We start from the raw sequence: 71,900 nt of genomic DNA, 5'->3' as shown, positions 1-71,900 counted from the left end.
ACATCGGTGACTAAGCGCAAGACACCTGGGCATGGGAAGGCTGCCGAGGCTGCTGAGTCATGTGTTCATGCTGTCCGATCTCCGAAGGTAGGAAAACGCCCTATAAAAGTCGGCGTCCCCGAAGCAAACAGCAGTCCTCTGCAGGCATCCAGCACGATGAAGCTGTCTTCGCTTGTTGCCGTCGCCGCCGTCGTGGTCCTGACGCTACAGCAGGTAGCCGACGCTCTTTTCCTGTCCAGCTTGGCCTTGCTTCCCATCTCTGCTATCGTGAGTCTCGGTGGTATCGGTGGTCTCAAGCTTGCCATCGCCATGAAAGTCCTCGGCATGCTCGGCTGGTGGGATGTGAGTCGTTACGGCGTTGGTCTGCGTGCGTCCATGGAGAACAACAAGCTCCCAGATCGTGTAGCCCCGTTGCCCAAGCCACGAAGCACTTTCTCCGGCCCAACCATCCCTGTGCCCATAGCGTTGCTGCCTTACGTCATCGGAGGTCACTTCAAAAACCCAGTGTCCGTCCAACTCCCGGTGAAGGACTTCATTTTGCTGGCGAACCAGTCCGTGGGGTTCGATTCTGCCAAGGTCAAGTTTTCCTCCGATGGCGGCGCTAGCGTCAAGGTAAAGAAGGGATCTTCAGTTCACGCCTCTGGGGAGCTGAGGAGCCCGCTGGTCAACGTGGAGGCCCAGAAGAGTGCCACACTGCGTGTAAGTAGCTGCGCTTTGTTACGTTTTTACCATGGAAGGTTCTTGATGACGATGCCTGTTAAGCTGGATGATTTAAGCTGGAGTTTCTTACTATTACCTAGAGGGAAAGCTGGCGGCGCTGCACTTCAGCCACCATGGACGCTCAAAGCATCATGGGACGGTGAGCTACTTGTTGCGGGACAGTCCTTTGGTGCGAATATAGTGTGCAAAAGCCATAGTAGCGAAACCGCAACGACACGACACCAATAAAAGGTTTCACTTTTCTGAAATTCCATTAAAAAACCACTTAAAGTAACCAAGCAACAATATTTTTTATTGAAAACATACTTACTTTTAAAATTGCGCCTGTTAAGAACGAAATATTAGTTTCTGTAGTGTTCATTACTTGGCCAATAGGAGAGCTAGCCATCTCTTATTTTGGGCAAACTTAGCATTTACATGCTTTTCTGCTCGTTTGTTGCAATTTACAGACAGGATATTGAAAGCTAGGACATTCGTAGTTATCGAACAGCTTTACCTTTTTGCTATTTATTGGCCAAAAGTTGTAGTTCTGCAGTCGCAAGCTCACCGCCCCATGATGCTTTGACGTCAATGGTGGCTGAAGTGGTCTCGAGGGACCTCCATGCAAACTCCGATAGACGGGTTGCCAGCTTTCCCTCTACTCTATGGATTTAACGGCTGTATCCCCAGCCGTTCTCTCTTGCTCGTGTTTAAGCCTAGTGTCTTGGTGCTATATTTTCACAGGGCCGCCGCAGCACCTCGGGTGACCCGCGGGTGATCAAGGAAGCCGTCGGGCTAGTACGAGAGCTGGACACAGACCGCTGCATACTGCGCCTGTCATGCGAGGTCAGCGCGGATCCCTCACGCTACGGCTCGTACGGGCGCCGCGTCGCCGCATTCATGGGCAGTCTTGGTCCTGTCGGGAGCGATTCGGCTTTCGTTGACTTCGAGAAGGCATACGGCCAGGGAAGGTCAATCGGCATGGCTGGATGCATGAAGAACTACGCCACGTGCAAGTTCGACCTGCAAGCACTAGTGGCCCTGGTGGAATCTTCGTAGAGCTGCAGCCAGCAAATTTGTCGAAACTGATATATCAAGTCTCAGGCTCGACTATGATCTGTGAATAGTGTAAATAGCCGGCAATAAAATCCTTCAGAATATCACATCTTATGAATTTTGTGTTATTTGCAACCGGAAAATAATGCCCATAGCTTGGTTTTCTTCGCCGCTAATTTCGTACTGCACATGCATTATAAAAACTGACGCTGTCAGGATATACTGAACGATTCAGCTCATATTTCGAATATTCCTGTTCATGGGCAGGCCGAAATAAAAAGAACCTCCTTTTTCAGGACTAAACTGAGTTTCCTGATTTTTGACACAACCGGTGTGCGACATGCGGTTGTTTATTCTTCCACTTTCTAAACAATGGTCTGTAAAGCATAAACCATATAAAAATCAATTCAGTAGACGTGAGCTTTTTTATTTAATTCACTGATGCGGTTTCTTGACTACAAAAAGTAAAGAAGGTAAACTAAGTAAATAAATAGTAAATAAAGTCTTGATTGACTACAAAAACTATATAAGGTACGTGTTACCTTTTTATGCATCATACGTTGCCCCAATAAAGTTTTCTTCGGATTCCGGAAGCGCGTTTCAATGCAGCGTGTTAATCGGCGGATTCGAAATTATTTACGCCTCGTCCAAATCCGGCGAAGGCTTCCGCAAAGGTTGTTCCGTATGGCCGCCATAAAAGGGGTCCAGCCGGGAAGATCTGTCCATCTGTGTCGCGCTCTGATACACATGTCGAAGAAAGCTGGCGCTAACTTGCGAGCCTCAATGCGGAGAGCGAGCGGAGCGCACTTAACCCGCAGGTTCATGCTCTGCTGGTGCGTCGGAACTTGGTAGCGTACCGAAATAGAAGCTCCCCGCGTGATCCGCTGCTAAGAAGAGCGCACGTGTCTCTCCTCCGCGACCACGGTCAGTAATGATGCCGGACTGGTGCCAGCGCGTACCCCCCCCCCCCCCCCCCCCCCTCTCATTTTTAGAGCGCGGCGGCATCGGTCGAATTGGGTTCCGTATAGCGCACCGTCCGGGTCGCGCGATCGGCCCTCGCGGGTCCTCTCAGTGGCGGTCCGTTACGTAACGGCGAGGAGCGCGCCTGTTTACCCTGCGTGTTTACGCGCTCTTCCGGCCGGCCGCTTCCCATGGGCACACTTCCTGGCCGCTGGGCACCCGGTAAACCAGTTCCTCCTCGGACGAGATGCACGCCGAATTTTCCCGCGAGTTCCCTTTCATGATTGACGTCGCGGAGGAGAATTCGGCCAACAGGAAGCGATTCGCGCGGGAGGGGGGAGGCGCGATGCGTGAGGCTCTCGTAATGACCGCGCACTTCCACCTCTCACTCGCTTTGTTCCTTGCTTGCGCGGCCTCCTCGTTCTCGCGGCGACACGTCGCGTCCCGTATATAAGGGCGCCGGGGCCCGGTCAAAAGTCACCACTGGCGTGCTGAGCCGGGAGCCATGCGAGCCTCTGTGAGTACGACTGGCGCGCATCTCGGGATTAGCGAACACGGCGCGCTACCGGAGCTACGGACGGCGACCGCTGAGTCCCCTCTAGTGATGCGTCTTCAGCTGTCGTCAAGGCCGCGAGCGCGGTGGTTTGTGGGGAAGATCTTGTCCTCTTACGCACAACCACAACGTCATGTTCGAGTTAAGGTTTAAGAAACCCATTTGACTACTTCTTGGCGCAACAAGAGGACTAAAGTTTTGTATTGAACGCAACATGTGAGTGTAAGAAGGAGCACATCTCTCTCTGAACATATATGTTTTTTAAAGTAAAAGCAAACCGGTTAAATGGCCTGTCCATGCTTTTAACGTAACGTTTATCTGAGGTTGCATTGGTTCAGCCAAGTTCAAGTTGATGGATAGCAGTTCTTTCTGAAGGAGGACGAAATGTCCCTGCGGAACAACGATCGGCGGATACGGTAGGATGCCTCTCAGGCGCCAAGATTTTCTATTTGTCTCCAAGGCTTCGGCACGCTGCATCCGACCTCGATGGAGTGCGCTGAAGTCTTGCCCCTTAAAGCTGGGACCACAGAAAATACTTCGCGAAGCCGGCTGCTGCGCGCACTGTCGATCTTAACACGCATGCATCTTAGCATCATTTCTAACAAGACTCGGGTACTTCGCACTTGCGGAAGAACAGTCGGAAGTTGCCGCTTAGCCGTAGGTGCGACACGATGTGGATGCACGCAAGACAGCGCGTCTAGAAAATGCTATGATAAAAATAAGCGCAGTGTCTGCACGCCGCAAAGTTGCTTCCGCCACGCATGGTCCGTGCGTGTCGCTCCGTAGCAGTTCGCGCACTGTGGCGCAGCCCACCTGCGTAGGCGCAGCGTCCAGCCCTGCCCGATCCCCAGGAGGTCGCCTTATCGCGTTGCAGGAGGCGGCTTGTTAGGTCACTAGAGCCGCGCGGTAGTTGTAGACGCAGTAATAGTCGGATGATTGAGCGCGTTGCCGCTTCAGAGCTCTAGGCAGTAGCGGCGTCACGGACGAAGAGGCGCGTCAATGCGGTGTTGTTAGCAGTAGTAAACCGTGCGGAACACCCCGGCCGCTTGGGCAATTGTGCAGGGAATGCTTAACGAATGCCGCCATTTCCGCACCCCCTTGAGGCACTTGAATTGTTTTGATGCTTTAAAGTCTTGATTCAAGTCATTTTAATGCTATGAGCAAGAGAGAAAGGGTCTGAAGCTGTCGTCAGAAACAGTTCGTTGATAATAAGGCAGCCTGGTAACGAACGCATTTCATTGGTCTTCGGGGTTTATCCGAGAAACATTGAAGAAGTTAAAGGGAACTGAAATTACTGAACGGCGTTCTGATTTTTTATTTTCAGTTATCGAGAGTGACTGCACTCAGCTTATGTGATGCTTCTGAAGTGATATATAAAAACCTGTAGCGTCTCTTGTTCACTTCACGAAAAGTGGCCGTAATAGGGCCCCTCTTTCTCTTCTTGAGTGGAAACCGTAAAATCTTTAAGAAAAAACAGATACACGACGGACCATACCGCATTTTGTGCTTACCGCATGCTATTGCATAGTACCTTACTGTAATGAACACAGGCTTGGGAGCTGAATAAGCTAACGGAACTCTAACGGAAGGAGGAATGCAGAATGGAAACTCCTGAATAAGTGAGGTGATATATTTACTTCGACTCCACGAGATGCAAGATAACTTCGCGTGCGATCGGAGCGACTCATTCGGGCACCTTTGCCCCCGAGAGCTGTTTGGACACACCGACGTATCCTGGTGCTTCATGCCGCGCTTTCCGTTTCGCTGCAGATCCTTGTTCTGCCTGCCCTAGTGGCAGTCGCCTCCGCTGGAATAATTCTGGGCGGAGGTGGTGGAGGTGGCGGTTTCGGCGGAGGCGGTGGTTTCGGCGGCGGCGGAGGCTTCGGCGGCGGCGGAGGCTTCGGTGGGGGCGGTGGCGGCGGTGGCCACGTCATCAGCTCCTCCGTATCCTACGTCAAGACGCCGGTGGTGAGCGTCAACTACGTGGCCAAGCCCGTGGTCAGCTATGTGGCCAAGCCAGTGGCCACAGTGTCGCACGCACTCAAGCCTGTGCTCACCTACACCATCTCCAGCGGAGGCGGAGGCTTCGGCGGTGGCGGTGGATTTGGTGGCGGAGGATTCGGCGGCGGCGGTGGCGGTTTCGGCGGTGGTGGATTCGGAGGTGGTGGCGGAGGCGGCCACGGCGGATGGGATTGGTGGTGAAAAAGGAGAGCCACCTGCCAGCCAAGCGAACTGGTATTCCTCGGTCAGATTACCTTGGTGCTGCATTTTCACCGACGAGACACGCCCCGACCAGCAACAAGCCAGCAACCGCTGCCAAAGACGCTACGAAGACTAACGTGTCTGCTGTGCCTTCAGGAAACAAGAATGATACTCCGCTTCAGGAAGTTTCAAAGTATGAACTCCGGGTACCTGTCAATAAAGTTTGTTTCCATTGTTTTGACGGTTATTTTGTGCCGGCTGCTAAAGACACATTAGAGAGTAGCCTTCTTGACCGATCTGCATATAAACAGCGAGACCTATTAGGATATCGACAGTGTACAGTGAATGCAAACATGAGCTTAAGGCGAGAGAAAGCCCACCAAGTTACTTGTAACCTTTTAATCAAGAAATTCCTGATAAAAAAAAGGACAAAGCCTTTTCTGAGGAATGCAGAACGCGTAATACGTAAAACCAGTTTGATCTAAGCTTTCCAAGCCTTTGTATTTTGTAGGCTGTAAGTTTCTAGATTATAATTTATAATCTATGCAACAACATACACTATACGCACGCAAAGTTGAAAACAGGCTTTTCGTTGGCACTTGGTCGTTTCTAGCGGTATGCGAATTTTCAAAACTTTCGAATATCAAATCGAATATCCTATACTATTCGATTCACTAAACGAAGCAAATAGTGCATGATCAAAATTATTCTAAATGAATCGAACATGTTCTCTATAGTTTTTAAATTATTTTCGAATAATTGGCACGAAGTTCGTATAAGGCACGCCGTAGCTTTCTTCAATGACGGTTACAAAAACAGGGTTCACTTCGACGCCGATCATCCTGCTGCCTTGATCGGACTGTGCGGAATTGAGAGTTCCGCGCCTTAATGCGCTCCATTCGATTCGTGGAGTTCACGGTGTTATAACATGGTCGACAACGTTGATCGACTTAGCACGGTTTAGGCATTTTCTGCGAACTCTGCTCTGCTTCCGGATCTCGGAGGCTATGGCTCATAAGTAGCTTTCGCCCTCTCATCTACTGAGATGTGGCGCTAGATTATTTGCTCTCATCATCAGGAGCAAAATGTAATTTCCTTACACGTATAACATGACGGTCAGGGTTAACGTACTGAGTGCATATTGCTCACCTTTGAGTGGACGCCAGTGTAGCGTATTTTGACCGCTATAGTTTTAGCTCATTAATTTACAGCACCGTAAAGCAACGCCGCCACTAGCGCTTCGCTAATTCGAACTATTATTCGTTGTGAACGAATATTTCCGTAAGCAGCGAATATTGGGAAAAATGCTCGATTTGTATTCGATTCCGTTTTTAGCAACACGATTCGTATTCTATGAGATTTTGAAGAAGTATTATTCCCACACCCCAAGTCGCGTCCCAAGCGCCGCTGTGTTGCCAAAAGAGAAACTATGTACAGACGAAGGTTAGCCTCTGATGCTAATCAGAAGCAGGTTTAGTTTGCAAATAAACTGCGCAGACAGCATTCAAACGATGTAGACATAACTGCACCTGTCTCATCTATTTGGACAGCGGCTTTTAGTGCGAATTTTTTTTGTAACGATATGATTATGCACCAACTAGGCCATTCTCGACAAATGGTAACGATGCCCGCTACACGTAAGCGCTGAGTGGCTACGAGCCCTGGACACACGCTAAATTACCACGCGCGTGCGAAAAGCGCGTTTTCAATACTTAATCAAAAGCGGATGGAGGAGGCTCCCTGCAAAATCGAGCGTGAAACGAGTATTTTCTAAGTGATGTTCAAACGGTGCGTATGCTGCCCACAAATCATGGAGGAGTATTTGAAGATGACTTTTACTGACAATGCCGTTGTATGAGCAGCTTCCAAGAACATACTGCCGTGTCAGAGTATAACATAGAAGTCAGGTCGGTGGTAAAGGAAAAAAAAAAAAAAACGAGTCACACATGGCATCACCAAAAGAGCAACATACAAGTCGAAGTTAGAGTTGAACTGACAGGGACACTGAAGATTAATTGTACAACAAATGTTTGATTCAATTATCAGTTTGGGGCTACTCGAACACACCTGTTGAAAACAAAAAAAAAAAACAACTTTCAGGCTGGCATCAGTCGGAATACGCAACTTAATTAGTAACAAGACTTGCTCTGGGCGACCATCAAAAAAGAGCTTGCTTGCTTGAGACGTTATACTTGGATTTAGTGAAAGGAAAGACGCTACCACGTTTCTTCGAACACCTCCCGGCTTGATGTTTCTTCACCGCGAGTCATGGCTTTATAGAATGTGTGTATACTAACGTGAATAAACCGTACTCTGAGTAGACGAGGGACGCATAAGTGGGCGTTAATAGTGAGGGCAGTATCGGTCGCACAGCGAGAGTTGTCAGCAACATATGAAAGGAGAGTGAAACGGCGAATCAGCATAATGCATGTACATAAATTCTCTTTGCCTGCTGGTGGCTTTGTCGGATAAAGTGGTAGCACTGCGTCACATTACACGGGACCGCGGAGCTTGTCGGGGTTTTCACACCGCAGAGTGAGCGGAACGTGGCATAGCGCGCTAATCCCTCCTTCCCGCATCACCGTTAGCAGCCGTGCAGACTGACGTGACTTGAAGGGGATCTCTTTGGGCTTAATATACTCGGATTAAGTACTCTAAACTAGAATATTTTTGCAAGAATGCTGAAGGAAACACACGAGCTCAGCTAGCGACTTGATATCCCTATCCTGTTCATTGTTTTTGTTGGAGAAAAAGCGACTTTCGTGACAGAAATAATTTATTGGCCTTGCTCGGAAGAGACGATCGCGATTAACTTCATACCTTGATAGACTTGCGTCGTACGGCGTCGGATAGGCTGACATTTTTGAGATGCTTGACGAAGAATACTTCGGTACTGCATCAATATTTAGCCTTAAGCAACTATAAAAAAATAAACGTTTCCAACACTGATCGAGAAGTATTTTACCTTTTGAATAAATTAAATAAACTCTGTCCCAATTCGTTCACCCAATCGAATAAGCGGATATCACCCTAGCCATTCCAAAATGTAGTTATAACATTCGCGCTCTCATATAAATCGCATATATGCTTCAGTTCGAGAAAAGTGACTGGCTACAAATGAGCTTGTGTCCCCGTTCATAATTCTGAAAGAAAGCAGCATCGCACAGTTATTGAGTCCAGCAAATACATTGGTAGACAAAAGACAAATCATCAATTCATCAAGAGACAAAATTCTTGAGTGAAAGAACAATATTCCTTTTATTTTCTACTATCTTCTTACGAAAACTTGTACTTCATAGGTAAAACCTTTGCGCCGAAAGTATTTATTAAAGATTCCAGTCAGCGAAAAACAAACCCCAAAAAACAGGATGGTTTGGTTTACGGGGTTTAGCGCCCAAGCGACTCAGCCTAGGAAGACGCCGTAGTAGAGGGCTCCGGAAAATTTCGACCACCTGGGGTTTTTTGACTTGCACTGACATCACACAGCACACGAGTCTCTAGCATTTCGCCTCCATCGAAATGAGACCACTGCGGCCAGGATCGAGCCAGAGCCTCTCGGGTCAGGAGCCGAGCACCATAACCAATGAGCCACTGCGGTGAACAAGAAACACCAAAGTTGTAGGTGTCTTGACATCGCTCTGGGAATTCAGTCATAACGAAAAACCGCTCGGCCCTTTCGTAGAAAGACAGTGCACACCTTAAGAAGCAAGATAAATCCGAATGCCCAAGAAATTGGGGAATAACCTTGCTTAGCTTTTTATTTCTCGGACTTGCGACTAATAGAGTACGTTTTTACGTGAGTGTAAACAAGACTGAGGTGTTCTTATTGCGTTGAGAAAAAGGTTCATCTTTTTATTGCAGTACCAATTAGACTTTTCTTTTTAAATTCAGTCCTACTTTGCGCCACACTTGGGAAGTATTTTCTCAATCCACTTCTAAGGGCGGGGGGCCAACGTAGGCAAGATTTTTTTTTTTTTTTACAGTTTGCTCTTAAGGCCATCATGAAGTCAGAGCTCAGAAGTTTATTACCCTGAAGAGCTGCAGTTCTGACCTCACGGGATCCTCAATGAGGGCACATTGCTACTCGGAGTCCTCATCAAGTAAAGCTGGAATGAAAAACGAATTTAATGTCACCTGGCGGCTGTCTTGAAGGAAATTTTCACTTCAGCCAGTGACGCAGGTGCTTTCCGGGCAGACGTGCTAATGCAGACTGATTGAAGACTGCAAAAGCCTAGCGGACCAGTATCCCTGAGTAATGTCGACTGTCAGACTCTTCCGAAGGTCCTCTGTTGTCTTCGTTAGTTTGGAGCAACGGACTTACCATAATTGCGCAAAGCATGATGTTTTCGCGACCGCTGTATCCAATCCCGTATTTATACGGTACGTTCACTTTGGGATACCTTGTCTGACGGAGTGGACAGTTGTCAATCCTTCAAACCTACCTTGTATAGTTGTTCGATAAAGCGAAGTTTTAGTTTCGCTGTTTTGAAGCACCTACTTTTTTACTCCGCGACATTATTTCTTGCAAATGCAGCCAAAGCTACAGAACCAAAGCGCACCCGCTGTCCCTACGTACCAGAATATAGACCCCGGTTGCAGTCGGCAGTTTCCTCATAATCCACAGTATATTGGTTACACTGGTTATTAAGATTTTTACCCATTTCAATATTTTTAACGCTAGATAGTCCCGGAAAAAACAGTTTCTTTGATTACAACGAATTGTTTAGGCACATCCGGTTGCAATAAGACTCCGTAGATGGCGCCAGATAGACCAACGACTGAGCGATGCAGCAGCGCAGCGAGCAACCTGCCAGAAGGCCGTACTGTAGCCGAAGTACTGGCGGAGTGAAGTCACAGAATCTCCGCCTTGTGACTTCTTCACTGCCAAAAAAAAAAAAATGTCCTCGAGCATAGTAAAGTATTGCTTATGACGTTATGTTGTGGATCGTGACGAATTGACTATCACTACTGAGATGAACTACTTAGAACTCACAACTCTAACGAAATCAGAGGAGAGTTGTCGTTTGCTACTTCATATTCTGAATCTCAATTTAATCAGCACGGTTGAAAGCCCACCTGTCGGTGGTTTCTCACTGGTTGGTTTTGGTTTTGAGAAAAAGAAATGACGTAATAACTTTCTCACGTATCTCGGTGGACACCCGAAACGCGTCGTGAGGGAAGGATTAAAGGAGGGAGTGAAAGAAGGGAAGAACGAGGTCCAATGCAATATGTCATCCATCTTCATGGATGTCATTGCCCTCTTTTGTCCGGATAAGGTTGTTGTGCAGTCTGTGAATGTGACTGGCTGTTTTGCAAGGCCTACCCTGAATAAACAGAAAGAGTTGGGGTTATGCGTGTGAGAAAAAAAAGCAACGGGATTTTGAGCACTTAAAGTTGGGCTCCAAAACATTCCCGCAACTCAGAACTTCTATGTGCACGTTCGCAGCAGTAGAACATACAGCTTGTCTTTGAAACGTGAAAAGCAGGACTAGATGAGCCAGGAGGCTGGAGCCCTCACTCTTTGTTCGGGCTCAAATTTGCAGCATTGTTCAACATGCAAGTTTTCTTACGTATTGCAAGTGCATCATTTTGCCTGGAAGAAAGCATAGGCGCTAGTACGCAGTTAATTATTTCAGGCTTTTCTTGGTGCACTAGCTGCCAAGTTTGGGTGTTTGTCCGTCAAGCTAATTTATGTTTTTGTATGGCGGGTCACTGTTCGTTATTAGCAATGCTTTGTAGGTGGCGAAGTGCTCATTTGCCCTTTGTTTATTCGCACAGATGGGCAATGGAAGAGATATGGCTTTATAGGGATTTCTTGAGAAGGTAATACTCACTCGGAGGTGTACGCGCTAAGAGACATGGAGGACAATGTCATTGCCAAAAAATAGGTAGGGACTTAACGTAGTTAAACTGAGTAGACGCGTTTAAGCAATTGTTCATTATTCAGTTGGAGGTGACACTTGGAGCTCCGCCTCAAGGATATGACGCAATATATTTAGTGGATTAATGCCCATATATGAGGAAATGGTCATTCCCTGCTTAACATTCATTGGTGGTGTCGAGTCTTCATACCCCTATCAGCGCAGTGGCGCAGCGTTAAAACTATGCGCCACTGCACTGGCAGGTGGCTATTTCTATCATGGCCAGTGGTAAAGATTGTGCGATCCATGCAACTCTTCCCGAGCAACCTCTCGCGCAACTGGCACGACGCTCCTCCGAACTTGCCCGAGCTTGTCCGAGTTGCAACCCGCACTACTGCCTCTTTCCTTATCATCCGGATTACTTCGGTTTCTGTGTATGTCTGTGTAGAAGTCCTCGACTACTTTAAATATCATATCCGTATAGTCTACGCTAACCAACACCGACCAAAAATCTTTTCACCGTACGTACATACGTTCTTTCGATCTTGTGCCGTTGCCTAGCACTCCGAGTTACTACCCGAGCTTACCTGATTAACAGTGATCTTTAACAAAACCATCCACGAATATAACCTAAATGCTGACGCACACTCAGGGAAAATCGTTAATGGTCTGCGGGCTGTCAAATTTTTATGCACAAAAACAGACACGAAAACAATATCCCCAGGAAAGGGATTAAAAGTGTTGTCTCACGTGTTCAAAAAGGCAGCGCTAAGCAATAGTGCAACAGAAATTTTTCTTTATTAATTGCGGCACAGAACCAATAATGAAGTTCCTATAAAAGTTATCGTATTTGCCGCTATGTGGTGCAGTTTAACCGGAATCTGTGGGACTGCGCTGTTGAAAGAACGGAATTGTGAGTCAGTTCCATGCCGTGGGGAAAGAGTGACTTCTCTAAAATTTTAAAAATATTGGTGACCTGTAGATCCCATGTGCCCTAAAAATGAATCGATCGAATGACTTATTTTGCATGCATGCATTATGTTTGATAACTTTTTAAAATTAACAGCTGTGTGCTGTAGGAATAAATATTTGTGTGCCATCATACTCGGGATTTCTCACGTCCGTGCGATGCAGCGGTGACTTTTCTCACGCGAATCAGAGTACTTCGAAGCTAAGTAGAGAAAGTTCACATTCCTCGAGGCGGTTAAGCCGCGTTCTGCCGAAATAATTTCCTCTGTGTATAGAGGCGAAACGCGTCACAAGTGGTGACCGCAACATTTCCAAGCCGAATGCAGTTATGCCAGAGGTCGATCCTTAGCAAGACCTCCCCTTTCCCTGCCAAGCCGGCATTTTATGTAGCAATAAAAGTCTTTACGCATGCACGCAGACGGCTGCGTACTAGCTGCATGTGCAGTCTTTGAATTTATGGTCAGACTTGATATAGATTTTCAACCGCACCATTCTGGCAACAGCGTTACTCTTGCAGTTCTTGACCCGAGTGCTTCCGCTTCCGTTGTTTCAGCGAAATACTTGCCATTCAGTTAATGCTGATCGGGAGAGATTCTCTCTGATGCTGGGCGAGTGGGAGGCAACCCCTTCGTTGCTGTTCTATTGGGGCGCCTACTGCTGATCCATCCGAGCAGGTGGCCGTATTCGCAACATATATATCTGGCACCAGAACACGCCCGATTTCCGTACGGACGACTCGCTCTCGCTAACAGTTGACGCTGTCCTCCTGTGCTCATCGCCTGTAGCCAGTATGAAGGTTATTCGGTTTCGAGGTCCAGCGCTGTCTCAAAATGGTGGAAAACATGTAAGACGTGTGTGTAGCAGTGCCAATATGTTAATCCTTTAATCCCTAAATTACGAAGGAGTCATAGAAAAAGTTATTAGTGACACATGCCACATTGCGAGCGGCGTGAAAGAAGTCGTAGGCCTCGAACCAATCCGAAGGTATATGGACAGTAGACATCTTCTTGTGCAACAAACGTCTTGCTATTTGTCCCGCAACATTAGTAAAAAAAAAAATAAAAATGGGACACGAGTAATTGACGCTTGCTGTAAATGCACATTCATGCTCCCTTTTTTTCTTCGCAGAGCTTGCTCACAGTGTCGCGTTATAGTTTGACTAGAAAGCGCTGGCTACTAAGGACATGTCCACATCAATCTTTGTACGCAAGCTCCATGTAGTAACGAGTACGAGGTGTGCAAACAGTATAGCAAATTCAAAATAATTGACATTAAGCGAGTTTAAAAAGAGTAGGGGCACCAAATTTCGACAAAGCTCTAAGCCTGTATGGTTCCCGCAAATATTACTTCACCTATCTATTAGTTACGGTTGAGGCATAAACAACGTTTTAAATTGACGTTCAAGTTTGAAAAAGTCACGGACACACCGCGCTGGACCAGTCGATATCGACAGCGGCATGACGCAGCTGTAGATCCTCAGAGTGTGACTTAGTATTAGGTTCACCAAAGACAAGGAACAATGACGTCGTTAAGAAAGCCGTGCCACAGTTTTTAGCTGTGCCAGTTACGAAATTCCAAATAAAAATCCGGCGAGATTGAGTGAACCCTTTTCGGAGACATTTTAAACTGACGCTAAAGAATTCACGGACGTGCCCTGCTGGACCTGCCGATACCGACAGCGCCATGACGTAGATGCAATCCTCAGAGTATTAATGCTCAGAGTATTAGGCTTACCGAAGACAAGAAACAATGACGTCATTAAGAAAGCCGTGCCACAGTTTTTTAGTCCTACCAGTGGCAAAATTCCGAATAAAAATTCCGGCGAGATTGGGTGACCACTTTTGAAGATTAACAGATGGCAGCGCCTTCTATGAGAAAAGGAATAATTTATTCGCAGCCATAAAACTGCTTTGAACCGAGTGGGGCAATGCGTCTGAGTGCCGCAAGTGGAGCGAAAATGCGCTGACCTGTAAATTACCTGCGCCTCATTGTGATCTTTTAAGTGTTATGGTGAAAGAGCTCTGAGGATGCGCTGTTGTATGATAATGTATTGCGTGTCCAATAGAGAACTCAAACTGCTCAGGCCGCGTTGCGTTTGTCCTACTGCGGAACCGAAAAGTATCGCTGACAACCGCTTGGGTCGCGGCAAAAGCCCTACCAGATATTGAACACAAAGCGACGCACCCCTGATCACGGATATGCTCTTTGTTTTGGTGCTCTCTACTCGGCAGTGCTGGCCTCACCACACAGACGCACGGTGCGTGTGGCTTGGGGAAAGCGCGGACGCTCGTACCTCCAGAAGCACTCGCAGACAGGATTCTTAAAAGTGCTGCAAATGTTTCTTTTTCTACGCCAATGACAAGGTCTTGTTTCACGGTTCCAGCATTGGAAACTTCGGTGCTGGTTTGACTGAAGAGGAAAGGGCGACAACGCCCGAAGCAACGCCCATGGCCATCCTTTTTGCTACAGATGACGGAGCAGAGCACGCGTCACTGTTTCTTGAACGCACGGGACTTCTGGTGGTTCTTTGGGGGCGCCATTTCTACGTCACGGCCCATGAAATTGAAACCGAGTGCAATGGAGAAAGAAGGGTCTTAATAATTTCTTCAGTGTGTACTAGGCCATATCTCCATGTGGCGCTCGCATTCCTAAGGTCCTGTGAATCATTATTAAACCCAAAAAATTTAGGGGTGCACGAATAGTACTTTTTCGAAGCCGAATAGAATACGAATAGTCTGGCTTCAGTACCGAATCGTATACGAATGGTTTAGTTACAAACCGAATCAAGTACGAATCCAATAATGAAGATACCGAATATAATTCGAATATGCCAAACTATATATAGATTGTTATCACTGAAATTGAAACGAGAGCAATGGAAAAAGAAGGGCTTTAATAATTTCCTCAGTGCGAACTAGGCCGTATTTCCATGTGGTTCTCGCATCCATAAGGTACTGTGCATGGTTATTTCACAGACTAAAAAAGTAGAGGTGCGCGAATAGTACTTTTCCGGCTTCGGCACCGGATAGAATGCCAAGAGTGTTACGAATCCACTAGTGAAGAAACCGAATAGAACACGAAATATGCCAAACTATATATAGATTGTTATCATTTATTGTCCCACAGAAAGCATAGCGCAGTAATTACAGAGCACGAGGCGAGGACAGGAAAAGCGGTATCTAGCACTAAGGTTGATCGATGGAGGGAAGCCACCAAGCAAGGCCAAAACGGCAGGAGGGAGAGCACCTTGGAGCGAATGCAGAAGGAAGTGATGTTTGTGGAAAGGAACATCATTTTAAGTAGTCACCTAGCAAGGCCCAAACTGCAGGAGGAAGGGCCCAAAAAACCATAGTATGTGGCTCCTTCAACGTGCTTTATTTCTGCACATCATGCGCCGGTTATCAGTCTGTCGTTATCGAGGAAACTCGGTGGCATAGATACTTTGTTGTGGCGGAGGTCGGTTAAGCAGTGACCGGAAGTAATGTCAATTTGCCAACCTGAAATATGAACACATGCACAAACCTCATGCCCAGGTGCCGAGTGAAGACGTGCATTGTTGACAGCACAAGAGTGTCGTGGCATCCTCCCTCAACCATGGAAGGCGATAGCTGAAAAGCTCGTGAATAGGACGGCGTCCACATCCGGCCACAATTTTCGAAAATACTTTTTATTTTCTGCGCGTTGGCTGTCCCGCACATATAATCCCCACAAGCGCTTTCTTACACCGATTACTTTAAGTAATGTCACAAGAACCACAAGCATCACCATGCAGACCTCTCGCTGTTTTCAAACCGTGTGACTTCAGGAAGCATGGTCTAGTAGGTGAAACATTTTATTCACTTCTCCTCACGGGTGTCGTACGTGTAGCAAAACTTTTTCTGCAGCCGAATATTTCGCCGATCTAGTCGGCAACACGCGCTGTATGGACGGAATCTGGGATACGTATATTTTTCAGCCTTATTTCATTCACTATTGCGACTCCATTCACAATATGTTATGAAGTCGATCAGCCTCGTTAGTGGTTACTAGACAGAAGAAAAATTACAGGCGGTTAGCTGAAGGGTACGACGAGAAACTAGCGCTAGCTAGCCCATAAAAAAATTTACATAGTGATGACTGCTTGTATTAGATACGACGATGGTGTTTTATGTTATAGGGGTGCTAGAATAAGTTTCTACGGTGTGATAAATGTGTGGAAATGGACTTGAGGATCTTGTCACGCAGCTAGTTTGCGGGCAGCGTACCGGAACCTTCGTGCTGTGTTTAGTGCGCCGCGCGTTTGTGGCTTTTGACTGTCGCTTACGTGAAGCGCTCTGAGCGTGACCTTCTGCCTTGGCTGCAATCCTGGACTTCCTGCAACACGACTGATGTGGCATCTCGCTGCTGGAGGTTTTTGTCATCACAGTGGCAGCATATATTTTGCAATGGGGCACGATGCCACGCAATCCTGTGACTTCTGCACGTGTTGCGGAGAGGAGTTTCGTGGCGTTTGGTGGCGTCTTGCTGCGACTGCCGCTGATGACCACAATGTCAGCACGACCCAGGGTACCCATTGCGCAGACGGGGTGATCACGTGATCACTGGCAAGTGCGCTCCACCCTACGACCGAGAGAGAACGAGGCGCGATGCGTACGGGACGACGCCAACACCGATGAATAAGCTAAACCGGGGAGCGAAGCTAAAACAGCTAGCGCTGTAATAGGCTTCATGCAGTGGTTGCCGTTGCTGCCAGCCTGTCCCTGCAAGCCTCCACGCAGGAAGCCTTCGATAATTCCTTTCCAACCTTGAAGAAACAAAACAAAGGTTCCTGCTCGTTTAAACAAGCATGCTGCCCGTACAGCTGCGGGTCGTTTTTACGCATTTGGTAGGACGCGGTATGCGAGATTGGTTTTTGGACGTCTTTTTCGTCTGTTGCCTGTCATAATGTCCTCCATCTCTCGCAGCCATCAATAAGGACTAAATTTCATTTCAGTCCTGAATTCTTGCGGCGCTGCTCTGGCTACCGTCATTGGCGTATGCACAGAACGCTACACTACTACGATGTGGGACGTATTTACGAGGGAGACAGAGCAACTTTAGATATCACGAACGGTGGACAGGTTGACCGGAGGAGCATGCCTCTGGCCTGCAGCTCCACATTGGAGTAGGGAGAACTATAGAAAGAGGTAGAGTGTGAAGGTGGCAGGCGATGATGGCATAATACAATGAGCCACATAGAGTGCCTACGGCTTAACGCATGCAGTTATTCATATGGCTAAGATTTTGACGGCGACGTTCGCTTGTTGAGAAGGCGATTCTTCTGACAAGTGCCTTGATATATGCTTATGCAGAGTGCCTTCAATTGTCCGCCTGTTATGTCGAGTGGATCGGCGAAGAAATATTGAATAATGGAATTGAGTGGGCAAGTTGGTTTTCCATCTTGACAGTGAAGCGCTCAAAAGGACATGGACGACAGAAAAGGAAAGCCATACAAAGCGCTTACTTTCAACTGATTTTATTTCATGCGAAAAACAACTTTATGCTCACGGTAATCACCTGCGCATGCTTACAAGAACATTACCAACGAGTGATAGCTGGCACGTTCTTTCAGACAACCGGCATGCCCGATGTAAGGTAGGACATCTCTTTTTCCGACAACAAAATTAATGGAGCGCTTAAAGCAAACATCGCCCGCTCGCGCTACCTCAAGAGCCTCCACAATCTCTCTCGTTATTTGACATCTACTTTTAAAAAGTACCTTACCCCTGTGAAAAAAGGGGCGGCAGCCTTCCTTGCTTATCTTCGTTGGTAATGTTCTTGTAAGCATGCGCAGGTGATTACCATGAGTATAAAGTTGTTTTTCGCATGAAATAAGCGCTTTGTATGTCTTTCCTTTTCTGTCGTCCTTGTCCTTTTGAGCACTTTCAGTGTCAAGAAGAAATATTGTGCTTCTTAATGTCACCATGGCTGTTCCTGAAACTAGATTCGCTTTCAATCTACTGAGCTTCGCGAATCGATCCACGCTCATCGGGATCTGAACTTCTCCAAGGAGCAACGGCTTTACATATCGACTTGAATGTTCTCGCGTCTGTCGCTCTTCAGTTGGCGCTGTTCGGTGCTGAGTCGCTGAGTGTTTATTTCCTCAGCTGCTGCGAGTTTAGTTTGGCTCAGCGTGTCCCATTACTTTTGTCGGTATTTACATATGCGAATCACAGCCCACAGATAACATTAATTAAGCCATATCCGGCACAAATTAGTTCGCATAAGACCGCTGTGACGTTTGTGAGTTCGCTTCCAGGGATTTCAGAGCGGACACAAGCAGCTGAAATATAACCCAGAAAGGGGATTTGTAACTCTGGATGCCACATGCACGCACCTACCGGCAAGAACCGTTGGAACGACGATTGAATTTTGATCAATTTCCAAAACCTTGTGTGATGCCACAAGCGAACTGCATCACTAGCGGCGGCTTGACGCTCGCTTGGAAAAAGAAGAAGAGAAAAAAGGAGAGACACGAGGCGCGGCGCAAGCGGCGCGAGGAGACGAGCTCGGGGAACGGAGCAGGCGAGGTCACGGCTGAACGGCTTCTGGAGAGACATCTCTTCTATATTGTAGAGAACCGAGGGCTTCATACTTTTTGCCGTTTTTTCCACTTCAATCCCTGAACCCTCGCGAGATTCAGAACAATGCCCCTGCTCTATCGCCTTTTCAACGGATGAACCGAATTCACAGGAGAGAGGACTCGCTCCAGCCTTCTCGTGAGCCTGAATAAAACCATTCTGTTGGGCAAGAATATTCATGATAACTGATTGTGGCAGCATATCAGTGTCTTCCTCTACCTCTACAATGAAGCACTGCTCACTGCAGCCTGATATTTTGGTCTCTTTCAACCCTTTCGTCACAGCAAGGACTGGCGCCATTGCATGCCCTGGTTGGCATGAAATCACTCTAGTAACAAGCTCGATTTTCTCGCAGATATCGCCTTCCAAGTAAGAATGGATGCCTACTCTGCCTGCTTGAGCCAATCCATATTTACTAGCTGAGCCCTCTATGATGCTGAATTCTGGCTCCATGCAACCTGAATCGGCATGACTTTTCGATGCGACCGATGCAGCCAAATTCATGAACTTGCACTCTTCATCTTCGAAAGAACCACAATTCGAAATATGCATTCGGTGCTCTTTGAGCAGATCGCTACTTGCAAACACTTTCAATGAGCTGTCACCACATCTGGCACCGTCAAACACCCCCGCAGACTCGCACTTCAATGCGCCTAACGCCTGAAGCCCACCTATCCTAGCACGAATGAAATCAATGGGGCAGGAATCATACACATTGCCTCCACGGTCGTCTGCCTGCTTAATACTTCCAGCTCTGCTGAGCATCTCGAATCCACTCTGTTCGCAAGTACTAACCTGATGGAGTTCACATTTGTGGTCGACTACGCCCTTTTGCTTCAAAACACGATGCCCAAGAATTTCTCTCCTAGCACACGAAAAGCCAACAATCTCCTCAAAGAACGCTGTGCCCTGTCCTGGTAGAATAACATTTCCTTTTTCTAGAGGTAGTCCTTGATTCCTTTGCTTTTCATACATCGATCGCTGTAAGGGCACGCTCCTCGCCACTGTCGGCCTCCGTTGAGCGAAGTTTTAATTCAAGACAGCCTTCTAGGCAAGATGCTGCTACTTCGGTACTAGGCTCCACACTGACCATACTTGTGAGGTCCTCGACAGCGCTCCAATAAGAGATGTCCGACTCATGTTCCGTTCGCAATAGGACTTTTGTGTCATGTGAGAGCTCAACACTTTCCAAGAGCCTAACAGCCTTCTTTGCATCTAACGAAGCCACATGCGCCTCGAGCACACGATGCTCTTCCGCAAGGCGCGATAATTCTTCCATACGATGGCATATCCCTGCCATGCGGCATGCTATCTCCGCTCGGCGTTGAGCTGCACGGTCCTCACGCGCTCTCCGCATTGCGTCACTGACATACGCCCGTAGCGCGGCTCCCTGAAGTCCCATGCGCTCTCCTGCAGCAACCAGCTCGAGCGCACTCATCTTGCCTCACAAACTCCGTTAATTGGCAAACGCTGCTCGGCCTGGTCCTGTCGTCGCGGACGCCAAATTTGTGAGGGGAAAAGGCCCCCAGCAGGCTCGAGCGTCCTCCGAGGTGGGGCCCCGGAGGATCCAGAAAATCGTCCCAGACCGAGCACGTCTGTAGATATAACAAAAATGGTTTTACTTAAAACAGGAGAGCAGTCACTGATGGGTAGGGAGCTTTGCGGCCGTGGGTCGAGGAGTGGCTCCGGTGTGAGATTCCGCTGCCCGTCGCCAGAAAGACGCCGGGGCCAAGTACCTCCGCAGGGCTGTTCTCCCAGCGGCCGGAAGTCGGGCGCGGAGCACCAGCACCAGTGGCGCTGACGACGCACCAGAGAGGAGACGGCCGCCCAGGTCTGGACACCCGGGCACGGCCAGGAAGGCACCCTTTCACCGCAGGGGGTCCCAGCCACGGGACGGCAGGCGCGATCCGACAGCAAGGCCGGTAGGATCCCCGGGCAGGCAGCACCTGTCTGTGCCCGGCACGGCGCCCGCTCTCCGAGGCAGCGAGAGGCAGGCAGGAGAGAGGAGACAGCAGGCTCCTGGTTGCGCGGAACTGGGCGAGGATGGCTTCCCCAGGCCTGGTCACCCGGGTTCCAGAAGCCGTTCAGCCGTGACCTCGCCTGCTCTGTTCCCCGAGCTCGTCTCCTCGCGCCGCTTGCGCCGCGCCTCGTGTCTCTCCTTTTTTCTCTTCTTCTTTTTCCAAGCGAGCGTCAAGCCGCCGCTAGTGATGCAGGGCGCTTGTGGCATCACACATTGATACTCGAAAAACCTTGATACTCGAAAGAAGGTTTGGTTTAGGTGTATTGGGGTTTTTCCTCTGTACGGATCCGCCTGCTGGAGCTTCCGTTACGACAGCTTGGTCTAAGTCTGTCAGCCGGGGTTGCTCTGTCTCTTGGGGCTTCCTCCCTTGGGCCCAGCAACTGGAATGTGCTCTCCGCCATGCAAAACTTCCTTACAGACACTAAACGGCTGCCGTCTTAAGCTCTGCTCTTTCTCATGATCAATATTTTATGCGAAGCATACTAATATAGCCCAACCCAGCTCCTCGAGCGCGGCGGTGGCGTTACCATTGACCTTTCGTGACCTCCATGTCATACCACGTGATGCGTGACGTCACAGCAGATGAAAAACGGGGGCCCAACTCGCGCCGTCGCGCGAGGCGTCGTGACCAAGGATGACCACGTGGTGCGTGACGTCACAGCAGATGAGAAACGGGGGCCCAGCTCGCGCCGTCGCGCGAGGCGTCGGACCAAGGAGGACCACGTGATGCGTGACGTAACGACATAGGAGAAACGGGGCCCCAGCTCGCGCCGTCGCGCGAGGCGTTGCGACCAACGTGTTTCCTGCTTCTGCCGCTAGGTGCGCTGTAGTGAGCACGTGATGCTGGAGCGGCGGTATACAAGGGGGTGCGCCTGCCTCTGCTAGGCGTACACGGGATAGAGATGCCTCCTGGAGACAGGGCTGCTCGTTGGAATGAGAAGCAAAAGTTGCGGCGTGCTACAGAGACTGATGAAGAGCGTGAAGAACGTCTAGCCAAGCGGCGTGCTCGATATGCAACTCGGCGACAATATGCTTCGCATCTGACTAGGCTTAACCTAAGCTAAGCCTCAGCCATTTTTCTCTGGAACGAAAGCTTTCTGTAACGTGGAATATTTAGCCCCATTCTCTATTTCAGTCACCGATCTCACAGCATTTGTTTAGCCTATTTCAATTACACATCTGAGATACTTTCATTTATTTCCTAATTGCTATTATTATCATAATTATTTTATTTTTCCCCACCATTATTTTCTTGTTTAACATTTTGTGCACCTATCAGTTGCCGCCTGTGTCTTGGCCAATCCCCCGCAGTGGGTACGCGCCATTATCTAGAGGACAACAACAATAACATCCCAAAGCGACTCAGGCTATGAGGGGGACGCTGTAGTGAAGGGCTCCGGAAATTTCGACCACCCGGGGTTCTTTAGCGTTGTTGAGGACGGAGGGGTCCAGGAGTTGTGGCGTGTTGTTCAGGGCAGCAGGTCCGGGATTTGAAGGACTATGGCGAACTCCATTGAGGAGGAAACTGTAGAGAAGGTTTATTCACATATTAAGGCGGAAGCCTTTAATGCCTCATCGTTGTAAGCAGGAGCTGTCGACAGAAAATGTCACGCTTTTCAGTTGGTCGAAACGGTCGTAACGTCACAGTGCGCGAATTTCAAACGGGGCCAATTGTACTTTGGGTACTAACCATGCAACCAATTAAAGCATCGTATAGTGAAGCTCCAAGTAAGTTTGAGTTTAGTTAATTGTTTACTTAACCAATTAGTCCAATTAACCTTTCTAGACAGACCAGATAAATAAATAAAACTGAGTAAGAAATTGGCCGAGCTTGGGAATCGAACCCCTGTCTCCGGAGTGCGAGTCGAGCACGCTACCACTTCGCCATGCCAGTTCGATGGTTTGGAATGAACAAAGGTGCGTCTAGTGAACACGGTGTCTTCGTTCACTCCCATCTTCCTCCCTTCCCGTTACGGCGAGGTTCAGGTGTGCACCGAGATATGCGAGACACATCCATTTCCTTTCCTCAAAAACCAATTTACTGACGAGCAAGGCGTATTTGTCCGCGTTTCAGATTGGTCCAAACTGTCGTGCTGTCACCACGCGCGAATTTTGACGGGTGTCCACCGAAATATGTGAGACAGTTACTGCGCAACTTTCTTTCGTCAAATACAATTTTCGACTAGTGTCTACTGAGATATGCGAGACAGTTAATGCGTAATTTCCTTTCCTCAAATACAATTTTCATTTTCTTCATTACGGCCCCTCTTTCTTCTTTCACTCCACTTCCTCCCTTCCTGTACAGTGCGGCTCAGGTGTCCACCGAGACGACAGAGAATTACTGCACCATTTCCTTTCCTTAAAAAGCGTTGCGTTCAAAGGGCAAGGCATCGCGCCGAACGGGTGGTGGCGTTCAGTGCACTCCGTGGCAGCGCTACAACACGCTGTCGCGTTCCACTCCTAAAGGCGAAGCTTAAGCGTCATTAACTGTCAGTTAATTAATGCACCAACAAAATGTGAAGTGAAAAATCGCGTAGCAGAATGCAGCCCTCAGGCTTTCGCCTTTCAGCACTTTAGCCGCTAAAGTTCCTCGTAATTTTTTACAAGCGTAAGAGAACAGAAGTGAGAGACCGAAGTGAGAGACTGAAGTGAGAGACTATTCTGCCGCATTCGTTGTCCACTTTTATACCCTTCTTGGTCCCCAAATTCCCTAGGTTGAGGACGCCCACGCCGGAGTGGGAGGGGCCTAGAACTTTCACCTCTGCGCACAAACACAACACCGCACTTAGGGTCACGCCCCTGTCACGTGTTGATTCCGAGGGAAAGAAGGTTGCCGTCGAGGCGTCGACTGCGGTAGGTGGTGGTTTCAGGCCAGCCCAAGATTCCCGCGGGTCACCGACACCTGTTGGTCATCAAAGGACACCCGCCACTCATGGCCGGACCGCGAGGTCACGAGAAAGGCCGGAAAGTGGTCCTTTGTCCTTGGAGATGTTCGAACGATGCCCGCCAGCTCTTCGCGGTGCTTGGCACGTCAAAGAGCAAGCCCTTTGCCCCCCTGCACACTCGCAGCAATTAGGGAAGATAACGTCCGTCTCCCCGCGGCGGCGGCGGCGGCGGCGGCGGCGGTGTTCGACACGTGCAGGCACTTCGGAAAGGGGTCTTGTTTTGCTTAAACTTCAGCCCTTTCGTTTCCGTCCTGCACTCCGACCGGACAAAGTACATAATTGGAATCAGCTGTCACTGGGTCCCCTCTGTGGTCCATGACGGTAGGCTTGGGGCAACGGTCGCCGAGTAGAAAGCAGGTACTCTCAGCCACCCAGGAGACATGTGTGCTGCCTGATTCCGCCGCTGCTTAGCCTTCGCCGTACCTTGCTTAACGACGACCCACGTTTGGTGTTAATCACTTCCAGACCCGCGTTCTTCGACCTTGACACCGCATCTTGCTTCCCGATGACACACGTCGGGAAGTAGTCTTTCCAGACCCTTGTACTAGGACCTTAAAAGCCACTGACACCGCAGAGTACACGGGCCTCTAATTCTTCGACCTTGACACCGCATCTTGCTTCCCGATGACACACGTCGGGAAGTAGTCTTTCCAGACCCTTGTACTAGGACCTTAAAAGCCACTGACACCGCAGAGTACACGGGCCTCTAATTTCGCCTCCGTCGAAATTCAGCCGCCGCGGCCGGTATCGAACCCGCGATGCAGGTCGACAGAAGGTATTCTTCATAAACATTTATTCCCAGTAGCACTGAAAAAAAAAATATCGTGAAAAAAAGAGACATCCTCCAACAAGACATTCAGGCATGCAAGCTATCACTTATGCGTTTAATGCACAGAAGAGTTTCCTAACTGCACTTAAGTCCGTCACAGACGACGACACATGTTCAGTTCCTGACGCCAGAAGGGCTTTCAGGGTCGCTGGCCACGCAGTGGAACTTTTTCCTTTCCCTTTTTCCGGCGACTGCAAGAGGACGGCTTGGTCTGGAGCACCTTCTTGGCCCTCGCGCTTCATGACTACTGCTTTCTTTTATGGGCGAGAAAGGGATTAGCCTTGGCATCAGCGGCAGTATCCGTCTGGTTTACCTTCTTGGCCTTGAAATGGATTACATCCGTATCCATGGATGACGATCTCTTGACTCCCCTTGTCAGTCTCTTGGCAGCCTTGTTAGATTCAGCGCCATCTTCCAAAGACATTTTTGGAGCTTTGCGAGAAACGACCGCCTCTTCAGGGCACTCTTCTTCCGTCACTGAAAGATGTCTCTTTACAGCCTTGTAAGATTCAGCGCCATCTTCCAAAGACATTTTTGGAGCTTTGCGAGAAACGACCGCCTCTTCAGGGCAGTCTTCTTCCGTCACTGAAAGATGTCTCTTGGCAGCCTTGTTAGATTCGGAGCCATCTTCCAAAGACATTTTTGGAGCTTTGCGAGAAACGACCGCCTCTTCAGGGCAGTCTTCTTCCGTCACTGAAAGATGTCTCTTGGCAGCCTTGTTAGATTCAGCGCCATCTTCCCATGACATTTTTGGAGCTTTGAGAGAAACGACCGCCTCTTCAGGGCAGTCTTCTTCCGTCACTGAAAGATGTCTCTTGGCAGCCTTGTTAGATTCAGCGCCATCTTCCCATGACATTTTTGGAGCTTTGCGAGAAACGACCGCCTCTTCAGGGCAGTCTTCTTCCGTCACTGAAAGCTGTCTCTTGGTAGCCTTGTTAGATTCAGCGCCATCTTCCCATGACATTTTTGGAGCTTTGCGAGAAACGACCGCCTCTGCAGGGCAGTCTTCTTCCGTCACTTGAAGATGTCTCTTGGCAGCCTTGTTAGATTTAGCGCCATCTTCCCATGACATATTTGGAGCTTTGCGAGAAACGACCGCCTCTGCAGGGCAGTCTTCTTCCGTCACTGAAAGATGTCTCTTGGCAGCCTTGTTAGATTCAGCGCCATCTTCCCATGACATTTTTGGAGCTTTGCGAGAAACGACCGCCTCTTCAGGGCAGTCTTCTTCCGTCACTGAAAGATGTCTCTTGGCAGCTTTGTTAGATTCAGCGCCATCTTCACATGACATTTTTGGAGCTTTGCGAGAAACGACTGCCTCTTCAGGGCAGTCTTCTTCCGTCACTGAAAGATGTCTCTTGTCAGCCTTGTTAGATTTAGCGCCATCTTCCCATGACATTTTTGGAGCTTTGCGAGAAACGACCGCCTCTTCAGGGCAGTCTTCTTCCGTCACTGAAAGATGTCTTTTGGCAGCCTTGTTAGATTCAGCGCCATCTTCCCATTACATTTTTGGAGCTTTGCGAGAAACGACCGCCTCTTCAGGGCAGTCTTCTTCCGTCACTTAAAGATGTCTCTTGGCAGCCTTGTTAGATTTAGCGCCATCTTCCAATGACATTATTGGAGCTTTGCGAGAAACGACCGCCTCTTCAGGACAGTCTTCTTCCGTCACTGAAAGATGTCTCCGCCTGTTTCTTCTGTCTGCTCCCTCAGGGGCCGTTTCATTTATCTCAAGTTCCTGGAGGAGAGCGTGAATAATCTGGATTTCTTCCATCTTCAGTGCTATTTTTCTCGGTCATTGGGGACTTGGCGCGTCCATCGGAGTGCCACCAGCCCGTGGTGTTTCCATCAGAACGATAACAAGTGCCTCTGGACTCTACTGACGCGCTTGTTTGTTCTTGTGAGCGGTGGGTTTCAACAGCACGAGCTTACCAGCATGTTCTCCGTGAGCGTCTGGTGACTTACACAGTCAAGCTACCAGGTGTGCGTGGAAGCCTCTGGGAGGTCAAGGCAGTTATGAAGTAGTGCTGGCCAGGGAGTCGACTGCAGAAATAGGACAGAATGCTCCAGCGGCGGCCTCGGCTTTCATTCGGATGAGTAGACCCTCTTGAGAGTTCCATGAAGGTGTGGAAAAGGGCCAGTACGGTGGAGGCGTCTAGCCCTGACACGGTTCAAGAGTCCACGGTGCCGCGGTAACAAAAATGAGGCCTCGTAAAGCGGGAGCCTACGAAGCTATCGTGACCTCCGCTTTCGTTTCGCAAGCCTTCTTCTTCTAGCAGATCGATCGCGTGCGCCCAGGGATGAATTTCGCATGGTAATTGCACATATGTAATGTACGAGCATAGTATACATTACATTGTAATGGGGTTAAATGCCCCAGGAACGTCCCGAAAACAATTTTAATAACGAAATCTTACGAGCTGGTTAAAAGGCTTTGTGTCACAAGTCTAAAAAGAGACAAGTGTCTAGGACTATGGCAAGGTGATTAGACCACGATGCCAAGTACTTTCCCTTGTCGGAGCTTCATTACAGCTCTGGTCAACTATCCATTTGCCTGGTCATTGGCATGGTAAAATAAAAAAAAATGACGTTTTAGGAGCGCTATGGTTGCTTTGTTCACTGTGAGGCAACCGGTGGACGCATCCGGGTTGGCTATCCCCTTTCCTCCACCGGGAGTGCGAGAGAGAAAATAAATTTTTATGGTATAAATGAGACCAGAGCGGGTTGTGGCTGGGGTTTTCGGCTGAATACTCCAGTAGCTTCTGCCGACGCTTTGGCGATGGCGACTAGAACCTCCTGGATTCTCCTCCTCTTCCGCCTCCTGGATGTAGCCTGCTTCCGAAGAAAGCAGAAGTAATGACGCATTAAAAGCTAAACCAGCCGCCGTGCAGTATGGAGCAGGAATCAGCGAGATGCTTGCGCGTATTTTTCGGGAGCACAGTGTCAATATCGTGCATGTCCCACTGAGGAAGTTATGGGTATGTACTTTTTGCAATTGTGTTCTTGATCTTAAATTGTTGATCAATTGTTCTTGAATTGTTTGCTTGTTCCTGAGATGGTTTTGTTGTTTCCAGCATTTATGTATTTCTATATTGTGTGCCCACCCCGCGAAGGTCTTGCAAAATATCGCAGTATCAATAAATAAACAAAAAATAAAAAAATAACGTGAAGGACCAGTTAGTTTCGTAAACGAAATTGACTGCGCCGATTGTTCGTCGATAGGCGAAAGAAAAGATGCCTCGAGACGCCTTGGAGAACACCAGAAAGATGTGGGAAACGAGAAAGTAACAACGAACGCAATTGCCTAGTATTCGCAGAAAGTGGCCACGGGACGAAGCGGGACGAAGCGAATTAACCGGGACGAAGCGAAGATACTGACAACGAAAAAGATCGTATCAGCTCGCCAAAAAGTCGAGTCTCTTATCCATAGAGTTAATATAACCAACTCTAGAGGGAAAGCTGCCCATTGAGCCCATGCGTTCCAGTGGGCAACGCATGAACGCCGCCATCACACAACGGTTTGTGTGTGTGGCTGTGGCCAGCTGTTTAGACACTTGCTAAATCTGGATAAAGAACGGAGTTCGAACCTGGCAACGTAGTCCGTGGGAAGATGGCGGTATGCCGAGTAGCTCTCGACTGCTCTAAACGGGAAAATCGTCGCGTTTGGATCATTTTCAATGGTATGCAGTGTCGCATACCGAATGTAATTTCATATAGGTGGCTTGTGACTTCTGGATTGTTATTTGAAGGCAAGTAACGCGATTGTGACGCGCTTGGGGTGTATTTCGTCTATAGAGCGCACGGGATTTTGCATGTCCTGTGTTGTCGTGTGCTAATACAGGTCGGAAATTTGCTTTGGCCCCAAAAGGACCAACACAATTCGCAAAGGAAACGGATGCCCAAGTTAAATGGAGCAACTGCTCTGCCTGGTTTGTTTTGAACGTTCAGCGTTTTGTTATATTGAATGTCGAAGGTTTGTTAGAGTTCCGCGGGCCTCTAGCATTTTTTTTATGCGAAGCATATTACTAGAGGTACACTACAGCCCTTCGCCGTGGTTACGCGCCGTGCACACCACGTGGTACAGTGACGTCACACCACGTGACATACCACGTGACACATGACGTCACGACAGAGGAAGACGGGGGTCCACCTCGCGCCGTCGCTGTGGTTGCACGCCGTGCAGACCACATGGTACAGTGACGTCACACCACGTGACATACCACGTGACACATGACGTCACGACAGATCGCCGTCACGCGCTGGAAGACGGAGAACGATGCCATCGGACAGACACCGGAATGTCCTCGAGCGGCATTCCCGCGCATTTCGAACGCGCGTTCACACTCGGTGTAGGTGAAACGCTCGCTCCACCGGGCAGGCGGACGCGGCTTCCGTGGCAATCCAGGCGCTCACCCAACGCGCGTCTCGGGGTTACTCGGCGTTCCGCTGTAGCCATGCCGTTATCTTCCCCCACGACGAAGGCTTCTAGTGGCTGTATTAAAATGACCAAGTATTCAACCAAGGAAAGCCATGTATTACCAAGCCTATCCATCAATATGCTTCGCATCTGACCAGGGTTAACCAAGTTAAGCCTCAGCCATTTTTTTGTCTTTCTCCTTCACCGAGGAGGACGGTTCCGTGTCTTTACTGGTGCGGGACGAGCTCATAATGGGTTTTTTCGTGCGCAGCAACGCTCAGAGCATCACGAACGAGTGAAACAAGAGCGAGACAGAAATGCATGAAACTGTATGTACCGCTTGAGAAACCTTCGTTTCATGTCTAGCATTGTGCGCATTAAATTGTTGGTGCTTGGTTGGTTGTTGTGGTGGGTTTTTGTTCTTATTTGTTTTTGTGTCGGTTTTTTTAGGTTTATGACTGCTTTCGCTTCTAATGTATGGCACTGCTTTTTGGCTGAGATATTTTTTATTCCTCTGTTTGGTTTCAAAACCCATTTATGAGAACCTAGTGCCGCAACACGGGATAAGAAGGGTCCTGCCATTACAAGTATGTATGCTGTCTTCTTTTCGTGCCGATTTGCTGCCGCCACTAACTGTGTTCGGAGAAATAATGCGCTGTCACATGCTTGAGCTGAGGATCAGAAGTGTTCCTCTTTTCCGTCTAATAAACAGTTGGTAGAGTGCCCATGTGTTGTCCTTCTTGTGCCGTTATCGTTGCGCGGCCGTTCATTTCAACAGTGTCACATTTAATTCCGCATGCATTAGTGCTGAAAAACGTAATAAAAACGCATTTAAGCAAGAACGCCCACATCCTTTATAAGCAGCACCAATCTGTACTCTGTCAAACCGAATGCCGCGAAAAAGTAAACGGCAGCAAGTTTGATTTGGTTTATTCGGGTTTAACGTCGCAAAGCGACTCAGGCTATGAGGCACGCCGTAGTGAAGGGCTCCGGAAATTTCGACCACCTGGGGTTGTTTAACGTGCACTGACAACGCACAGCACACGGGCCTCTAGAATTTCGCCTCCATCGAAATTCAGCCGCCGCGGCCGGGATCGAACCCGCGTCTTTCGGGTCAGCAGCCGAGCGCCGTAACTACTAAGCTAAACGGCAGCAAGGTTCATTCGATTTTCGTTCATACGCTTTGCAGTACACAGTTGTCGCGAAATGTGCATATGTATAACGTGTTCACAATCGTCCAATATTAAAAGAAATAACCACAATCGGTATGCTAAAGATTACAAAATGTGTTTAAAACATTGAAAATACGTGTAAGAGGGACATATAGTTATTTTCTCTGCAGCAGTTTTCCGTATTCAAGTTGAAACTTCACCCATCCTTTACTTTGCGAGGAAAAACTGTGCTGGCCACAATAGTGTGTTGTAAGATGGCTTCCAAGATGGCGACTTACATGCGTGGACCGCTTTGCTAGCTCAGCTTTACCCCCCTGCTCTTATCATCCGGACAACGCCAAACACACTTACCAGGAACAGTTGCACCTTGCTTCCTATCAATTCCAAGTCACTGAAAACGTTGCCAAGAGCTACAAACACCCAGATGCATCCACCGGCTGCCTCAATGTGAATAAGGGACACGTAGCGCTCCCGAAACGCCATTCTTTTTTCAGCATGGTCAGTGACCAGTGAACGTGATCAACAGTGATTCCTGACCAGACTGTGTGCCGTCAAACTGTAGACAATGTTCTTTGTGCCCCTCTTGAACATGGTCTTGAGAATCACACGCTGGCGAAAGTAAGTCTGTCAGAGGTGGGGAATCGCCAGGCGTCCATTCTATGTGGTGAGCTTCCCCGCACAACTGTCCCACAACAGGCGGCGTCCTTCTTTGTTTAGTAGTGTTGTTTTGTTTTTTGAAACAGACATGGCGCTACAAGTACCATGCAAAAAAGGACGAGGAGACTAAGTGCAGGCGCTAGGCAGCGAAGCCGTAGCTGCGCTGGCTCTCAAGGAAGGGCGGCGCCAGTGCCCACGTAGCGAGCGTCACGTACGGTGCGGGGGCCGCTCTGGCAGAGGCGACACAACTGATCGCCGTCTTCTCGATGGCTGGGATGGGACTTTTTAAATCAGTGTGGTGCAGCTAATCATTAAAGAAACGTACAAAAAAAAAAAACACGCTTTCATCTTCACAGTATCCACATTCTGGTGCAGGCTAGCTTTGTTCTCCATAGCCCTGTCCACATTTTTGCTGTATAAATAAATCACGAGAACCTCTTCAGTTTTCTTTTGTGCTACTTGCCGTGTGTATCATATGGATGAGCAGAACGACCATGAAACGTGCAGATACTGGTGCACGTCCAGAGTGGAGATTCTACAACGAAGATGCCAGTGACTAAGCAAGACAGTTAAAACGCGGAAACTTCCGAATGGCCGGCGCACTTTGAAGCAAAGGAATGTGTGATAGTTTAATAGATTTTAAAAAGACTCTGGCGATAACTTTTGTCATGTGTTGTCTCAGTGTTTGTATATGCTCTAAAACAGGCAACAAACATACAAGGACCGCTGCGGCGGCTGGATCCTGCTTCCGGCCACCGAGCGTGGTAGATGTGGGCATTATGTGGTCCGACGGAGCGGTTTGAGTGGCCCAGCCGGGCCACGGTAATAGGAATACCGAAACGTCCACCGAGGACTATCAACTGATCCTACCGCATCTGCCAACAGGTCCTAGTGTTTTGCATACTGTTTTTTTTTGCACGGCGACGTCAGAGCCAGGTTATAACGCGTTGTAAACTTTCTTGACGCTCTCCAGCGGCTATCATTGCTGCCGGAAGTGGTCACCCTTGGGGCATATCAGATGAATCATATATGGGCTGTAACGTTTGCAGCGAAGAAGCCAAAACTAAAATTCTACAGGCGAACGCTTTGAACGTCAAGGACCACCGGTGTGCGGTAATTGACGCTTGCAAACAAGACGTCAGGTTGAAGCTGTTCTGACTGCTACAAAGTGTGTGCGATGACGACGTGATGACAGCTTAGGCGGCTTTCGGAAAGGCAACAGATATAGCTCGGGACAAGTGGAAAGTGAAAGGCTGCGTCGATAACTCTTTTATTAAGCGTGTAGGGTCTGCTCGCGGGCAGGTCAAATCTCGCGCCGCTCACCGCGGGTAGCCTCGGACCCCTTCATCCCGAGTGGTGGGGCGGGGGGAGCGAGGCTAGGAGAAAGCCTTCATAAGGCGCGACCGGGAAGGCTCTCGCTCTCTCGGACCTGCTCTCCCGACACCTGACCCCGCTGCCCCAACGACGACCGACCTGCCATGTGAGAATAAACCGTTTCGTACAAAGACCTGCCTCGAGTGACTGCCTGTGCGGCCCCGCGCAGAGGAATCGCCCACAAGCGCTCGCTGACTTTGAAGCTGAAGGTGGGCGTAACTATTGAAGACCTACCAACCAGCTGCATGTAGGAGAGGACGTCGCACTCGTCCATGTTCCTGGACCGTGTGCCGCGTTGCGGGCTCTGTAGTCGCTACGGCTATGAAGGTGGCCAGTGCGTTCGAACTTATGCTATCGTTGCCGGCCCAGTGCGTAAGGACGGTCGCCGAAGAGCACATTATGGACGAAGCCGACGCTGTGGAGGCTACCGGTGAAAGGCAGGAAGACGCAGCACCAAAATGCACGGCCTCCGAGAACATCTTGCCGCCTGAAGGACTTGGCGCTTCCATCAGCGTCGAGTCACCTTAGCCCGACACTATGGCTGAGGTCGTGGCTGGAAGAGAAATTGACCAGGTAAAGACTGCACCGTTTGAGGCAACTCGACAGCAGACTGAAGAGAAGGACAGAGACACCGAGATGCCTGCAGTCTCGAGTTTGCCGGCTGAGAGGACACACGACGAGACTGATGACGGGGCGATGAGGCTTGATGAGGCGGACCGGGAGGAGCCTCTTCCGAAGGCGCCTCCTGTTCGACGTGCTCCCTTCAAGCTCAAACTAAATGTGCCGCCAGATCGTAAGACTTCGTTAGCGTTTGCTCCCCCTTAGCAAAGGCGCTGTTTGCGGTCGTCCCTGTGGAAGACCGGTCTGCGATCAGGTTCTGTGCTGAGGGGAATACTCCACTTTTCAGTCAAGACGGACGTGAGGGGGTCAAAATTATCTGCAGCTCTCTACTACGGCGTCCCTAATAACTATAGCCACTTTGGGACGTTAAACCACTAGAAACGAAGTATGAACAGTCTGAGCTTCATCTGTAGGCTGAAGAGACGAATGCTCAGGCATAGCTTTTTTCTTCATTCCTATCTCATTCGATAATTATAGAATTTCTTCACTGGATTGTGCAGGTTAGGGGCATAGCTCAGTCCATGAGCTGTTTTAGCAACCGTCAAGTTACGCTGTTCAGTGGGAAGAATTTAAGCCGTTCGTCAAAATGAGGGAAATTGAAACAAGCAGTGTTATAAGATTTGAAGAAAAGCAGAATGAAATCCAGCTCCGTGAGCAGCTTGGGCTAGAAAGCACTCAGCCAGGAACTTGTTTTAAAGAAATAATACAAAAGTGCAATTGGAAAAAATAGACACAGATAAGTACAGAGCAGCGGTGGTGCGCGCACGCGCCGAGAAACTGTGGGCAGGGGAATCGCCAACAAAACGAGCATTAGGCGATGAAAAAAGGTACGCTTGTCAAAAAGAAATACGCCAGATACAAAACGGTGACGAGGTATCGGCCGATAGCGTCATTATCAAGGGCGTAATCAGAGGCCATTTCAGTGACACGCGCGAAGGGCGGAGGGCAGTTTCCATAACGATTTTCTACCGTTTAGGCCAAGGCTCGACGATGAAGTCAGAATTCGTCTTGAACAGCCAATAACCGTTAAAGAACTAGTGGAAGCAATAGATCAACTGCCATTGGGCAAATCACCCGGTCCTGATGGTTTAGGAGCCGACTTTTACAAATATTTCAAGTCAGAAATCGCCCAAATTGTGATGAAAGTTATTGTCGAAGCGTACGAGAAAAAGCGTACGCCATTGTCATTCACAACGTCGCACACTGTACTCATACCGAAGTTTGCTGAGGCAGAAAAACGTCTGTTGGTGGGGTCTTATCACCCGATAAGCCTCACCAACGTAGATTATAAGATATTCATGAAGATTCTGGGAAAGCGAATTCAGGGCGTCATAACCATGCTAGTGGGGAGTCATCAAACTTGCGGTATCAAGGGTCGGAGCATCGCCACTAATACACTAATATACACATAGCGCGAAGTGTGCTTGAATGCTGCGATGCACTAGGCGACATGGTGGCAATGATGCAGCTAGATCTCGCAAAGGCCTTTGACCGTGTATCTCATGAGGTTCTGTTCAGCTTGCTAGATCAGGCTAATGTGGGCTGTGTAATAACGGAGGGCGTACGAATGGCGTACGCGAACTGCACAACGCGCGTCATTGTTAATGGGGAGCTGACTGAAAGCCTACACGTACGATCTTCAGTGAGGCAGGGATGTCCTTCGTCACCCCTCTTGTTCGCAATCTATCTTGAGCCCCTTTGTCTGGCTATACTAAACTCTGAGCTGAGTGTATAACTGGCTTCAGGTTACTGTCAGCGCATGTAAAAATCTTAGCTTATGCTGACGACATCGCCGTGTTCTGCTCAAGTAAACAGAGTATCTGTGAAGCCACGGCTGTTGTTGAGAAGTTTTGCAAATGCACCGGGGCGCAAATAAATTGCGAGAAGAGTTATGGATTCTGGCATGGTGACTGGGAGGAAACGCCACACTATTACTCCCGTCTTCGGTGGGCCAAACTCCGACGACGTATCTTGGAGTACCGCTGAACTCTTATAGCAACCACGAACCATACTGGAATGAACAGGTGGCAATGGCAAAGGAAAGTGCCAGTGGGTGGCAGGGGCGACCACTATAAATGTTCTCGCGCGCCACTGTGTGTAACCTGTTCCTCATCTCCAAGATATGGTATGTCATGAATGTGTTGAGCGCCTCGCGGATCAATATTCAAAGGATTCATCGGGTTTTTGCTGTATTTATTTGGGCGTCGACATGGGAAAGAACTAGTCGAACAAACTTATTCTTGCCCGTGAAGAGAGGAGGTCTCGGTCTTGTTCATTTATTTCTACGACAAATCGTGTCCCGCTTTATGTTTCTTCGCGACCAGAACGTTATTTTTCTTCGCACGGTTATGCAAGTTCGTTTATGTCGATTGCTACCAGGAGTTGTAGTATGCTCTGTTGAAAACATGCGTGGTACAGTGAGAGGTTATCTGCGTGACGTTGTGCTTGCGTACAGAATGTTACAAGTGCGATTTTCAATGCAGTACCTCTCCAATGTCACTAGAAAAAATCTGTATAAAGATTTAATTGAATCAATGCTCCCTGTACCAATTTACCGATTCTCAAACTGCGGAGGCCCAGGAGCAGATGTGCTCAAAAGGGTTAAAAGAATGCCAGTTTACCCATCTTTGAAAACTTTCTTCTTCAAACTTCACACCGGAAGACTGTCGGTCAAAACATGGAAGCATGATAAAGGACTCTTTGTCCCCTGGTCAACAGATTGTGTTCTATGTAAAAAACTTGAAACAATAGATCACGTGTTTTTAGATTGTTGGGATGCGTTTTTCTTCTGGGATGTGCTTCAAAGAACCTTAAAGAAAGATTTGCCGCTACACCCGCATGGCATCAGGTTCTTACCGGTAGGAAAACAGGACATCCTTTATGACACTATTTTGCTCCTTGGCCTCCATAGTTTAAGGAAAACAAGGACACAATTCAACCGTGCAGAAGTAGTTGTGAGATCTCCACGCGAGCAATTTTATTGAAGGTGTCATACGTCTGAGGGAAGTGTATCAGGCACTGCCTGATCAGCCAACTTGGTTAAATGTGCTGGATGACTTGGTTGAACTGAAAAAAAATTAACCTGCCGTGTAAGTGCAAGTGTTGCTGACATGTTTTACTTCTTTGTACCCGTTGTGAAAATGCAATAAAAAAAAAAGAAGGGGCATAGCTCAGTGGTAGAGCTTTCGACTGCACATAGACTCTTCACCTGTTCAAATCCGGGTGTCCCCGTCTTCTTCTTTTTTTTTTTGTTCGAGATCTGGAGTTTTTTTTCCTCCCGTTTCTCTAATTCCGCACCCTCGTGGCAACATCCTCCCGGACACTGAATTCATCAGTCGGATGCAAAATTTGTTCTGTGGGAGTGGTTTCAGGTGCTTGGCAGGGCTCGGTACCAGAATGGCCAATTTAATGTCGTCATGGCATTGTCATCATCAGCCAAGTGACTGGCTTCAGGTCACAGGCCTCCTTCAAAGATTTTTGTCCTTCGCAAGCCGCAGACAACATGTCCCAATAAATTTTCTTAAGCTGTACTCGGCCGTATTCGCATTTCCATACCTGGGTTTCTGCCACCCCTTGCCGTTTTTTTTTTTTACGGAATCTATGCTTAGTCTAAAACATCATCGGGTACGCGTTCTGTGCACTGCACATCCGGTGAAAGTATGGTGCCTCTTGCTCTCGTCTGCTAGGCTACCCTAAACTCTAGTTTTTTTTCTATGACATAAGCTGTCGTCTTTCTGTCTCTTCGCGTTACCTCTATCAATAGTTTGTCTATCTACCCTCATCTGATTTGAAGCGCTTTCGTCAGCATTCACCTTTTGGGGCTCTAGGTGTATACTGGTGGGACACGTCTGTCATATACTGTAACTTGGGGGTGTATATATGAGTTCCTACTCACAACTTGAGAGTTCCTAATAAATGCACCCGAACCTTTTTTATTGTCGTGGTAATTTACTTTTCTCGGTCCGGATGTGTCTTCACTACTTTGCTCCGAAAGATGTACTTCGTTATTACTTTCAGAGCCTTAGTATCTATTGCAATATGTTGATTTATTTCCTGACTATAAGCCACGAGTAAAGCTAAACTTTTTAGGCCATTACACATGCGTTGCGATTCAACCCTGGAGTTAGATGACAGAGAAATAGCATTAGTAAAGCCGACATTACTAAGGTGCTGATGTATAATTCGTATACTGCGTTATTTCCAATTCAGCCTCAGCACATGCCGCGAATAACAGCGGACAGATTGTGGCGCTTTGTCTGACGTCCTTACAGAATGATATTCTTTCGGTCATGCTGCAGAGGAGCTACGGTCACTGTTAGGTTGGTCTAGCCCCTTAAAAATTTAGCGATAAGAGGGAAAGTAGGGTTTAAATGATCTCGCTGTAGAAAAGATATTCCGTTATAACCGAAGACAAAGACCTTAGTGTTCAAGGGATGAATCATAATCTTCTAGATATAAATAACGGAGTGCGAAACAGAAAGAGGTGGTAAGATAGCCAGGCAGAATACCAGTAAGCTGTCTCAGGAGGCGAAGGATATGATTAAGAAAAGCTAGGGCATAAAAGTCTCTAACCCAAAAGTCAGAATACGCCGAGCTTTAACAGTTAACTGAGATATATTCCTTATATTGAGATTCCTTATAACAGGAACTAAGATGAGGTAGTATAACCTGGGAACAATCCAGCATGTTGTAAAGAATGGAGGTAGCCTAAAAGCGCTCAGAAGGAAATTAGGCATAGGCAAACCTCGGATGTATGCGCTTAGAGACATAGGGACAATGTCATAACCAAAAAATGGTACGAATTTAACGTAACCAGATTAGACGTGGGAAAGCAAGTGTTCATTCTTCAACTGGAGGGGACATTTAAGCTCCGCCTTAAGGGTATGGCGCGATATATTTAGTGAGTTAATGCCCATATATGCAGAATAGGTCATTCTCTGCATAACGTTCATAGGTGGTGGCGAATACCCATACCACTACCAGCGAAGTGGAGCAACGTTTAAACAAGGCACCATTGCACTGGCATGAGGTTGTTTCTACTATAGCCAGCGCTAAGGATTGTGCGACCCATGTTTCTCTTTCCGAGCAACCTCTCGCACAGTTGACGCGAAGCTAATCTGAAATTACCCAAGCTTACCTAAGTTACTGTCCAAGCTTACCCAAGTAACTCGGGTAAGCTCGGGTAGTAACGCGGAGTAGTAGGCAACGGCACAAGATCGAAAGAACGATCGTACGCACGGTTACAGGATTCTTTGTCGGTGTTGCTGAGCGAATGACTGCTTTGGCACTAGTATGGGTATGATAGCTAAAGTAGCCGAGGACTCGTGCACAGATATATACAGTAGCCGAAGTAATCCTGACGATAAGGAAAGAGGGAGTAGTGCCGAGCAATTGGACACTCTGCCAGTAACCCAGAAGCAAGCAAAGAAACCATTAGAGCAATGTAAAGTGGGAAAACATCTGGTGTGGATCAGGTAACAGCAGATCTGTAGAATCACGACGGGGTGGCTGTGCTAGAAAAACTGGCCACCCTGTATACGCAACGATGACCTTGACCGTACCGCAATCTTGGAAGAGCTCTAACATATCTTAATCCATAAGAAAGGAGACGTCAAGGACTTCCAAAATTACAGTCCACTCCGCTGACTGCTCACTGCGTACAAGGCATTCATCGAGGTATACTCGATCATTGAACCAGGGAAACCCCAGACTTCAATCAACGAAAATACCAGGCCTTCGTAAAGGGTACTCGACAGTAGACCATATTCGTACTTTTGACCAGTTGATATAGAAATGCGTAGAATACAACCAAACCCTATATATAGCCTTGATGGGTTACGAGAAAGCACTTGTCTTAGTCGAAATCTCATCAGTCATGCAGGCATTACGGAATAAGGGTGTCGAGTCGCCGTACGTAAAAATACTGGAAGATATTTATAGCGGCTGCACAGAGACCATAGTCGTCCAAAATGAAACTAATAAAATTCCAATAAGGAGGTGTGTCAGGAAGGGAGAGACGATCTCTCCAATGCTATTCGACGTGTGTTCACAGTAGGTATTCAGAGACTTGGGTTGGTAACAGTTGGCGATAAGAGTTACTGGAGTATACCTTAGCAATCTGCGATTCGCTGATTACATTGCTTTGCTAAATAACTCATGGGCCGAATTTCAAAATATGATCGAGGACCTAGACCGGCAAAGTAGAACAGGCGTGGAGAGATGCTTCTAGAAAGCTCGAGTTGCGTCTTGCCAACCCGGCGCCGGTACGCGGGAGCGAAGTGGAGAGGGCATCCGTAGCTCGCACGAGTTTATGCGTTCTCCGTCGGCAATGAGTGAAATTTTCTCCACTGTTCAGCAACCGTCCACACCGCGCGCGAGCGTGATTACGTGCAGCAGCAGGCATATGTTGATCCTGTATACATCTCTGCTAATACGCCTCCACTGTGCTGAATCGCACTTAACATGCAACGAGAAAAATGAAAACCGAAAACGCGCTTAACGTTCGAGGGGACACTAGCGCCCGTTCTGGCAGCATGAGGCAGATTTGGGGCCACACACCACGCCTATAGATAGGTGCAAGACTAAAATGAGCTTTGGAGAGAGAAAGAGAGCGAGAGAGAGGGGGAGAGAGGGTTTATTTACAGGAAAGGCATAGAGGTTGGCCCGAAAAAAGAATATCTGGCCTGCTACTCTGCACTGGGGAACAGGAAGAGGAGAAAACAGAGGGTCAGGATGAGGGATGATGATGATGAGAGGAGGAAGATGAAAAAAACAAAGCACACTTGCTAACATTACAAACGCGAGTCGAATCCTGTATCGTTTAAAAAGAGTGAGAGCGCGCGCGTTGCCTGTAGAGTGATCGAACTGTCTGGCCAAGCGCCGAGGATCGAGTCCTCTGAGAGGGGCCTGTTTTCAAAAGACTGCAAAATAGATGCTAGCATGAGCCTTTCTCGTACATATGCTGGGCACGCCACTAAAACATGCTCTACAGTCTCTAGCACGCCACATATAGAAGAGTCCGGGGAGTCCGCTTGTCCAATTAAGTGCAAGTACTTGCGCATGAAGGCGACGTTTAAACCTAATCTATGTTTTGGGCATGCAATAGGGGGCGGTATTGTGGCTTTTTGCAGAAAGCTCTTCAATCTCTTAGGTCTAAGGAAAGAGCCGAGCAAGAGAGCGCGCTACATGCTGTCGCCATCACTGCCGCAGGATAATAGCTGGACGCCGCGAACATTAACCGTGGCAGTACTTCCGCTATGACCGGCAGCTGCAACTTTTGTTCATGTTGAATATCTTTTCCGTGTATATGCACTCTTCATAAATCTTCGCACTACACTTGCCACCTTTTCTTGAACCATTTGCAGCTGAAATGCCTGACTCCACTTCCAATGATCACCACAATTTCCCGGCAAATGACGTACAATGCCTAGCGCAGAACACGGCTCCTGCACACCATTCATAATTCAGTTCCAAATGTTCTTTTCCTGAGCAAGGCACACGCCTCTGGATTTGCTTCTCTTTGTAATCATAGCGTTGTAAAAAATGTTGAATTTAGCGCCAAGCACTTTGCAATGGCCTCCGCTGGGTGTGTTAGCGGGCACCATTTTCATGCTTTCTATTTGTTTCTGTGAGGACCGTCCGTCCCTTTTCTTTTTTTAACGAGCGAGGTTGTGCGTGTCTTTTCCCCCTATGCGAGAGTCGGTGTGCGAGAGCTGCGGCGGTGCGCGCTGTGCCCCGAAGCAGTGTTCCCGTTTTCGGAGGGTTAGCCTAGGCTCGGACGCGGGACCGCTCCCATCCCCGGCATTTCTTGGAAGGGAGGCTCTTGCACGTGTTCGTCCTTTCTCTGCGTATTTATGTGTTTTCTGAGCGTATCTGTGTGTTTGTAACTGTGAGAGTGTCAACTTTGACACAGAGCAGATCACCCTTTGTGCGGCCCAGAGTAGGAGCGGGAAAGGAGCGAGACGGTTTTGTACGGCAGTGTGTGTCCAAGCGTGTGCGCGAGTGGTACGTTCAGCGAAACGATGTTCTTAGAGTGTGTATAAGTAAGGCTTTGTACACTGTGTATATATTAAACTTCCATACTCTTAAGTGTAACTTATAGTCCGTCTTTCTATCTATATATATATATATATATTGTAGCGGATGAAATGGGTTTTATACAGGTGAAGGCTGGACGGAACACAGCTGGCCGCAAACAGCTCAGAGCCCAAATCAGTCAGCGCACGCCTCCCTCTTCTTCCTCCAAGTCCTCAGTAAGCCGCTACGCGGCGTAACAATTTCCCCGGGGCCGACGATTCTCGCCCTCGAGAAAGGCAGGCAGATCGACGCTGGCAGCGCTTCAAGCGGGCCACATGGACGACTTGTGTCGTCCATGTGGCCCGCTTGAAGCTGCTTGAAGCTTGAAGCTGTCACTGTTTCTTGAACCCACGGGACTTGTGGTGGTTTTTTTTGGGGCGCCATTTCTACGTCACGGCCCGTGAAATTGAAAACGAGAGCAATGGAGAAAGAAGGGTTTAATAATTTCTTCTGTGCGAAATAGGCCGTATTTCCATGTGGTTCTCGTATTCCTAAGGTACTGTGCATGGTCATTTCACCGACTAAAAAAAGTAGAGGTGCGTGAATAGTACTTTTCCGGCTTCGTACCGGATAGAATGCCAAGAGTTTTACGAATCCACTAGTGAAGAAACCGAATAGAGTACGAATATGCCAAACTATATCTAGGCTGTTATCATTTTATGTCCCACAGAAAGCATAGCGCAGTAATTACAGAGGACGAGGCGAGTACAGGAAAAGCGGTAGCTAGCACCATGGTTGATCGATGGAGGGAAGCCACGAAGCAAGGCCCAAACTGCAGGAGGGAGCATCTTCGTGTGAATGCCGAAGGAAGGGAGGTTTGCGAAAAGGGATAGCATTTTAAGTTCGGTAGAGAGGCGCTGGAAGTCCTAATGGAATACATTTACCTAGGGCAGCTACTGAAAGGAGACCTGGGCTACGACAGTGAAATAACTAGAAGAAAATGGATGGATGGAGCGCATATGACAGGTACTCTCTGATCATGACTGACAGCTTACCAGTAAACTTCAAGTGAAAAGTGTATAGCAGCTGTATGCTACCGGTACTCACCTATGGGGCAGAAACGTGGGGGCTAACGAAAAGAGTTCAGCATAATTTGAGGGCAACGCAGCAATCTCCGGAAAGAAAAATGATAGGTGTAAGGTTAAAAGACTGGAAGAGAGAAGAGTGGTTAAGGAAACAAATGCGAGTTGATGACATACTAGTCGAAATCAAGAAGAAGAAATGGGCATGGGCAGATCATGTAATGAGAAAGCAAGATAATGGATGATCGTTTACAGTAATGTTCAGGGTAGCAGGGAGCGGCAGAAAGGTGGGCGGAGAAGATTAGGAAGTTTGCGGCCACAAGGTGCCGCAGCTAGCGCAGGACAGGGATAATTGGAGAATATCAGAATCAGAATCAGTTTATCATAAACGCTGAATCACTGCGTACACATACATGATAAATACAGGAGGAGGTCCCAAAGTCAACGGCTGCAGAGATCTCCTTTTACAAACGTGCAAAAAATGATAACATAAAACAACAGTGGATAAAACTGAAAAATATTAATAAACTGATTTTTTAAACACGCAGAAATAAAAGATGATGTGACTGTAAACGAAACATAACTTGGGTAAATGTCATATATATGCTTGAATAAAGGAAAATAATTAAAGTGAGTGCTCCGTGTGCTCTCTCAAAGAAAAAAGTTGCTTATCGCGATTGAAGAAAAGGGCGAAAACTGCGTTTGAAAGCGTGAATGTTAGACTATTGCTTTGGACTAAATGGTAATGAATTGGACAAAAATGAGGCAGATAAATTTACTGTGAATTTACCGTGGCTAATTCTAGGCTTCGGTAGCAAGAATTGCTTTGGCGTGCGAAGCGGGCGATATTTCGTCGGGGAAATTGGATGCTATAAATTGTTATAGTGCGAAGTGATCTTTTCATGAACTTAAGATGGGAATGCCAAGGAAACAATGAATCGTGGGTCAGACTCCTAGAATGTTATGTGCCTCTAGTAAGGGTGCAGCACTGTATAAAGAGTTATTGAACGTAATAGCTGCGTACGGCTTTATTCTCTACGAGTTGTAGCGGTGATATGTGTGCTCTGTATAGTGTTTCCCCAAGAAGAAATGCAGTAGTTAACATCACAACGAATGAAAGCGTAGTATAGTGAAAAGAGCGTTTTTAAATAATTAATTACTTAAATTGGAGATGCCTTTGTTCTGCAGTGGGCATAACTAGACTGAGGGAGATTCTTATTCAGCTGATGAAGGAAATAAATCTTGTTGAAATGGAATAATTTCGATGCTTAGGATCTGGTTACAGGTATCACATCTCGATATTGCATTACATTGCAAAATATTGCATTACATATTACGCAACTAACGTGCTTCATTGCGACGTGTGACAGATACCGATAGTCCTTCATTTCTTATCCCCAGAAGGCATTTCTTCATGATTCGCTAGCAGGCCGATCTGGCCTTCTTTCCTTTCGCTTCTTAACTTCATTGCAAGTCGATGGCTTTCTCAGGAGCATGTTTTGAAGGGCTGCCCTCGGCTTCGGCAGGTAATGGGTTCGACACCCACTGATGGCCGAGTACCCACCTGTTTCCTGAAATGGGTGCAAGCTGCTTCCCGGCCTGGTGCTCGGCTTTCGGGAGCGCATGGCGTGAAACAGGTGCCTCAGCCCTATCACTGTGAGCTTGAACATGTCCTTCTCGGATAAAAAAAAGGCCACAGTCGGGATTTATTATCATTATTAGTAATTTATTCAAAAACGAAATATATAACGGAAGAAAATTGTTGCTAGCCGCGGCATATGGTATCGAAGCATGGAGCACCTCAGCTGCGGCTAGCGGAAATTACTAGTACAGTAAGCGTCACAAATAGACAGTGAGGGGGGAAAGAAAGATGAAGTGATAGAAAGAAAGAACAGCCGGGCTGTACCGTACAAAAAGGATTTCGGTCACTCGAGGGTACACTGTCCGTCGACGGTGCTTGGGGATTGCCCAAAGACCCTTTCCTGAAGCTTTTCACCGTACAGGAAAGCCGAGCTCCAGGCCGGAGGAAATATGGTACGCACTGCACAACCATTTGGTACCCGGCGAAGCTACTGAGAGAACCTGGCAACTCACGCATCCGAGGCCAATGATCAAACTACTCCGCAGCCGCTGCGAAGCTGGAAAAAGCGTTTTTAATCTTAGAGACATCGCATTTACGTATAGAAGTTTTTTTTTCTGTAAATATTGTATATGCGTCTGAAACTATGGAACACAATACAGTTTTCACACAGCGCACTGCAAGTACTGGACGCGCTACAGCCAGTTCTTTCAGTTCTACATTAGAAGACACCATGGCTCCCTGGAACTATCTTTTCCGAAGAAAGTCAAGCAAGCTTTTATTTTTCATTGGAATGCCCGCGGGCTCCAGTCCCGGATTTCAGATATTAGACACTATGTTTATGACAACCGCTTGCCCATTCTGGTTATCTGTCAACAGAATCTGCCCAACATTTTACGATTATCCGGCTATGAAGCGTTTACTTCTCCCACGCGCAACAGAACCAGCTAAGTCGTCGTCTACATTCGACGTGAACTTACATATATGCTCCATTCGGTTCCCCACACAACGACAACCAGTATCATCTCTTGTGCGAGTGACCTCTTTTCATTAACGAAAGACGTAAGCTGCGTTGCGCTCTCGACCGCTTTGATCTTCGCCCTTTCACAGAGGCCAAGATTCTCGGTCCGTGGCCACAACAGTCGACTGCCATCAAGGCTCACAAGGCGCTGTTTTGTTTTTTCCGAGAGAGTGCCTTGATTGATGGACTGTGACTTTGTCTCTCATTCCTTCTCTTTTCCTTCTATAACCCCCTCATTCCCTTCCCCAGTGCAGGGTAGCCAACCGGAAACCTTTCTGGTTAACATCCCTGCCTTTCCCCCTTTCTGTATCCCTCTCTCTCTCTCACCAAGGCGACACAGACAGTATTACATCACGTTTCGTCTACGCAGTATTCTTTTTTTTTTAATTTCTGCGAGCCATCGCATCGAAAACACTGCACAGCTAAGTAGTTTGTACCGCGGTTCCAAAAAACTATGGTATGCGGCTGCATCAACGTGCTTCATTTCTGCACAGCATGCGCCGCTTATCAGAGGAAACTCGGTGGCACAGATACTTTGTTGTGGCGGAGGTTGGTCAAGCAGTGACTGGAAGTAATGGCTTTTTGCCCAACTGATGAACACAGGCAGAAAACTCATGCCCAGGTGCCGAGTGAAGACGTGCATTGTTGACAGCACGAGCATGTCACGGCATCCTCACCGTAACATAGAAGGCGATTGCTGAAAAGCTCGTGAATAGGACGACGTTCACATCCGACCACAATTTTTCGAAAATACTTTTTTTCCCGGCGCGTTGGCTGTCCCGCACATACAATCCCCACAAGCGCTTTCTTACGCCGATCACTTTAAGTAATGTGGCAAGAACCACAAGCCTCACCATACAGACCTTTCGCTGTTTGCAAACAGTGTGACTTCAGGAAGCATGGTCTAGTACGTGAAACCTTTTATTTACTTCTCCTCACGGATGTCGTACGTGTAGCAAAACATTTTCTGAAGCCGAATGTTTCGCCGATCTAGTCGGCAACACGCCCTGCATGGATGGAAGCTGGGATATGTATATTTTTCAGCCTTATTTCATTCACTATTGTGACTGCATTCAAGATATGTTATGAAGTCGATCCGCCTCGTTAGTCCGTACTAGTCAGGAGAAAAAATTGCAGGCGGTTACCCGAAGAGTACGACGAGAAACCAGCGCTAGCTAGTCCATAAAAAAATTAACGCAGTGATGACTGCAAGCATTAGATACGACGATGGTGTTTTATGTTATAGGGGTGTTACAACGAGTTCTCTACGGTGTGATAAATGTGTGGAAAGGGACTTGAGAACCTTGTCACGCAGCTAGTTTGCGGGCAGCGTACCGGAACCTTCGTGCTGTGTTTGGTACGCCGCGCGTTTGTGGCTCTTGATTGTGGCATACGTGAAGCGCTCTGAGCACGACGTTCTGCCTTAGTTGCAATCCTGGACTTCGCGCAACACGACTGATGCGGCATCTCGCTGCTGGCGGTTTTTATCATCACAGTGGCGGCATATATTGCGCAATGGGACACGATGCCACGCAATCCTGTGACTTCTGCACGTGTTGCGGAGAGGAGTTTCGTGGCGTCTTGCTGCGACTGCCGCTGATGACCACAAAGTCAGCACGACCCAGGATACTCGACCAGTTTCTTGGATGGGGTGATCACGTGATCACTGGAAAGTGCGCTTCACCCTACGACGGAGAGAGATCGAGGCGCGATGCGTACGGGACGACGCCGCCACCGATGACTAGGCTAAACCGGGGATTGAAGTTAAAGCAGATAGGGCTGTAATAGGCTTCATGCAGTGCTTCTCTTTGCTGCTAGCCTGTCGCTGCAAGCCTACACGCAGGAAGCCTTTGATAAGTCCTTTCCACCCTTGAAGAAACAAAACAAATATTCCTGCTGCCGAAGTATGCTAACAAGTATGCTGCCCATACAGCTGAGGGTCGTTTTTACGCATTTGGTAGGATGCGGTATGCGAGATTGGTTTTTGGACGTCTTTTTCGTCGGTTCCTGCCATGATGTCCTCCATCTTTCGCAGCCATCAATAAGGAGAAAATTTCATTTCAGTCCTGAATTCTTGCGGCGCTGCTCTTGCCACCGACATTGGCGTATGCACAGAACGCTGCACTACTACGACGTGGGACGTGGGTGCTAGGGGGACAGAGCAACTTTAGATATCATGAACGGTGGACGGGTTGACCGGAGGAACATGCCTCTAGCCTGCAGTTCCACATTGGAGTAGGGAGAACTATAGAAAGAGGTAGAGAGTGAAGGTGGCAGGCGAAGATGACATAATACAATGAGCCACATGGATTGTCCACGACTTAACGCATGCAGTTATGAATAGGGCTAAAATTTTGCGGGCGACGTTTGCTTGTTGAGAAGGCGATTCCTCCAACAAGTGCTTTGATATATGCTAATGCAGAGTGCCTTAAATTGTCTGCCTGTTATGTCGAGTGGATCGGCGAATAAATACTTCTTAGTGTCACCATGACTGTTCCTGAAGCTAGCTTCCCTTTCTATCTACTGAGCTTCGCGAATCTACCCACGCTCATCGGGATCTGAACTTCTCCAAGAAGCAACGGCTTTACATTATCGACTTGGAAGTTCCCGCGTTTGTCACTCTTCTGTTGGCGCTGTTTGATGCTGAGTCGCTGAGTGTTTAATTCCTCAGGTGCTGCGAGTTTAGTTTGGCTCACCGTGTCCCATTACTTTTGTCGGTATTTACATATGCGCATCACAGCTCACAGATAACAGTAAGCCATATGCGGCACAAATTAGTTCGCATAAGACCGCTGTGACGTTTGTGCGTTCGCTTCCAGGGATTTCAGAGCGGACACAAGTAGCTGAAATAAAACCCAGAAAGGGGATTTGTAACTCTGGATGCCACATGCACGCACCTGCCTGCAAAAAACGCTGGAACAGCGATTGAATTTTGATCAATTTTCAAAACCTTGAAAAGTGTTGACACTCGAAAAAAGGCATTCTTCATAAACATTTATTCCCAGTGGCACTGAAAAAAAAATATCGTGAAAAAAAGAGACATCCTCCAGCAAGACATTCGGGCATGCAAACTATCACTTTTGCGATTAAAGCACAGAAGAGTTTCCTAACTACACTTAAGTCCGTCACAGACGACGACACATGTTCAGTTCCTGACACCAGAAGGGCTTTCAGGGTCGCTGGTCACGCAGTGGAACTTTTTCCTTTCCTTTCTTCCGGCGACAGCAAGAGGACGGCTCGGTCCGGAGCACCTTCTTGGCCCTCGCGCCTCATGTCTACTGCTTTTTTTTATGGGCGAGAAAGGGTGCTATCCTTGGCATCAGCGGCCGTGTCCGTCTGGTTTACCTTCTTGGCCTTGAAATGGAGGACATCCGTGTCCATGGATGACGATCTCTTGACTCACCTCGTCGGTCCCCTGGCAGCCTTGTTAGATTCAGGGCCATCTTCCATTGGCTTTTTTTGAGCTTTGCATGAAATGACCGCCCCTTCTGGGCAGTCTTCTTCCGTCGCTGAAGCATGTCTCCGCCTCTTTCTTCTGTTTTCTCCCTGCGGGGCCGTTTCATTTATCTCAAGTTCCTGGAGGAGAGCGTGAACAATCTGGATATCGTCCATCTTCAATGCTGTGTTTCTCGGCCATTGGGGACCTGCCTCGTCCATCACAGTGCCACAAGCCCGTGGTGTTTCCATCAGAGAGATAACAAGTGCCTTCGGACTCTACTGACGCGCTTGTTTGTTCCTGTGAGCGGTCGATTTGAACAGCACGAGCTTACCAGCAAGTTCTCCGTGAGCGTCTCGTGACTTACAGAGTGGAACCTACCAGGTGTGCGTGGAAGCGTCTGGGAGGTCAAGGCAGTTGTGGAGTAGTGCTGACCAGGGAGTCGACTGCAGAAATATGACGCATTGCTCCAGCGGCTTTCGATCAGATGAGTAGACCCTTTTGAGAGTTCTGTGAAGCTGCAGAAAAGGGCCAGTACGGTGGAGGCGTCTAGCTCTGACACGGATCAAAAGTCGACGATGCCGCGGTAACAAAAACGAGGCCTTGTAAAGCGGGCGCCTGCGGGGCCAGTAGCGTTTCGCAAGCCTTCTTCTTCTAGCAGATCAATCGCGTGCGCCCAGGGAAGAATTTTTCATGGTTATTTCACATATGTAATGTAAGAGCATAGTATACATTACGTTGTAATGGGGCTAAATATCACAAGAACATGCCAAAAAAATTTTAGCAACGAAATCATACATGATGGTTAAAAGTCTTTGTGTCACAAGTCTAAAAAGAGAAAAGTGTCTAGGGCTACGGCAAGGTGATTAGACCACGATGCCAAGTACTTTCCCTTGTCTGAGCTTCATTATAGCTCTGGTCAACTATCCATTTGCCTGGTCATTGGCATGGTAAAATAAAAAATGACGTCTTAGGAGCGCTACGGTTGCCTTGTTCACTGTCAGGAAACCGGTGGACGCCTCCGGGTTGGGTATCCCCTTTCCACCACCGGGACTGTGAGAGAGAGAATAAATTTTTATGGTATTAAAGGAGACCAGAGCGGGTTGTGGCTGGGGTCTTCAGCTGAAGACTCCAGTAGCTTCCGCCGACGCTTTGGTGAAGGCGACTAGAACCTCCTGGTTTCTCCTCCTCCTCGTCTTCCGCCCCCTGGGTGAAGCCTGCTTCTGAAGAAAGAAGAAGTAATGACACATTAAAAGCTAAAGCAGCCGCTGTGCCGTATGCAGCATAAATCAGCGAGGTGCTTGCGCGTATTTTCCGCAAGCACAGTTTCAATATCGGGCATTTCCAACTCAGGAAGATACAGGTTGAGCTTGTTAACGTGAAGGACTAGCTCACTCGTGGCATGTTTCCTAGTTTCGTTTACGAAACTGACTGCGCCGGTTGTTCACCAGCGTATATAGCCCAAACAACATATTTTACGAGGCGCCTGGGGAGAACGCTGGAACGAAGTGCGAAACGAAAAAAATGGCTGAGGCTTAGCTAAGGTTAAGCCTAGTCAGATGCGAAGCATATTGATGGCTAGGCTTGGTAATACATGGCTTTCCTTGGTTGACGTTCATCCCGCTCTTCATCGGTCTCTGTGGCACGCTGAAGCTTTCGCTTCTCGTTCAAATCAGCCCTGCTTCTAGGCGGCATCCCAACACCTGGCCGCCTCGTAAGTGCCCGGAGAGCGAGGCAAGCTCAGCTTTATACCGCTGCTGTAGCGTCACGTGGTCAGCTGCAGCGCCTCTGATGTGGAGCCTCCACCACCGCGGCCGACCGCGCGAGCCGGCAGCCCATCTCTCCTCTGCTGTGACGTCATGTTGTCACGTGGTCGGCCGCCGCGCCTCTGATGTGGAGCCTCCACCGTCGCGGCCGACCGCGCGAGCCGGCAGCCCATCTCTCCTCTGCTGTGACGTCATGTTGCCACGTGGTGTCACGTGGTGTCACGTGGTCACGCTAAAGGTCAATGGTAGCTCCACCGCCGCGCTCGACGGGCTGTAGTGTAGCTCTAGTAATATGCTTCGCATGAAAATAACAACGAACGCAATCGCCGAGTTTGGACAGATAGTGGCCGCGAGATTAACTGGGACGAAGCGACGATTTTGACAACGGAAAAGAACGTGTCAGCCCACCGAAACCTCGAGTCTCTTATCATCAGGAGAACGCCTAACACACTTAGCAGGAACAATTGCACCTTGCTTTCTATCAATTCCAAGTCACTGAATACGTTGCCAAAACCTACAGAAACCCAACTGCGCCCGCCGGCTGCCTCATTGTGAACAAAGGAGACGTAGCGGTCCCGAGACGCCAGTCTTTTTTTCAGCATGGCCGGTGACGAGTGAACTTGATCAACCATGTTTTCTGACCAGGGGGTGTGCCGTCAAACCGTCCACTATATTCTTTGTGCCCCTCTTGGACATGGTCTTGAGAATCACACGCTGGCGAAAGTAAGTCTGTCAGAGGTGGGGAATCGCCAGGCGTCCAATCCGTGGGGTTGAGCTTCCCCGCAGAACGACACCATCACAACAGGCGGCGTCCTTCTTTGCTTACTAACATTTGTTGCCGGGCTAGTTGGTTTTGCGTTTCTGAAAAAGGCATGGGTCTACAAGACAAAGGACGAGGAGACAGAGGACAGGCTCTGGCCAGCGCAACCGTAGCAGCGCTGGCTAGCAAAGAAGGGCGGCACCTGTGCCCACGTAGCGAACGCTACGTACGGTGCGATCGCCACGACGGCAAAGACGACACAACGGATCGCCATTTTCTGTTCCAAGTCACTGAAAACGTTGGAAAGAGCTACAAACAGCCAGATGCGTGCACCGGCTGCCTCGCATTGAATAAGGGAGACTCAGCGCTTCCGAAACGCTATTCTTTTTTGAGCATGGTCAGTGACCAATGAACGTGATCAACAGTGATTCCTGACCAGACGGTGTGCTGTCAAGCCATCGACAATGTTCTTTGTGCCCCTCTTGAACATGGTCGTGAGAATCACACGCCAGCGAAAGTAAGTCTGTCAGAGGTGGGGTTTCGCCAGGCATCCATTCCATGTGGTTGGGCTTCCCCGCACAACGGTCCACAACAGGCCATGTTCTTCTTTGTTTAGTAGTGTGGTTTGCGTTTTTGAAAATGACATGGATCTACAAGTATCACGCACAAAAGGACGAGGAGACTAAGTGCAGTCGCTAGGCAGCGAAGCCGTAGCTGCGCTGGTTATGAAGGAGCCTGTGCCCACGTAGCGAGCGTCACGTACGGTGCGAGCGCTACTCCGGCAAAGGCGACGCAGCTGATCGCCATCTTCTGGATGGCTGGGACGGGACTTTTTTGAATCAGTGTGTTGCAGCTAATCATTAAAAAACATATAAAAAAAAACACGCCTTTCATCTTCACTGTATCCGCATTCTGGTGCAGGCTACCTTTGTTCTCCATAGCCCTGTCCACATTTTTGCTGTATAAATAAATCACGAGAACCTCTTCAGTTTTCTTTTGTGCTACTTGCCGTGTGTATCATATGGATGAGCAGAACGACCATGAAACGTGCTCATACTGGTGCACGTCCAGAGTGGAGATTCTGCAACGAAGATGCCAGTGACTAAGCAAGACAGTTAAAACGCGGAAACTTCCGAATGGCCGGCGCACTTTGAAGCAAGGGAATGTGTCATAGTTTAATTGATTTTAAAAAGACTCTGGCGATAACTTTTGTCATGTGTTGTCTCAGTGTTTGTATATGCTGTAAAGTAGGCAAAAATATAAAAAGGCCGCTGCGGTGGCTGGATTCTTCCGGCCATCGAGCGTGGCGGACGTGTGCGTCATGTGCTCCGTCGGAGCGGTTTGAGCGGCCCGGCCGGGCCTTGGCAGGCCGATTCACACGACGGACCGTTCGCCCGCGGCCCGCGCACTACGTGTTCATGCGTCAGCACTTTGAGAGGCGCGCTGTCGGCCGCCATCCATCCAGCCATCCAGCGCGCCTCTCAATGTGCTGACGCATGAACACGTAGTGCGCGGGCCGCGGACGAACGGTCCGTCGTGTGAATCGGCCTTCGAAAAGTCCGCCGAGGACTATCAACTGATCCTACCGCATCTGCCAACAGGTCCGAGTGTTTTGCATACTGTTTTTTTGCATGGCGACGTCAGAGCCAGGTCGTAACGCGTTGAAAACTTTCGTGACGCTCTCGAGCGGCTATCATTGCTGCCGGAAGTGGCCACCCTCGGGGCTTATCAGTTGAATCCTCTGTGGGCTCTAAATTTTGCAGCGAGGAAGCTAAAACCAAAATTCTACAGGCGGAAGCTTTCAACGTCACAGATCACCGGTGTGTGGCAACCGACGCTTGCCAAGGAGGCGTCATTATGAAGCTGTTCTGACCGCTACATGGCGTGCGTGATGACGACGTGAAGACAGCTTAGGCGGCTTTCGGAAAGGTGACAGATATAGCGCGGGACTAGTGGAAAGTGATAGGCTGCGTCGATAAGTTGTCTATTATGCGCTTGGTGATTTGGAAGCTGAAGGTGGGCGTAACTATTGAAGACCTACCAGCCAGCTTCGGGTTGGAGAGGACATCGCACTCGTCCATGTTCCTGGCAGAGCTCCGCTCTGCCTCCTGCGCCGAGGCACAGGACACATACACCCCCCGTCAAAAGTATACAGCCCAAGGGGTTTGCTTGCGAGACCTACAGCGTGCCTCGTTATATACTCTCGGAAACCATAATCTTTCGAAAGATGAATGCCTTCGAATCCTCAATCTTCCCAAGCTCTGGACAGCTAGATGTGACAGGGAGCCCCGCTAAAGAGCTTAGAAGCATACCCCTTGGGCTGTATACTTTTGACGGGGACTGTACGTAAAGAGTGTCGTGTGCCACGTTGCGGGCTCTGTAGTCGCTACGGCTATGAAGGTGGCCAGTGCGTTCGAACTTATGCTATCGTTGCCGGCCCAGTGCGTAAGGACGGTCGCCGAAGAGCACATTATGGACGAAGCCGACGCTGTGGAGGCTACCGGTGAAAGGCAGGAAGACGCAGCACCAAAATGCACGGCCTCCGAGAACATCTTGCCGCCTGAAGGACTTGGCGCTTCCATCAGCGTCGAGTCACCTTAGCCCGACACTATGGCTGAGGTCGTGGCTGGAAGAGAAATTGACCAGGTAAAGACTGCACCGTTTGAGGCAACTCGACAGCAGACTGAAGAGAAGGACAGAGACACCGAGATGCCTGCAGTCTCGAGTTTGCCGGCTGAGAGGACACACGACGAGACTGATGACGGGGCGACGAAGCTTGATGAGGCGGACCGGGAGAAGCCTGTTCCGAAGGCGCCTCCTGTTCGACGTGCTCCCTTCAAGCTCAAACTAAAAGTGCCGCCGGATCGTAAGACTTCGTTAGCGTTTGCTCCGCCTTAGCGAAGGCGCTGTTTTCGGTCGTCCCTGTGGAAGACCGGTCTGTGATCGGGTACTGTGCTGAGGGGAACACTCCACTTTGTAGTCAAGGCGGACTCTCGTGGATACCACGCATGAGATCGAAACACTCAGTTGTCTGCGTTGCGATGTGAGTACGGTAGCGGGTTTTTCTAATCTTTCTGATGGCTACTCAATTCATATCAAGTTTGCGCATAGCTACATTAAATGCAAGAGGCTCTCTGAGCAAAGATGGCAAAACGAGCTTAATCGCTTGCTGCTCGAAAATGAAATCAATTTGTTGGCTGTTCAAGAAACTAAAATTGAAAGTCATGAGCTGACAGATACAATGACAGAAGTATACCGCACGAGAATCAGTGTCTGCGTATGCCATGCAACTGACAAGTCAGGAGGATGCCTCATTCTCATTCGAAATTGTAAAAGGTTTGTTGAATCTGATCTCCTGTGAAAGCGGCCGCATTGTAGTATGTGACTTTAGCTATGCTAAAAAATTGAGTGGCGAGCTGTTTGTGTATACGCACCGAATAGAATGTCTGAACGGGAAGCGTTTTTTCGCCGCGTGAAACGTTTAGTGCTGCTTAAAAAGCGTGTTCTGCTTGGTGATTTCTACTGTGTGTGCAGAACAATCGATAAAACAACAAACCGGAATGTTCGTGACATGAGTGCCGAGCCGTTGAATGAGATGGTTAATGAGGCAGACCTAGAAGGTGTTCGAATCATACTGCAGAATGGAGGACAAACAGAGTACTCGCATTTTCAGTCCAATAGTCTTGCTAGGTCAGACAGAATTCACCTACTTGTTGAGTGCGCGCCTTTGTGTTCCCAGTACCAAACAGTACACGCCAGCGTCAGTGATCACTCTTTAGTCATTGTTACGCTTGGGGTGCTTAAAAGAATTCTATGTTCTGCTGGGACCTGTAGAAACTTAATGACAATTTGTTGCCTGACGAAGAGTTCACCAGCAAGGCTTAAGGTCTAATAAAAAATTTGTTAGCAAAAGAGTAAAATTTTACAGAAACATGGGGAAATTTAAATGTGATATTAAAATGGTTGCCATAGAACGAGCATGTGCCTTAAAGCGAAAAGGAAAGCAGCAAGAGAGGGAACTTCAGATTGATCATGATTACATGCTCTGTATGGAAGGCGTTAAGCCTGGATTGTTCACAAAAGAAATGAGAGACAAAAACTAAGCTTGAACTTATAGATGAAATGAAGTATTGTGGGGCTGTGATAAGGGCGGGTAGTGAAAGACTGGCACGGAGAAACGCCTACCAAAAGGGCGCTTAGCGGTGAAAAGCAGTATGCAGTGTCAAAAGAGAAAAAAATAAATTTGTTACCTAAACGACGTTAGTTGTGGAAGTGAGCAGGTTGAAATGCCATTTATCGAACAATATCGAGCCTTGTTTACTCTCAAAACATTTTACATTGAGCAGTTTAAAGTAAACTTCCTGTCGCTATAATGCCAAAAAATGATGATATAATGGTGCGGGCTCTTGAAAGCTGAATAACAGCGTGTCAGTGCACGTTAAAGATCCCCAGGTGGTCGAAATTATTCCGGAGACCTCCACTAAGGCACCTCTTTCTCTTTCTTCTTTCATTCCTACCTTCCTCTCTTCCCTTACGGCGCGGTTCAGGTGTCCGCGGATATATGTGAGACAGATACTGCGCCATTCCCTTCCCTCAAAAAACCAATTTACATTTACATTTACAGCGGCAGAAATCGATTCTGCAATACAAGAGCTAAGTTTAAACAAGTCCCCTGGGCCGGATGGCCTTGGTGGAGTACTTTACAAGACTTCTAAAAACGAAATGGGAGTAGCGTTGCAGCGGGTAATATGCGAGTGCTATGACGGAAACTTAACTCCTCTGTCTTTCCGAATTTTCCACGTGGTATTAATCGCAAAATCTGATAATCCGCTTAAGTTGCAGTCCGTAGAGTCTTACCGCCAAATAAGTTTAACAAATGTAGACTACAAAATCTATATGAAAGTTTTAGCGCTACGACTCCAAAGAGTAATTAAAACTCTTGTCGGCCCCCAGAAGTCTTCCGGAATAAAAGCCAGAACCATTTTAACTAACATACACGCAGCTAGACTTGTTGTGTTGTGACGCCACGGAGGGTCGTGTAGCTGTGATGCAACTAGACCTGCATGAGGCGTTTGATAAAGTTGTACATGGAGTTCTGTTTGCGCTTTTAGGGCACATGAAACTTGGATTCATTATAACAGATGAAGTGAGAATGGTGTATAATGGCTGTACTGCAAGGTTCGTAATTAATAAGCATTTTAGCAATAGTATATCTGAGTTGTCATCAGTGAGGCAGGGCTGCCCTATTTCTCCTCGGCTTTTTACACTATACCTGGAGCCATTTTGTTTAAGCCGCTCACAAGGGCAAACATACTTTGTTGCTGCCTTTTTTATAATTAATTCCGGGTTCTGGCATATGCAGACGACATAGCAGTGTTCTGCACAGACCAGGAAAGTGTGCAAGAAGTGATGAAAAAGGCAGCAGCCTTTTGTGATCGAGGTGGAAGTGCAATAAGCTCGCCAAAATGTTTTGGTTACTAGCAGGGAAACCGGCAAGCCACGGTGGAAGTATTTTGTCGTATGAGGTGGGAAGAGGCTAGTACCCTGGCGTGCCGCTTAACCACTACCGGAGTAGTAAAAAATATTGGGCTGATGAAGTGGAGCGAGTCGAAGCTAAAACAAGCGGGGTGGCCACAATGTTTCCACGTTCGCGATAGCTGCTGTGTGTGTAACCTGTTTTAGTAGCGAAAGTTTTTTTATGTTCTACAAGCGTTATCTTAGCCCAGGATTTCTGTGCAAAAGTTGCATAGAGTATTTGCAACGTTTATTTGGTCGTCAACATAGGAGCGTACCAATCGATTCAATCTGTTCCATACTGTGCTGAACGGAGGGTTAGGGTTATCACATTTATTTTTGAGACAGATAGTGCCCACATTCTTTTTCTTGCGTGTACAAAATGTTTTTCAAAGAATGGTGGTTCAAGTGCAAATGTCGGAATCATTGTGTGATTATTTAGTGTCGTCTTAGTCTGCAGGTCGGTGTGCAGTAGGGGCCATTTTGCAAGAAGTTGTTGCGTTCGTCCGTATTGTCTGGTCAAGACTTTTCAGACGTGTATCTGGTCATTATCACGTGGTAAAAGCTGTACAAAACCTGTTTGAAGCATTGCTGCCAGTGCCTCTTTATCGCAATGCTTATATTTTGGGTCCAGAACGTGACGTGCTCTAAAGAGTCAAAAGAATGCCCGTGAGGCCGTCGCTGAAGTCATTCTTTTTTCGGTTGTATACTGGCACCCTTCTAGCGAAGCCATGGTTAAAGGGCAAAGCTCGCATCGTACCTTGGTCTGATGAATGCATCATTTGGAAAAAGGTAGAGACACTCGAACATATCTTTCTTAAATGCATCTTGAATGTCACGGTACAGTATTTCTTTGCGACGTCTTGAAACGCACCCTGAAAAAATTCAGGGGCACTTTGACTGTCTAAAGTGCGTAGAGGCGAAAGCGTTTTTTGCACCGCTTTGACTGCCTCTTTGGCACTAGTGACGTCACCACTGGATGACGTCACACATAATTAAGGACTAATTGCCAAGTATTGACAAATTACTAATTAGCGGCTAATTACTGATTTCTCGACAAAGTCTGGCTGTTTCGTGTTAAAAATACATGCGCTATCGAAAGCATGCAGGCAAAGCATCCCCTCCAGTGCACGTAACTAGTCGAAAAAGCCAAATTTTGTCGAGCCACAGCGCCGAGGATAATCGCATTTTCGAAATTTTAAAAACTGATATGGCTATTAATAACGACCGGCTACAAATATCTAATTGCAACTAGGCGCCTAACTGTAATAGTTAAAAAGTTAATTATTAAAAATTAGTTTACCAGTTTACTACCTAATATGATTCACCGGTTTTCTGGTGTCCGCCGACATTGGTAATACTATGCTGCAAAAGCCATATCTTTACCAAGAAAATTCTACTTATGAGAATTTTTGAAAGTGTTCGCTGAAACACCCGGTATATCTGGCGCAAGAACACGGCCGATTTCTGTTCGGACGACCCGCTCTCGCAGACAGTTGACGCTGGCCTCGTGTACTCGTCGCGTATAGCCAGCATTATGGTTCGACGGTGAGCGCTGTCTGAAAATGGTAGGAAACATGGGAAGCGTATAAAGGGGGCATGCCCTTTTTCTTGAAAAAAAAAATAGCCGCTGAAGGGCAGTGTGCCGCGTTGTCGTCATCGCTTAATTGCAGACGCTTAATTGGAGACACTTAATTGCAGAAAGAACGAAATAAATAAAGGATTAGTTCATTGAAAAATATGTTGTAGGCCTCGAAGCAACCCGAAGGCATAAGAGAGTAGACAACTTGTGGTGCAACAAATGTCTTCGTATTTTTCCCGCAACATTTGTCTGAAAATGGGACACGAGGAATTGTTGGCACTGGCTGGAAATGCACATTCACGCACCCTAATTTTCGCACAGCCTGTTCAAGTTGTCTCCACATAGTTTTGCTATAAAGCGCTGGCTACTGAGGAAGTGTCCACAGCAGCCTTTGTACGCAAGCTCAATGTAGTAACGAGTATGAGACGTTCAAACATTATGTATCAAATTCGCAATGATGGGCATCATGAGAGTTTAAAAAGTGTGCGGGCACCAAGTTTCGACAAAGCTCTAAGTCGGTATGGCTCCTGCAAACTTTACTGCTACTATCTATTAGCTACTGTTGAGGCGTAAAAGACATTTTAAACTGACGCTAAAGAATTCACGGACGTGCCCTGCTGGACCTGCCGATACCGACAGCGCCATGATGTAGATGTAATCCTCAGAGTATTAATGCTCAGAGTATTAGGCTTACCGAAGACAAGAAACAATGACGTCATTAAGAAAGCCGTGCCACAGTTTTTTAGTCCTACCAGTGGCAAAATTCCGAATAAAAATTCCGGCGAGATTGGGTGACCACTTTTGTAGATTAACAGATAGCAGCGCCTCCTATGAGAAAAGGAATAATTTATTCGCAGCCATAAAACTGCTTTGAACCGAGTGGGGCAATGCTTGGTTTGGTTTGGTTTATGGGGTTTAACGTCCCAAAGCGACTACGGCTATGAGAGACGCCGTAGTGGAGGGCTCCGGAAATTTCGACCACCTGGGGTTCTTCAACGTGCACTGACATCGCACAGTACACGGGCCTCGAATTTCTCCTCCAAAGAAATTCAACCGCCGCGGCCGGGAGTGGGGCAATGCGTCTGAGTGCCGCAAGTGGAGTGAAAATACGCTAACCTGTAAACATCAAGTCGCATTATTATGTTTTAAGTAGTATGATCAAAGAGCTCTCAGGACACGCTGTTGTGTGGTAATGTATTGCGTCTCCAATAGAGAACTGGAGCTGCTCAGGCGGCGTTGCGATTGTCCTACTGTGGAACCGAAAACTATCGCTGACAATCGCCTGGGTCGCGGCAAAAGCACTGCTACATAGTGAACACTGAGAGACGCACCCCTGATAACGGATATGCAAATTGTTTTGGTGCTCTCTACTCGGCAGTGCCGGCCTCATCACACAGACGCGCTCTGCGTGTGGCTTGGGAAAAGCGCGGACGCTTGTACCTTCAGAAGCACTCGGAGGCAGGAATCGTAAAAGCGCTGCAAATGTTTTTTTTTGTCCTCCAATTAAAAGGTCTTGCGTCGCGGTTCGAGCATTGGAAACTTCGGCACTGGTTCGACTGAAGAGGCAAGGGCGAAAACGCCGAAGCCACGCCCATGGCCATGCTTTTTGCAGCAGACGACGGAGCAGAGCACGCGTCACTGTTTCTTGAACGCACGGGACATCTGGTGGTCCTTTGTGGACGCCATTTCTACGTCACGGCCCGTGGAATCGAAACGGAGAGCAATGGAGAAAGAAGGGCTTTAATAATTTCTTCGTTGTGTACTAGGCCGTATCTCCATGTGGTTCTCGCATTGCTAAGGTCCTGTGCATCGTTATGAAACACACAAAAAAATTAGGGGTGAGCGAATGGTACTTTTTCGAAGCTGAATACAGTATGAATAGTTTAGCTTCAGTATCGAATCAAATACGAATAGTTTAGTTATAAACTGAATCAAGTACGAATCCAATAATGAAGAAACCGATTAGAATACGAATATGCCTAACTATATCTGGGGTGTTATCATTTAATGTGACACAGAAAGCATAGCGCAGTAATTACAGAGGACGAGACGAGGACAGGAAAAGCGGTAGCTAGCACCATGGAAAATCGGTGGAGTGAAGCCACCAAGCAAGGCTCAAACTACAGGAGGGAGAGCATCTTGCAGCGAATGCAGAAGGAAGTGATGTTTGCGGAAAGGAACAGCATTTTAAGATAGGTAGAAGCGCTGGAAGTCTTGAGTGAATACATTTACTTAGGGCAAATACTGAAAGCAGATCTTGACCACGACAATGAAATAACTCGAAGAAACAGGATGGGTAGAGCGCATATGACAGGTACTCCCTGATCATGAATGGCAGTTTAATAGTATATTTCAAGTGAAAGGTGTATAACAGCTGTATGTTTTCGGTAATAAACTATGGGGCAGAAACGTGGAGGCTAACGAAAGAAGTTGTTTAGCATAATGTGAGGACAACTTAGCAATCTACGGAAAGAAAAAATGATAAGTGTAAGGTTAAAAGACTGGAAGAGAGAAGAGTGGTTAAGGAAACAAATGCTAGTTGATGACATACTAGTCGAAATCAAGAAGAAGAAATGGGCATGGGCAGATCATGTAATGAGAAAGCAAGATAATCGATGATCGTTTAGAGTAACGTTTAGGGTAGCAGGGAGCGGCAGAAAAGTGGGCGGAGAAGATTAGGAAGTTTGCGGCGACAAGGTGCCGCAGCTAGCGCAGGACAGGGATAATTGGAGAATATCAGAATCAGAATCAGTTGATCATAAACGCTTAATCACTGCGTACACATATATGATAAATACAGGAGGAGGTCCGAAAGTCAACGGCTGCAGAGGGGACCTCCTGTTACAAACGCGCCAAAAATGGTAACTTGAAAACTACAGCGGATAAAACTGAAACTTATTACATGAAGTAGTTTTTAAAACACGCAGAAATAAAAGACGATGCAACTATAAACGAAACCTAACTTGAGTAAACATTATACAAATAGAAAAAAGAATTAAAACCAGGGCTCCGTATGCTCTATACTAAATTGTAATTAAGTACACAAAAATGAGGCAGATAAATTAACTGTGCATTTACCGTGGTTAGTTGCAAGCTTTGATAGCAAGAAATTGTCTTGGCATGAGAAGCGAGGAAAGCTTCGTCGAGGAAACTGGATAATATTAAATATCGCACTGGGAAGTGATCATTTCATGTACTTAAAGATGAGAAAGCCAAGGGAACACTGAATCGTGGATCAGACCCCTAGGATGTTATGTACCTCCAGTAAGGGCGGAGCTCTGTATAAAGAGTTGTTGAACGCAATAGTACGTATGGCTTGGTTCTGTATGTGTTGTAGCGGTGATATGTGTTTTCTTTAGATGTTTCTCAAGAACTAACACAATAGGTATTGTGACAATTGATAAACGTTTAGTAGAGTAAAATGATCGTGCGTGAATTAATTAATTAATTATATAGAAGAGGCATTTGTCCTGCAGTGGGCGTAGTTAGGCTGAGAACAATTCTTAGCACATGAAGGAAATAAACCTTGTCAAAATGGGGAATTTCGCGGCTTAGTATATGGTAACCGATTAGACATTTCCAAAACGATTGAAATGCTTTATTGCCGTAGTATGAACCTAACCTACTTCTTTGCGGCGTGTGACAGATACCGGAAGTCTCTCGGTTCTTAACCCCAGAGGCAATCCTGGGGTCGATGGGACCTTCTTCCTCTTCGCTTCTTAATTTAAGTGCAAATGAATGACTTCTTCATCATCATCATCATCATCATCATCATCAGCCTGACTACACCCACTGCAGGGCAAAGGCCTCTCCCATGTCTCTCCAATTAACCCTGTCCTTTGCTAGTTGCCGCCACTGTATCCCCGCAAACTTCTTAATCTCATCCGCCCACCTAACTTTCTGCCGTCCCCTGCTACGTTTGTTTTCTCTTGGAATCCACTCCGTTACCCTTAAGGACCAGCGATTATCTTGCCTCCGCATTACATGCCCTGCCCAAGCCCACTTCTTCCTCTTGATTTCAACTAGGATGTCATTAACCCGCGTTTGTTCCCTCACCCACTCCGCCCTCTTCCGATCTCTTAACGTTACACCTATCATTTTCCTTTCCATAGCTCGCTGCGTTGTTCTTAACTTAAGCTGAACCCTCTTTGTTAGCCTCCACGTTTCTGCCCCATAGGTGAGTACCAGTAGGATACAGCTGTTATATACTTTTCTCTTCATGGATATTGGTAAGCTACCATTCATGACCTGAGAGAACCTGCCATGCGCGCTCCACCCCATTCTTATTCTTCTAGTTATTTCCCTCTCATGATCCGGATCTGCGGTCACTACCTGCCCTAAGTAGACATATTCTCTTACTACTTCTAGCACCTCGCTACCAATTGCGAACTGCTGCTCCCTTGCAAGGCTATTGAACATTACTTTGGTTTTCTGCATGTTAATTCTTAGCCCCACCGTTCTACTCTGCCTGTCTAGCTGATTGATCATGCTTTGCAGTTCTTGTCCTGAGTGGCTTAGCAAGGCAATGTCATCAGCGAATCGCAAATTACTCAGGTATTCTCCATTAACCCTTATCCCCAACTCTTTCCATTCCAGTCCCCGGAATACCTCCTGTAAGCAGGCAGTGAAGAGCATTGGCGAGATCGTGTCTCCCTGCCTGACACCTTTCCGTATTGGAATTTTATTGCTGACTTTATGGAGAACTATAGTAGCTGTGCAATCGTTATAAATAGCTTCAATATTTAAATGGGAAAGTATTAAATAGGATGTCATAGGGCTTAGTGAGGTTAGGAGGACAGATGAGGCGTATACAGTACTAAAGGGCGGGCATGTACTGTGCTATCGTGGATTAGCAGATAGGCGAGAACTAGGTGTGGGATTTCTCATAAATCAGGATATAGCTGGCAACATCGAGGAGTTTTACATTATTAACGAGGGGCAGCTATCGTAATTAGGCTTAATAAGAGGTACAAGCTGAAGGTGGTGCAGGCCTACGCGCCTACATCAAGCCATGATGACCTGATAGTTGAAAGCTTCTATGAGGATGTGGAATCGGCAATGACCAAAGTAAAATCACAGTACACTGTACTGATGGGCGACTTTAATGCAAAGGTAGGTAAAAAGCAGGCTGGAGACAAGGCGGTAGGTGACTATGGCATAGGTTCTAGGAACAGTAGGGGAGAGTTATTAGTAGAGTTCGCAGATAGAAATAATTTACGGATTATGAATACCTTCTTCCGCAAACGAGCAAACAGGAAGTGCACGTGGAAGAGCCCCAATGGTGAGACTAAAAATGAAATAGACTTCATACTGTGTGCACACCCTGGCATCGTAGAGGATGCGGATGTCCTCGGTAAGGTCCGTTGCAGCGACCACAGAATGGTAAGGTCTCGTATTAGCTTAGATTTGAAGAGGGAACGGAGGAAACTCGTGAATCGAAAGGCTATTAACGAGTTAGCATTAAGAGGGAAGATAGAGGAATTCAGAATGTCGCTGCAAAACAGATTTTCCGCTTTAACTGAAGAAGACGACCGTGGGGTTGAAACAATGAATGATAATCTTACAGCTATCGTTACAGAGTGCGCCGCAGGAGTAGGTGGTAGGATGGTTCGACAGGATACCAACAAGCTATCTCAGGAGACTAAAGATCTGATTAAGAAACGTCAAAGCATGAGGACGTCTAACTCCACACACAGGATAGAACTAGCAGAGCTATCTAAGTCAATAAATAAGCGCAAGGTAGCCGACATAAGAAAGTTTAACATGGAGAAAATCGAGCATGCTCTAAGGAATGGAGGTAGCCTAAAATCAGTGAGGAGAAAACTGGGCATAGGTAAAAACCAGATGTATGCGCTAAAACACAAACAGGGCAATGTCATCAGCAATATGGATAAGATAGTTGAATTAGCCGAAGAGTTCTACACAAATCTATACAGTAGCGAATGTAATCATCAAGTTACTGAGGGAGGCTGTCGAGCACAGCAATGGGTCATCCCGCCAGTAACAAAGGAGGAAGTAAAGAAAGCCTTAGGAGCAATGCAAAGAGGGAAAGCAGCTTGTGGGGATCAGGTAACAGCAGATTTGCTGAAGGACGGAGGAGAGATTGTGCTACAAAAACTAGCCATCCTGTATACGCAATGCCTTGTGACCTCGAGAGTACCAGAAGCTTGGAAGAACGCTAACATTATCTTAATTCATAAGAAAGGAGACGTCAAGGACTAGAAGAATTACAGACCGATCAGCTTATTGTCCGTTGCCTACAAGGTATTTACTAAGGTAATCGCTAATAGAATCAGGACAACCTTGGACTTTAGTCAACCAAATGATCAGGCAGGCTTTCGTAAAGGATACTCGACAATAGACCACATTCACACTATCAATCAGGTGATAGAGAAATGCGCAGAATATAACCAACCCCTATATATAGCCTTCATTGATTACGAGAAAGCATTCGACTTTGTGGAAACCTCAGCTGTCATGCAGGCATTGCGGAATCAGGGTGTGGAAGAGTGCTATGTGAATGGCTTCTTAAGGGAATATTTTCAAGAACTGCCTCGAGCTAGAGAACTTATCTCGGCTTCGGGACGTGGTGGGTTCGACATCCGCTGATGGCCGGCTACCACCCTGTTTACTCAAATGGGTACAAGCTGTTTCCCGGTCTGGTGCTCGGCTTTCCATAGCAGATTGCCTGAGCTTGAACAGGCCCTTCTCAGATAAAAAAAGTGACAGACGGGATTTATTATTCTTGTATTTCATTCAGAAACAAAATAAAACGGAAGTATAAATAGTGCCAGCCGCGGCATATGCTATCGAGGCATGGAGCCCCTGAGCTGCTGCAATTGAAAGCACACTGGCAGTCACAGGAGGACAATGAAGGGGAAAGAATTTTTTTTGTGTGATTATTTTATACGCGTCTGAAACTATGGAACACTATATAATATTCACCGAGGCGACACACACAATAATATATCGCGTTACGCCCATGAAGTGTTCTTGTTTTCAATTTTTGCGAGTCATCGCATCGGCAACACCGCACAGCTAAGCAGTTCGTAACGCGGCTCGAAAAAACTACGGTGTCCGCCTCCTTCAGCGTGTTTTATTTCTGCACATCATGCGCCGGTTATCAGTTTGTCGTTATCGAGTAAACTCGATGGCACAAATACTTTATTGTGGCGGAGGACGGTTAAGCAGTAACTGGAAGTAATTCCTATTTGCGCACCTGAAATATGAGCACATGCACAAACCTCACGCCCAGGTGTGGAGTGAAGACTTGTAGAAGAACCAAAGCGTACATGGCCGCAGTTGATAGCAGAAACATGTCCCGGCATCCTCGCCCTGACCTGGAAGGCGATTGTTGAAAAGCACATGAACACGACTGCGTTTACATCCGGGCACAAATTTCAAAAAATACTTTATATTTTTCTGCGCGGTGGCTGTACCACACAGAAAGTCCCCAAAAGCGCTTTCTTACGTTTATTAACTAATGTCACAAGAACCGCAAGCATCACCATACAGACCTTTAGCTGTTTACGAAGAGTGTGACTTCAGGAAGCAATTTCTGGTAGGTGAAAACTTTTATTTACGTCTCCTCAAGGGCGTCGTACGTGTACCAAAAGGTTTTCTGCAGCTGAGTGTTCAGACGACTTAGCTGGCAACACGCACTGCGTCAACGGAAGTTGGGACAAGTGTATTTCTCAGCCTTATTTCATGCACTATGTTGACTCCATACACGATATGTTCTGAAGTCGATCAGCCTCGTTAGTGCGTATTAGTCAGAAGAAAAAATTACAGGCTGTTAGCCGAAGGGTACGACGAGAAACCAGTGCTAGCTTGTCTATAAAAAAATTAACGCAGTGATGACTGCAAGCATTAGATACGACGATGGTGTTTTATGTTATAGGGGTGTTACAAAAAGTTCTCTATGGTGTGATAAATGTGTGGAAATGGACTTGAGGATCTTGTCACGCAGCTAGTTTGTGGGCAGCGTACCGAAACCTTCGTGCTGTGTTTGGTACGCCGCTCTTTTGTGGCTCTTGATTGTCGCATACGTGAAGCGTTCTGAGCGTGACCTTCTGCCTTGGTTGCAATCCTGGACTTCCCGCAACACGACTGATGCGGCATCTCGCTGCTGGCGGTTTTTATCGTCACAGTGGCGGCATATATTGCGCAAAGGGGTACGCTGCCCGCAATCCTATGACTTCTGCACGTGTTCCAGAGAGGAGTTTGAGTTTCGTGGCGTTTGGCGGCGTCTTGCTGCGGCTGCGCGGCCTACCTGATGACCACGAAGTCAGCACGACCCGAGTACCCGTGGCGCGGACGGGGTGATAACGTGATCACTGGAAAGTGCACTCCACCCTACGACGGAGAGAAATGAGGCGCGATGCGTACGGGACGACGCCGACACCAATGACTAGGCTAAACCGGGGAGCGAAGTTAGAACAACTAGCGCTGTAATAAGCTTCATGCAGTGCTTGCCTTTGCTGCTAGCCTGTCCCTGCAAGCCTCCAAGCGGGAAGCCTTCGATAAGCCCTTTCCAGCGTTGAAGAAACAAAACTAATGTTCCTGCTCGTTCAAACAAGTATGCTACTAATACAGCTCCGGGTAGCCGTTTTTACGCATTTGGTAGGATGCAGTATGCGAGATTGGTTTTTGGACGTCTTTTTCGTCTGTTCCTGTCGTGATGTCCTTTCTGTCGTGATTTCTCGCAGCCATCAATAAGGATTAATTTTCATTTCAGTCCGGAATGTTTGCGGCGCTGCTCTTACGACCGACATTGGCGTATGCACAGAACACTGCACCGTGGGACGTGGTTACTAGGGAGACAGAGCATCCTTAGATATCATGAACGGTGGACAGGTTGACCGGAGGAACATGCCTCTGGCCTGCAGCTCCCCATTGGAGCAGGGAGAACTATAGATAGAGGTAGAGTGTGAAGGTGGCAGGCGATGATGGCATAATACAATGAGCCACATGGAGTGCCCACGACTTAACGCATGCAGTTATGAATAGGGCTAAGATTTTGACGGCGACGTTTGCTTGTTGAGAAGGCGATTCTTGTAGCAAGTGCCTTGGTAGATGATATTACAGAGTGCCTTCAATTGTTTGCCTGCTAAGTTGAGTTGACCGGCAAAGAAATGTTGTGCTCCTTAATGTCACCATGGCTGCGCCTGAAACTAGATTCGCTTTCGATCTACTGAGCCACTCGAATCTAACCACTCTCATCGGGTTCTCAACTTCTCTAAGAAGCAACGGCATCACATTACCGACTTGAAAGTCCCCTCGTCTGTCGCTATTCTACTGGCGCCATTCGGTGCGGAGTCGCAGAGCGTTTATTTCCTCAGCTGCTGCGAGTTTAGTTTGGCTCAGCGCGTCCCATAACTTTCGTCGGTATTGAACTTTGCGCATCAAAACTCACAAAGTGCATTAAGCTATATGCTGCACAAAGTACTTCGCATGAGACCGCTTTGACGTTTTCGCTGTCACTTCCAGGGTTTTTAGAGTTGACGCAAGCAGCTGAAGTATAACCCAAAAAGCGAATTTGTAACTATAGATGCAAGATGCACGCACCTGCTGGCAAGAAACGCTGTAAGGACAATTGAATTTTGAACGATTTCCAAAGCCTTTAAAAGTTTTGATACTCGCAAGATGGGATCCTCCATGAACATTTATTCCCACTCTGCACACAAAAAAACTATCGTTAAAAAAAAAGGCATCCTCCAACTAGACATTAGGGCATGCAAACCATTACTTATGCGATTAAAGCACGCAACAGTTTCATCACTACACCTAAGTCTGTCACAGACGACGACACATGTTCAGTTCCCAACGCCAGAAGGGCTTTCAAAGTCGGTGGCCAAGGAGAGGGCCTTTTTCCTTTCACTTGTTCCGGTCTCTGCAACAGGACGGCTTGGTCCAGAGTACCTTCTTGGCCCTCATGCTCCATGACTACCGCTTTCTTTTACCGGTGACAAATGGATTAGGCTTCTCATCAGCGGCACTGTCCACCTTGGTGACCTTCTTGGCCTTAAAATGGTGCACAGTTGTGTCCACGGATGACGATCTCTTGACTCCCCTCGTCGGCCCCTTCGCAGCCTTGTTCGTTTCAGTTCCATCTTCCAATGAGTTTTCTTGAGCTCCACGAGAAGTGGTCCGCTTTTTAGGGCAGCCTTCTTCTATTGCTGAAGCATGTCTCCGTCTCTTCCTTCTGTCTTCTCCCTGCGTGGCCGTTTCATTTATCTGGAGTGCCCTGAGTGCGCTGACAATCTGGACTTCTTCCAGCTTCAGTGCCGCCTTTCTCGGAAATATCGGACCTCCCGCGCCCGTCGCTGTGCCCTTAGCCGGTGGTGTTTCCATCAGAAAGATAACACACGCTTTTGGACGTTACTGACGTGCTGGTTCGTTTCAACAGTACCAGCTTACCAGCAACTTCTCCGTGAGCGTCTGGTGACTTACACAGTGGAACCTACCAGGTGTGCGTGGAAGCGTCTGGGAGGTCAAGGCAGTTATGGAGTACTCCTGGCCACGGATCCGACTGCAGAAATATGACGCACTGCTCCAGTGGCGGCCTCGGCTTTCGATCAGATGAGTAGACCCTCTTCGGAGCTCCGTGAAGGTGCGTAAAAGGGCGAGTATGATGGACGCGTCTAGCTCTCACACGGTTTAAGAGTCTACGGTGCCGCAGTAACAAAAACAAGGCCTCGTAAAGCGGGTGCCTACGGAGCCAATAGCGCGACCTCAGCGCTTGTTTCGTTTCGCTGCTTTTCGTCTTCCAGCAGATCGAGCGCGTGCGCCCAGTGATCAATTTTGCACGGTAATTGCACATATGTAATGCAAGAACAAGTATACATTACGTTGTAATGGGGCTAAATACCACAGGAACATACCAAAAACAATTTTAGGCACGAAATCTTACGAGATGGTTAAAAGGCTTTGTTTCACAAGTCTAAAAAGAAATAAGTGTCTAGGTCTATGCCAAGGTGATTTGACCCCGACGCCAAGTACTTTCCTTTGTTTGAGCTTCATTACAACTCTTGTCAACTATCCTGCTTTGTCGGAAGTTCACTGGTCGTTGACCATGGTAAAAAAACAATGTCGTCTCGGGAGTGCTACGGTTATCTCGTTCACAGTGAGGCAACCGGTGGAGGCATCCGGGTTGTCCATCCTCTTTCCCTCATGCGGAGTGAGAAAGAGAGTAAATTTTTATTGCGTAAAAGGAGACCGAAGCGGGTTGTGGATGAGGTCTTCAGTCCAGGACTCCAGTAGCTTCCGCCGACGCTTTGGTGGTGGCGACAAGCACCTTCTGGTTTCTTCTCCTCCTCCTCTTCCGCCTCCTGGAAGTAGCCTGCTTGCGGAGAAAGCAGATACAATGAAAAAGTGCAAATTAAACCAGCCGCTATCCGGTCTGCAGTAGGAGTCAGCGAGGTGGTTGCGTGTATTTTCCGCAAGCACAGTATCACTGTCGTGCATGTCCCACTGAGGAAGATAAGGGTTGAGCTTGTTAACGTGAAGAAGGTTGAGCTTGTTAACGTGTTGAATTTCATCCAAACTGATAGGTCCATTCACTATAGCACACTTCTCATCATCAAGTCGAGGGAAGTTTCCGAGTAAGGTACTGTAAACAAAACCCTGATTTGGATCTTCGCAACTGCCAAACAACTTCCGATAATAGTCGAAGAAAGCAGCAAGAATACCAGGCGCATCGCTGTATGTGCAATCACCGTACTGAATTTCCAATATTTCCTTCGCAAGAGCATTCTCTCTTTCGTCACTCAGGGCCCGACGAGAAGGTTGCTCGTCAAGAAACCTTCGGGACCTAGATCTTATCAAGGCCCCCTTATATCTTTCTGTCGCAAATTGTTGAAGCTCTGCTTTTACGTTATTAATCTCTTCGAGTTAGGCACCCGGGCTAACCTTCTCTAGCTCATGTAGCTCCGTTAGGGTGCACCCAAGCTCACGAAGGTGGTGTCTCTTCAGGAAAGCGATTCTTGGTGAGGCCTCAATTGCCAAGTTCCTGATCTCCTGTTTAACCAAGTCCCACTTTTGAAAAATGGACAGATCACGGCGTGACCATACGTCTTTCAAACAATTAGGTACAGCACGCTGAAAGATTTCGTCTGAGAGGCAGACAGTTATTCATCTTCCACAGCTCCCCTCGAGCTATGCCCCCGACCTGCACTGTCTGGTGAAGAAATTCCATAATTATCGAATGAAATAGGAATGAAGAAAAAAACTATGCCTGAGCATTCGTCTCCTTCAGCCTGCAGATGAAACTAAGCCTTTTCATACTTAGTTTGTAGGGGTTTAACGTCCCAATGTGACTAAGGCTATTACGAACGCCGTAGTGGATGGCACCGGGCAGTTTCGACCCCCTGGTTCTCTTAAATGTGCAATCACATCGCACAGAACACGAGCCTCTAGCATTTCGTGTCCATTGAAATGCGACCACCGCGGCCAGGATCGAACTCGCGCCTTTCGGGTCAGTAGCTGAGCACCATAACCAGTTTGCCACCGCAGTGGCCTTTTTACGTTTATTGCCTGCTCTAGGGCATATACCAACACATTGATAGAACACATGACACAACTTATCGCCAGAGTCTTTTTTTAAATCAATTAAACTATCAGACATTCCCTTGATTCCAAGTGCGCCGGCCATTCGCAAAATTCAGCGTTTTAACTGGCTTGCTTAGTCACTGATATTTCGGTGCAGAATCTCCACTTTGGAAGTGCATATATATCTGCACGTTTCATGATCGTTGTGCTCATGCATCAACAAAAAAAATGAGAAGATTCTCCTCATTTATTTGTACAGCAAAAATGTGGACAGGCCGATAGAACACATAGGTAGCATGCGCCAGAATGCGGATACCGTGAAGATGCAAAGCGTTTTTTTTTCGTTGCAACAGACCGCTTTAAAAAGTCCCGTCCCAGCCATCCAGAAGCTGGCGATCCGTTGTGTCGTCTTTGCCGTCGTGGCGATCGCACCGTACGTAGCGTTCGCTACGTGGGCACAGGAGCCGCCCTTCCTTCGGCTGCGCTGGCCAGCGCATGTCCTGTGTCTCCTCGTCCTTTTGTGCATGTTCTTGTAGCCCCATGCCCTTTTCATAAACGCAAAACCAACTAGCCCGGAAATATACGTTAGTAAGCAAAGAAGGACGCCGCCTGTTGCAATGGTGCCGTTCTGCGGAGAAGCTCAACCCCACGGATTGGACGCCTGGCGAGTCCCCACGTCTGACAGACTTACTTTCGCCAGCGTGTGATTCTCAAGACCATGTTCAAGAGGGGCACAAAGAATTTAGTGGAAGGTTTGACGACATACCGCCTGGTCAAAAAACATGGTTGATCAAGTTCACTCGTCACTGGCCATGCTGAAAAAAAGACTGACGTCTCGGGACCCCTACGTCTTCTTTGTTCACATTGAGGTAGCCGGCGGGCGCAGCTTGGTTTCTTTAGGTTTTGGCAACGTTTTCGGTGACATGGCATGGATACGAAGCAAGGCGTAATTCTTCTTGCTTAAGTCTGTTAGGCGTTGTCCTGATGATAAGAGACTCGAGGTTTTGGTGGGCTGACACAATCTTTGGCGTTGTCAATATCGTCGCTTCGTCTCGGGTAATCTCGCGGCCACTTTTTGTGCAAACTCGGCGATTGCGTTCGTTGTTACTTTTTCGTTTCGCACTTCGTTCCAGCGTTCTCCCCAGGCGCCTCGTAAAATATGTTGTTTGGGCTATATACGCTGGTGGACAACCGGCGCAGTCAGTTTCGTAAACTAAACTAGGAAACATGCCACGAGTAAGCTGGTCCTTCACGTTAACGAGCTCAACCCGTATCTTCCTCAGTAGGACATGCGCGACAGTGATACTGTGCTTGCGGAAAATACACGCAAGCACCTCGCTGATTCCTACTGCAGACCGGATAGCGGCTGGTTTAATTTGCACTTTTTCATTGTATCTGCTTTCTCCGCAAGCAGGCTACTTCCAGGAGGCGGAAGAGGAGGAGGAGAAGAAACCAGAAGGTGCTTGTCGCCACCACCAAAGCGTCGGCGGAAGCTACTGGAGTCCTGGACTGAAGACCTCATCCACAACCCGCTTCGGTCTCCTTTTACGCAATAAAAATTTACTCTCTTTCTCACTCCGCATGAGGGAAAGAGGATGGACAACCCGGATGCGTCCACCGGTTGCCTCACTGTGAAAGAGATAACCGTAGCACTCCCGAGACGACAT

The 71,900-nt window shown here is 47.8% G+C and overlaps 2 protein-coding genes and 1 pseudogene across 2 annotated transcripts; all 3 read left to right on the top strand.

Annotated features, from left to right (window-relative positions):
* Positions 1–156: 156 nt before the first annotated feature.
* On the top strand, positions 157–1,758 carry LOC149351592 (uncharacterized). Its single transcript, XM_089577063.1, has 2 exons — positions 157–699; positions 1,444–1,758. Exons 1-2 carry the CDS (start codon positions 157–159, stop codon positions 1,756–1,758), a joined length of 858 nt encoding a protein of 285 aa, XP_089433189.1.
* A 1,462-nt stretch (positions 1,759–3,220) lies between these two features.
* LOC149351591 (uncharacterized) lies at positions 3,221–5,470 on the top strand. Its single transcript, XM_089577062.1, has 2 exons — positions 3,221–3,232; positions 5,039–5,470. The coding sequence occupies exons 1-2, from the start codon at positions 3,221–3,223 to the stop codon at positions 5,468–5,470; spliced, it is 444 nt and encodes a 147-aa protein (XP_089433188.1).
* A 25,551-nt stretch (positions 5,471–31,021) lies between these two features.
* On the top strand, positions 31,022–53,189 carry LOC149351590 (uncharacterized; annotated as a pseudogene).
* Positions 53,190–71,900: the final 18,711 nt, after the last annotated feature.

The sequence above is a fragment of the Amblyomma mixtum genome, chromosome 3 (genome assembly GCF_055824585.1).
Source record: "Amblyomma mixtum isolate Tamu chromosome 3, ASM5582458v1, whole genome shotgun sequence".
Classification (NCBI taxonomy): Eukaryota; Metazoa; Arthropoda; class Arachnida; order Ixodida; family Ixodidae; genus Amblyomma; species Amblyomma mixtum.
The sequence above is the reverse complement of the archived record's forward strand: the minus strand, read 5'-3'. Positions and strand labels throughout refer to the sequence as shown.

Bases quoted from the DNA above. Each gene is read 5' to 3' on its own strand.
- LOC149351592 (XM_089577063.1), top strand. From the start codon at position 157: ATGAAGCTGTCTTCGCTTGTTGCCGTCGCCGCCGTCGTGGTCCTGACG. The intron at 700-1,443 runs GTAAGTAGCTGC...ATATTTTCACAG, and splicing joins AGAAGAGTGCCACACTGCGT to GGCCGCCGCAGCACCTCGGG.